The sequence below is a fragment of the Oncorhynchus masou genome, chromosome 10, assembly GCF_036934945.1.
Source record: "Oncorhynchus masou masou isolate Uvic2021 chromosome 10, UVic_Omas_1.1, whole genome shotgun sequence".
Taxonomy (NCBI): Eukaryota; Metazoa; Chordata; class Actinopteri; order Salmoniformes; family Salmonidae; genus Oncorhynchus; species Oncorhynchus masou.
This window is the reverse complement of record NC_088221.1, coordinates 54205544-54266858: the sequence shown is the minus strand read 5'-3', so window position 1 is coordinate 54266858 and position 61315 is coordinate 54205544. Positions and strand designations below refer to the sequence as shown.

The 61315-nt window shown below is 51.5% G+C and overlaps 3 protein-coding genes across 6 annotated transcripts; all 3 read left to right on the top strand.

The window, feature by feature from the left end:
* Positions 1–16595: 16595 nt before the first annotated feature.
* carf (calcium responsive transcription factor) lies at positions 16596–38262 on the top strand. 2 transcript variants are annotated; one of them, XM_064977016.1, is made up of 15 exons: positions 16596–16633; positions 17180–17329; positions 19006–19263; positions 19515–19632; positions 21027–22368; positions 22488–22566; positions 27740–27929; positions 30741–30861; positions 30991–31134; positions 31313–31582; positions 33991–34144; positions 35325–35382; positions 35467–35588; positions 35722–36016; positions 37457–38262. In XM_064977016.1, exons 2-15 carry the CDS (start codon positions 17207–17209, stop codon positions 37531–37533), a joined length of 3351 nt encoding a protein of 1116 aa, XP_064833088.1. In that variant the 5' UTR covers positions 16596–16633; positions 17180–17206; the 3' UTR covers positions 37534–38262. The 2 variants fall into 2 exon arrangements, with proteins under 2 accessions (XP_064833088.1, XP_064833089.1); XM_064977017.1 differs by lacking the exon at positions 16596–16633 and adding an exon at positions 16640–16730.
* A 2339-nt stretch (positions 38263–40601) lies between these two features.
* LOC135546904 (minor curlin subunit-like) lies at positions 40602–41285 on the top strand. The gene is made up of 2 exons (XM_064975463.1): positions 40602–40931; positions 41130–41285. The coding sequence occupies exons 1-2, from the start codon at positions 40602–40604 to the stop codon at positions 41283–41285; spliced, it is 486 nt and encodes a 161-aa protein (XP_064831535.1).
* A 3272-nt stretch (positions 41286–44557) lies between these two features.
* On the top strand, positions 44558–55279 carry LOC135547756 (small ubiquitin-related modifier 1). Of its 3 annotated transcripts, XM_064977015.1 has the most exons (5): positions 44558–44674; positions 47739–47813; positions 47991–48068; positions 49193–49264; positions 52436–55279. In XM_064977015.1, the coding sequence occupies exons 1-5, from the start codon at positions 44663–44665 to the stop codon at positions 52502–52504; spliced, it is 306 nt and encodes a 101-aa protein (XP_064833087.1). In that variant the 5' UTR covers positions 44558–44662; the 3' UTR covers positions 52505–55279. The 3 variants fall into 3 exon arrangements, with proteins under 3 accessions (XP_064833087.1, XP_064833085.1, XP_064833084.1); XM_064977013.1 differs by lacking the exon at positions 49193–49264 and having other exon boundaries at positions 44577–44674; XM_064977012.1 differs by lacking the exon at positions 44558–44674 and having other exon boundaries at positions 47786–47871.
* Positions 55280–61315: the final 6036 nt, after the last annotated feature.

The window sequence follows — 61315 nt, the reverse complement described above, 5'->3', positions numbered from 1 at the left end:
GACAGCCATGGGGAGAGGGACAGCCATGGGGGAGAGGGACAGCCATGGGGAGAGGGACAGCCATGGGACAGAGAGGAGGACAGCCATGGGGAGAGAGGGGACAGCCATGGGGAGAGGGGGAGGGACAGCCATGGGGAGAGGGACAGCCATGGGAGAGGGACAGCCATGGGGAGAGGGACAGCCATGGGGAGAGGGGGGGAGAGGACAGCCATGGGGAGAGGGGGAGAGGGACAGCCATGGGGAGAGGGGAGAGGACAGCCATGGGGAGAGGGACAGCCATGGGGAGAGGGGGAGAGGGACAGCCATGGGGAGAGGGACAGCCATGGGGGGAGAGGGGGAGGGACAGCCATGGGGAGAGGGGGAGAGGGACAGCCATGGGGAGAGGGGGAGGAGGGGACAGCCATGGGGAGAGGGGGGGAGAGGGACAGCCATGGGGAGAGGGACAGCCATGGGGAGAGGGACAGCCATGGGGAGAGGGAGAGGGGGAGAGGGACAGCCATGGGGAGGGGGGGACAGCCATGGGGAGACAGCCATGGGGAGAGGGGGAGAGGGACAGCCATGGGGAGAGGGGGAGAGGGACAGCCATGGGGAGAGGGGGAGAGGGACAGCCATGGGGAGAGGGACAGCCATGGGGAGAGGGGGGGAGAGGGACAGCCATGGGGAGAGGGACAGCCATGGGGAGGGAGAGCCATGGGGAGAGGGGAGCCATGGGACAGCCATGGGGAGAGGGACAGCCATGGGGAGAGGGACAGGGGGGGAGAGGGACAGCCATGGGGAGGGGAGGGACAGCCATGGGGAGAGGGGGAGAGGACAGCCATGGGGAGAGGGACAGCCATGGGGAGAGGGGGGAGAGGGACAGCCATGGGGAGAGGGGGAGAGGGACAGCCATGGGGAGACAGGGGGAGAGGGACAGCCATGGGGAGAGGGACAGCCATGGGGGAGGGACAGCCATGGGGAGAGGGGGGAGAGGGACAGCCATGGGGAGAGGGAGAGGGACAGCCATGGGGAGAGGGGGAGGGGGGAGAGGGACAGCCATGGGGAGAGGGGGAGAGGGACAGCCATGGGGAGAGGGACAGCCATGGGGAGAGGGGGAGGGGACAGCCATGGGGAGAGGGACAGCCATGGGGAGAGGGGGAGAGGGACAGCCATGGGGAGAGGGGGAGAGGGACAGCCATGGGGAGAGGGGGGGAGAGGGACAGCCATGGGGAGAGGGGAGAGGGACAGCCATGGGGAGAGGGACAGCCATGGGGAGAGGGGGACAGCCATGGGGAGAGGGACAGCCATGGGGAGAGGGGGGAGAGGGACAGCCATGGGGAGAGGGGGAGAGGGACAGCCATGGGGAGAGGGGCCATGGGGACAGCCATGGGGAGAGGGACAGCCATGGGGAGAGGGACAGCCAGCCATGGGGGGAGACAGCCATGGGGAGAGGGACAGCCATGGGGAGAGGGGGGAGAGGGACAGCCATGGGGAGAGGGGGGAGAGGGACAGCCATGGGGAGAGGGACAGCCATGGGGAGAGGGGGAGGGGACAGCCATGGGGAGAGGACAGCCATGGGGAGAGGGACAGCCATGGGAGAGGGACAGCCATGGGGAGAGGGACAGCCATGGGGAGAGGGACAGGAGAGGGACAGCCATGGGGAGAGGGACAGCCATGGGGAGAGGGGGAGAGGGACAGCCATGGGGAGAGGGACAGCCATGGGGGGGGAGAGGGACAGCCATGGGGAGAGGGGGAGAGGGACAGCCATGGGGAGAGGGGGGAGAGGGACAGCCATGGGGAGAGGGGGAGAGGGACAGCCATGGGGAGAGGGACAGCCATGGGAGAGGGGGAGAGGGACAGCCATGGGGAGAGGGACAGCCATGGGGAGAGGGGGAGAGGGACAGCCATGGGGAGAGGGACAGCCATGGGGAGAGGGGGAGAGGGACAGCCATGGGGAGAGGGGGAGGGACAGCCATGGGGAGAGGGACAGCCATGGGGAGAGGGACAGCCATGGGGAGAGGGGGGAGGGGACAGCCATGGGGAGAGGGACAGGGACATGGGGATGGGGAGAGGGGGGAGAGGGACAGCCATGGGGAGAGGGGGAGAGGGACAGCCATGGGGAGAGGGGCCATGGGGAGAGGGACAGCCATGGGGAGAGGGGACAGCCATGGGGAGAGGGACAGCCATGGGGAGAGGGACAGCCATGGGGAGAGGGACAGGGACAGCCATGGGGAGAGGGACAGCCATGGGGAGAGGGACAGCCATGGGGAGAGGGACAGCCATGGGGAGAGGGACAGCCATGGGGAGAGGGGGAGAGGGACAGCCATGGGGAGAGGGAGAGGGACAGCCATGGGGAGAGGGAGAGGGACATGGGGAGAGGGGGACAGCCATGGGGAGAGGGACAGCCATGGGGAGAGGGACAGCCATGGGGAGAGGGGGACAGGGACAGCCATGGGGGAGAGGGGGACAGCCATGGGGAGAGGGGGAGAGGGACAGCCATGGGGAGAGGGACAGCCATGGGGAGAGGGACAGCCATGGGGAGAGGGACAGCCATGGGGAGACAGCCATGGGGAGAGGACAGCCATGGGGAGAGGGACAGCCATGGGGAGAGGGACAGCCATGGGGAGAGGGGGAGAGGGACAGCCATGGGGAGAGGGACAGCCATGGGGAGGGGGACAGCCATGGGGAGAGAGGGACAGCCATGGGGAGAGGGACAGCCATGGGGAGAGGGGGAGAGGGACAGCCATGGGGAGAGGGGGACAGCCATGGGGAGAGGGACAGCCATGGGGAGAGGGGACAGCCATGGGGAGAGGGGGGGACAGCCATGGGGAGAGGGGGGGAGAGGGACAGCCATGGGGAGAGGGGGGGGAGAGGGACAGCCATGGGGAGAGGGGGAGAGGGACAGCCATGGGGAGAGGGGAGAGGGACAGCCATGGGAGGGGGGAGAGGGACAGCCATGGGGAGAGGGACAGCCATGGGGAGAGGGGGGAGAGGGACAGCCATGGGGAGAGGGACAGCCATGGGGAGAGGGACAGCCATGGGGAGAGGGACAGCCATGGGGAGAGGGGGGAGAGGGACAGCCATGGGGAGAGGGGGGAGAGGGACAGCCATGGGGAGAGGGACAGCCATGGGGAGAGGGGGAGAGGGACAGCCATGGGGAGAGGGACAGCCATGGGGAGAGGGGGGAGAGGGACAGCCATGGGGAGGGGAGAGGGACAGCCATGGGGAGAGGGACAGCCATGGGGAGAGGACAGCCATGGGGAGAGGGACAGCCATGGGGAGAGGACAGCCATGGGGAGGGGACAGCCAGGGGAGAGGGGGGGAGAGGGGCCATGGAGGGACAGCCATGGGGAGAGGGACAGCCATGGGGAGAGGGACAGCCATGGGGAGAGGGGGGAGAGGGACAGCCATGGGGAGAGGGGGGAGAGGGACAGCCATGGGGAGAGGGACAGCCATGGGGAGAGGGACAGCCATGGGGAGAGGGACAGCCATGGGGAGAGGGACAGCCATGGGGAGAGGGACAGCCATGGGGAGAGGGACAGCCATGGGGAGAGGGACAGCCATGGGGAGAGGGGGAGAGGGACAGCCATGGGGAGAGGGACAGCCATGGGGAGAGGGGACAGCCATGGGGAGAGGGACAGCCATGGGGAGAGGGGGAGGGGACAGCCATGGGGAGAGGGACAGCCATGGGGAGAGGGGGAGAGGGACAGCCATGGGGAGAGAGGGACAGCCATGGGGAGAGGGACAGCCATGGGGAGAGGGACAGCCATGGGGAGAGGGGGACAGCCAGAGGGGGAGAGGGACAGCCATGGGGAGAGGGACAGCCATGGGAGGGGGGACAGCCATGGGGAGAGGGGGAGAGGGACAGGGGGAGAGGGGAGAGGGACAGCCATGGGGAGAGGGGGGACAGCCATGGGGAGAGGGACAGCCATGGGGGAGAGGGACAGCCATGGGGAGAGGGACAGCCATGGGGAGGGACAGCCATGGGGAGAGGGGGAGGGACAGCCATGGGGAGAGGGACAGCCATGGGGAGAGGGACAGCCATGGGGAGGGGGAGGGACAGCCATGGGGAGAGGGACAGCCATGGGGAGGGACAGCCATGGGGAGAGGGACAGCCATGGGGAGAGGGACAGCCATGGGGAGAGGGGAGGGACAGCCATGGGGAGAGGGGGAGGGGACAGCCATGGGGAGAGGGACACATGGAGAGGGACAGCCATGGGGAGAGGGACAGCCATGGGGAGAGGGACAGCCATGGGGAGAGGGACAGCCATGGGGAGAGGGGGAGGGGACAGCCATGGGGAGAGGGGGAGGACAGGGGGAGAGGGACAGCCATGGGGAGAGGGGGAGAGGGACAGCCATGGGGAGAGGGACAGCCATGGGGAGAGGGACAGCCATGGGGAGAGGGGGAGAGGGGACAGGGATGGGGGGGAGAGGGACAGCCATGGGGAGAGGGACAGCCATGGGGAGAGGGACAGCCATGGGGAGAGGGGCCATGGGGAGAGGACAGCCATGGGGAGAGGGACAGCCATGGGGAGGGGGAGCCATGGGGAGAGGGACAGCCATGGGGAGAGGGGGAGAGGGACAGCCATGGGGAGGGGGAGAGGACAGCCATGGGGAGAGGGACAGCCATGGGGAGAGGGGGGAGAGGGACAGCCATGGGGAGAGGGGGAGGGACAGCCATGGGGAGGTACAGCCATGGGGAGAGGGACAGCCATGGGGAGAGGGGGGAGAGGGACAGCCATGGGGAGAGGGACAGCCATGGGGAGAGGGAACAGCCATGGGGAGAGGGACAGCCATGGGGAGAGGGACAGCCATGGGGAGAGGGACAGCCGTTGGGAGAGGGGGGGGGGACAGCCATGGGGAGAGGGACAGCCATGGGGAGAGGGGGAGGGGAGGACAGCCATGGGGAGAGGGGGAGGGGACAGCCATGGGGAGAGGGACAGCCATGGGGAGAGGGGGAGAGGGACAGCCATGGGGAGAGGGACAGCCATGGGGAGAGGGGGAGAGGGACAGCCATGGGGAGATGGGGGGAGAGGGACAGCCATGGGGAGAGGGGGGAGAGGGACAGCCATGGGGAGAGGGACAGCCATGGGGAGAGGGACAGCCATGGGGAGAGGGGCCATGGGGAGGGACAGCCATGGGGAGAGGGACAGCCATGGGGAGAGGGACAGCCATGGGGAGAGGGGGGGAGAGGGACAGCCATGGGGAGAGGGACAGCCATGGGGAGAGGGGGAGAGGGAGCCATGGGGAGGGGGAGGGACAGCCATGGGGAGAGGGACAGCCATGGGGAGAGGGACAGCCATGGGGAGAGGGACAGCCATGGGGAGAGGGGAGAGGGACAGCCATGGGGAGAGGGGGAGGGACCCATGGGGAGAGGGGGACAGCCATGGGGAGAGGGACAGCCATGGGGAGAGGGACAGCCATGGGGAGAGGGGAGAGGGACAGCCATGGGGAGAGGGACAGCCATGGGGAGAGGGGGGACAGCCATGGGGACAGCCATGGGGAGAGGGGGACAGCCATGGGGAGAGGGACAGCCATGGGGAGAGGGACAGCCATGGGGAGAGGGGGAGGACAGCCATGGGGAGAGGGGAGGGGAGGACAGCCATGGGGAGAGGGACAGCCATGGGGAGAGAGGGACAGCCATGGGGAGAGGGGGAGGGACAGCCATGGGGAGAGGGACAGCCATGGGGAGAGGGGAGAGGGACAGCCATGGGGAGAGGGACAGCCATGGGGAGAGGGACAGCCATGGGGAGAGGGGGACAGCCATGGGGAGAGGGGACAGCCATGGGGAGAGGGGGACAGCCATGGGGAGAGGGACAGCCATGGGGAGAGGGACAGCCATGGGGAGAGGGGGGGAGAGGACAGCCAAGGGGAGAGGGAACAGCCATGGGAGAGGGGGGACAGGGACAGCCATGGGGAGAGGGACAGCCATGGGGAGAGGGGGAGGGACAGCCATGGGGAGGGGAGAGGGACAGCCATGGGGAGAGGGACAGCCATGGGGAGAGGGACAGCCATGGGAGAGGGGGAGAGGGACAGCCATGGGGAGAGGGGAGGGGGAGAGGGACAGCCATGGGGAGGGGGGGGGAGAGGGACAGCCATGGGGAGAGGGGCCATGGGGAGAGGGACAGCCATGGGGAGAGGGGGAGAGGGACAGCCATGGGGAGAGGACAGCCATGGGGAGAGGGACAGCCATGGGGAGAGGGACAGCCATGGGGAGAGAGGGGACAGCCATGGGGAGACAGCCATGGGGAGAGGGACAGCCATGGGGAGGGACAGCCATGGGGACAGGGAGATGGGACCATGGGGAGAGGACAGCCATGGGGAGAGGGACAGCCAGGGGAGAGGGACAGCCATGGGGAGAGGGACAGCCATGGGGAGAGGGGGAGAGGGACAGCCATGGGGAGAGGGACAGCCATGGGGAGAGGGGGGGAGAGGGACAGCCATGGGGAGAGGGGGGAGAGGGACAGCCATGGGGAGGAGGGACAGCCATGGGGAGAGGGGGGACAGGGACAGCCATGGGGAGAGGGACAGCCATGGGGAGAGGACAGCCATGGGGAGAGGGACAGCCATGGGGAGAGGGGGGGGAGGGGACAGCCATGGGGAGAGGGACAGCCATGGGGAGGGACAGCCATGGGGAGAGGGGGACAGCCATGGGGAGAGGGGGAGAGGGACAGCCATGGGGAGAGGGACAGCCATGGGGGAGAGGGACAGCCATGGGGAGAGGGACAGCCATGGGGAGAGGGGGAGAGGGACAGCCATGGGGAGAGGGGGAGAGGACAGCCATGGGGAGAGGGACAGCCATGGGGAGAGGGGGGAGGGACAGCCATGGGGAGAGGGACAGCCATGGGGAGAGGGACAGCCATGGGGAGAGGGGGGAGAGGGACAGCCATGGGGAGCCATGGGGAGAGGGACAGCCATGGGGAGAGGGGGGGGGAGAGGGACAGCCATGGGGAGAGGGAGCAGAGGGACAGCCATGGGGAGAGGGACAGCCATGGGGAGAGGGACAGCCATGGGGAGAGGGACAGCCATGGGGAGAGGGACAGCCATGGGGAGAGGGACAGCCATGGGGAGAGGGGGGAGAGGGACAGCCATGGGGAGAGGGACAGCCATGGGGAGAGGGACAGCCATGGGGAGAGGGACAGCCATGGGGAGAGGGGGAGAGGGACAGCCATGGGGAGAGGGGGAGAGGGACAGCCATGGGGAGAGGGACAGCCATGGGGAGAGGGAGAGGGAGCCATGGGGAGAGGGGGACAGCCATGGGGAGAGGGACAGCCATGGGGAGAGGGGGGGGGAGGGACAGCCATGGGGAGAGGGACAGCCATGGGGAGAGGGGGAGAGGGACAGCCATGGGGAGAGGGAGCCATGGGGAGAGGGACAGCCATGGGGAGAGGGGGACAGGGACAGGGGGAGAGAGGGACAGCCATGGGGAGAGGGGGGGGAGGGACAGCCATGGGGAGGGACAGCCATGGGAGAGGGGACAGCCATGGGGAGAGGGGAGAGGGACAGCCATGGGGAGAGGGGGAGAGGGACAGCCATGGGGAGGGGGGGAGAGGGACAGCCATGGGGAGAGGGACAGCCATGGGGAGAGGGGGGAGAGGGACAGCCATGGGGAGGGGAGAGGGGGAGGGACAGCCATGGGGAGAGGACAGCCATGGGGAGAGGGACAGCCATGGGGAGGGGGGGAGGGGACAGCCATGGGGAGAGGGACAGCCATGGGGAGAGGGGGAGAGGGACAGCCATGGGGAGAGGGACAGCCATGGGGAGAGGGACAGCCATGGGGAGAGGGGGAGGGACAGCCATGGGGAGAGGGGGAGAGGGGACTGCAGGACCATGACTGGGGTCATTAGAGAGGAACAGCCATGGGGAGAGGGACAGCCATGGGGAGAGGGGGAGAGGGACAGCCATGGGGAGAGGGACAGCCATGGGGAGAGGGACAGCCATGGGGAGAGGGGAGAGGGGACAGCCATGGGGAGAGGGACAGCCATGGGGAGAGGACAGGACAGCCATGGGGAGAGGGGGGAGAGGGACAGCCATGGGGAGAGGGACAGCCATGGGGAGAGGGACAGCCATGGGGAGAGGAACAGCCATGGGGAGAGGGACAGCCATGGGGAGAGGGACAGCCATGGGGAGGGGGGGGGACAGCCATGGGGAGAGGGGGAGAGGGACAGCCATGGGGAGAGGGAGAGGGACAGCCATGGGGAGAGGACAGCCATGGGGAGAGGGACAGCCATGGGGAGAGGGACAGCCATGGGGAGAGGGACAGCCATGGGGAGAGGGGGAGAGGGACAGCCATGGGGAGAGGGACAGCCATGGGGAGAGGGACAGCCATGGGGAGAGGGACAGCCATGGGGAGAGGGACAGCCATGGGGAGAGGGACATCCATGGGGAGAGGGACAGCCATGGGGAGAGGGACAGCCATGGGGAGAGGGACAGCCATGGGGAGAGGGACAGCCCATGGGGAGAGGGGGAGAGGGACAGCCATGGGGAGAGGGACAGCCATGGGGAGAGGACAGCCATGGGGAGAGGGGGAGAGGGACAGCCATGGGGAGAGGGACATCCATGGGGAGAGGGACATCCATGGGGAGAGGGACAGCCATGGGGAGAGGGGGAGAGGGACAGCCATGGGGAGAGGGGGAGCCATGGGAGAGGGGGGACAGCCATGGGGGAGAGGGGACAGCCATGGGGAGAGGGACAGCCATGGGGAGAGGGACAGCCATGGGGAGAGGGACAACCATTGGGGAGAGGGACAGCCATGGGGAGAGGGACAGCAGTGGGGAGAGGGACAGCCATGGGGAGAGGGGACAGCCATGGGGAGAGGGACAGCCATGGGGAGGGACAGCCATGGGGAGAGGGGGAGAGGACAGCCATGGGGAGAGGGGGAGAGGGACAGCCATGGGGAGAGGGGGAGAGCATGGGGACAGCCATGGGGAGAGGGACAGCCATGGGGAGAGGGACAGCCATGGGGAGAGGGACAGCCATGGGGGAGAGGGACAGCCATGGGGAGAGGACAGCCATGGGGAGAGGGACAGCCATGGGGGAGAGGGGGAGAGGGACAGCCATGGGACAGGGACAGCCATGGGGAGAGAGGGGGACAGACAGCCATGGGGAGAGGGACATGGGGAGAGGGGGAGAGGGACAGCCATGGGGAGAGGGGGAAGGGACAGCCATGGGGAGAGGGACAGCCATGGGGAGAGGGACAGACAGCCATGGGGAGAGGGACAGCCATGGGGAGAGGGACAGCCATGGGGAGAGGGACAGCCATGGGGAGAGGGACAGCCATGGGGAGAGGGACAGCCATGGGGAGAGGGACAGCCATGGGGAGAGGGACAGCCATGGGGAGAGGGACAGCCATGGGAGAGAGGGACAGCCATGGGGAGAGGGACAGCCATGGGGAGAGGGACAGCCATGGGGAGAGGGAACAGCCATGGGGAGAGGGACAGCCATGGGGAGAGGGACAGCCATGGGGAGAGGGACAGCCATGGGGAGAGGGACAGCCATGGGGAGAGGGACAGCCATGGGGGGACAGCCATGGGGACAGCCATGGGGAGAGGGACAGCCATGGGGAGAGGGACAGCCATGGGGGACAGCCAGAGGGACAGCCATGGGGAGAGGGACAGCCATGGGGAGAGGGGGAGACAGCCATGGGGAGAGGGACAGGCATGGGGAGAGGACAGCCATGGGGAGAGGGACAGCCATGGGGAGAGGGACAGCCATGGGGGAGGGAGGTACAGCCATGGGGAGAGGGACAGCCATGGGGAGAGGGACAGCCATGGGGAGAGGGACAGCCATGGGGAGAGGGACAGCCATGGGGAGAGGGACAGCCATGGGGAGATGGACAGCCATGGGGAGAGGGACAGCCATGGGGAGAGGGACAGCCATGGGGAGAGGGGACAGCCATGGGGAGAGGGACAGCCATGCATGGGGAGAGGGACAGCCATGGGGAGAGGGACAGCCATGGGGAGAGGGACAGCCATGGGGAGAGGGACAGCCATGGGGAGAGGGACAGCCATGGGGAGAGGGACAGCCATGGGGAGAGGAACAGCCACGGGGTGAGGTACAGCCACGGGGTGAGGTACAGCCACGGGGTGAGGTACAGCCACGGGGTGAGGTACAGCCACGGGGAGAGGGACAGCCATGGGGGAGGGGAGAGAGGGACAGCCACGGGGAGAGGGGACAGCCATGGGGAGAGGGACAGCCACGGGGAGAGGAACAGCCACGGGGAGAGGGACAGCCATGGGGAGAGGGACAGCCACGGGGAGAGGGACAGCCATGGGGAGAGGTGGGAGAGGGACAGCCATGGGGAGAGAGGGGAGAGGGACAGCCATGGGGAGAGGGGGGAGAGGGACAGCCATGGGGAGAGGTGGGAGAGGGACAGCCATGGGGTGAGCCATGGACATTCATATCTCCTCTATCTGACGGCTGTTAATTAATGGGAATTTAGTTTGCTCAGTCTCAAATGAATATATACATGCATATCAGGCTCTGACTCTATTGGTTCAGCCATATAGAAAACATTAGTAATGGCGTCTTTTGAGAGCAGCCATACTAACTCCATGGGGAGAGGACAGCCATTCCATGGGGAGAGTTGGACAAAGACCATCCACTCCACATGATCTCCAGACCATCCACTCCACCACTCCACCACTCCTCCACTCAGCCACTCCACCACCCACAGGGGAGAGGTACTCCTGCCATTAGATGGGAATTGGGGAGAGGGGACAGCCATGGGGAGTTTGGGGAGAGGGGACCAGCCATGGGGAGAGGGACAGCCACCTCAGCCACGGGGTGAGGAACACTCCACCCACTCCACCACTCAGCCACACCACCACTCCACCACTCCTCCAGCCATGGGGAGAGGTGGGACCACTCCTCCATGGGGAGAGGTGGGAGAGGGACAGCCATCCCACCATCATATCTCCACTGACGGCTGTTAATTAATGGGAATCCTCCACTCCATGCCACTCCTCCAGCCATCCATTAGTAATGGCTCCACCTCCACTCCACTCCACCACTCCACCAGACTCCTCCACCCACCACTCCTCCCACCACTCCCTCCACTCCTCCCACTCCCACTCCTCCACTCCCACCACTCCTCCACCACTCCTCCACACCACCACTCCACCCACTCCACCACTCCACCACTCCACCACTCCACCACTCCTCCTCCACTCACCACTCCTCCACCACTCCTCCACTCCACCACCCACCACTCCACCACTCCACCACTCCTCCACTCCACCACTCCACCACTCCTCCACTCCACCACTCCTCCACTCCACCACTCCTCCACTCCACCACTCCACCACTCCTCCACTCCACCACTCTCCTCTCCACCACTCCACCACTCCTCCACTCCACCACTCCTCCACTCCTCCACTCCTCCACTCCCACCACTCCTCCACTCCACCACTCCACCACTCCTCCACTCCTCCACTCCACCACTCCTCCACTCCACCACTCCCTCCTCCACTCCTCCACTCCACCACTCCACCACTCCTCCCACTCCCACCACTCCACCACTCCTCCACTCCACCACTCCACCACTCCTCCACCCTCCACTCCACCACTCCACTCCACCACCTCCACCACTCCACCACTCCTCCACTCCACCACTCCACCACTCCTCCACTCCTCCACTCCACCACTCCTCCACTCCTCCACTCCTCACTCCACCACTCCACCACTCCTCCACTCCTCCACTCCACTCCACTCCCCACTCCACCACTCCACCCACTCCACTCCACTCCTCCACTCCACCACTCCACCACTCCACCACTCCTCCCACTCCACCACTCCTCCACTCCTCCACTCCACCACTCCTCCACTCCTCCCTCCCACCACTCCTCCACTCCACCCCCTCCACCACTCCACCACTCCTCCACTCCTCCACTCCTCCACTCCTCCACTCCACCACTCCACCACTCCACCACTCCACCACTCCTCCACTCCACCACTCCACCACTCCTCCACTCCACCCACTCCACCACTCCCACCACTCCTCCATCTCCTCCCACTCCACCACTCCTCCCACTCCACTCCACCACTCCACCACTCCACCACTCCACCACTCCTCCACTCCTGCCCTCCACCACTCCTCCACCTCCCTCCACCACTCCTCCACTCCTCCACTCCCACCACTCCACCACCCTCCACCTCCACCACTCCACCACTCCCCCACTCCACTCCTCCACTCCACCACTCCACCACTCCACCACTCCCCACCCTCCACCCACTCCTCCACTCCTCCACTCCACCTCCACTCCTCCACTCCTCCTCCACCCACTCCACCCACTCCACCACTCCACCACTCCACCACTCCTCCACTCCACCACTCCCCACCCACCACTCCTCCACTCCCACCCACTCCACCACTCCTCCACTCCACCACTCCTCCACTCCACCCCACCACTCCACCACTCCACCCACCCACCACTCCTCCACTCCACCCACTCCACCACTCCTCCACCCACCACTCCTCCACTCCACCCACTCCACCACCCACCACTCCACCACTCCCCTCCACTCCACCCACTCCACCACTCCTCCACTCCACCACTCCTCCACTCCACCCACCCACCCACCCACTCCACCACCCACCACCCTCCACTCCACCACTCCTCCACTCCTCCACTCCACCACTCCACCACTCCTCCACTCCACCACTCCTCCACTCCACCCCGCCACCCTCCACTCCTCCTCCACTCCACCCACTCCACCACTCCTCCACTCCACCACTCCTCCACTCCCCCACTCCTCCACTCTCCACTCCACCACTCCACCACTCCTCCACTCCACCACTCCCACCACTCCTCCCACTCCACCCACCACTCCCACCACTCCACCACTCCACCACTCCCCCTCCACTCCACCACTCCTCCACTCCTCCACTCCACCACTCCACCACTCCCCTCCACTCCACCACTCCACCACTCCACCCCTCCACCACTCCTCCACTCCTCCCACTCCTCCACTCCTCCACCCACTCACTCCACCCACTCCTCCACTCCCACCACTCCACCACTCCTCCACTCCACCACTCCTCCACTCCACCACTCCACCACTCCACCACTCCACCACTCCACCCACTCCACCACTCCTCCACTCCACCACTCCTCCCACCCACCCACTCCTCCACACCACCACTCCTCCACTCCACCACTCCTCCACTCCACCACTCCTCCACTCCACCCACTCCACCACTCCTCCACTCCACCCTCCCACCACTCCCTCCACTCCACCCACTCCACCACTCCTCCACCCACCCACTCCCACCACTCCTCCCTCCACCACTCCTCCACTCCACCACACCACCACTCCACCACTCCTCCACTCCTCCACTCCACCACTCCTCCACTCCACCACTCCCACCACTCCTCCACTCCACCACTCCTCCACTCCACCACTCCACCACTCCACCACTCTACAGGATCTCCTGCCCACTCCACCACTCCTCCACTCCACCACTCCACCACTCCACCACTCCTCCACTCCACCACTCCTCCACTCCACCACTCCTCCACTCCACCACTCCTCCACCACTCCTCCACTCCACCCACTCCCACCCACTCCACCACCCACCACTCCACCACTCCCACCCACTCCACCACCCTCCACTCCACCACTCCACCACTCCACCACTCCACCACTCCTCCACTCCACCACTCCACACTCCACCACTCCTCCACCTCCTCCACTCCACCACTCCACCACTCCTCCACTCCACCCACTCCACCCACTCCACCACACCACCACTCCACCACTCCACCCACTCCACCACTCCTCCACTCCACCCACTCCACCACTCCTCCACTCCACCCACTCCACCACACCACCACCACTCCTCCACTCCACCCCACTCCACCACTCCACCACCCACCACTCCTCCACTCCACCCACTCCACCCACTCCACCACCACCACTCCACCACTCCTCCACTCCACCCACTCCACCACTCCACCACACCACCACACCACCACTCCACCACTCCACCCACTCCACCACTCCTCCACTCCACCCACTCCACCACTCCTCCACTCCACCCACTCCACCCACTCCACCACACCACCACTCCACCACTCCACCACTCCTCCACTCCTCCACTCCTCCACCCACCACTCCACCACTCCTCCACTCCACCCACTCCACCCACTTCACCACACCACCACTCCACCACTCCACCACTCCTCCACTCCACCCACTCCACCACACCACCACTCCTCCACTCCTCCACTCCTCCACTCCACCACTCCACCACTCCTCCACTCCACCCACTCCACCCACTCCACCACACCACCACTCCACCCACTCCACCACTCCACCACTCCCACCACTCCTCCACTCCACCACTCCTCCACTCCACCACTCCTCCACTCCACCACTCCACCACTCCACCACTCCCACCACTCCTCCACTCCACCACTCCTCCACTCCACCACTCCTCCACTCCACCACTCCTCCACTCCACCACTCCCACCACTCCTCCACTCCACCACTCCTCCACTCCACCACTCCACCACACCACCACTCCTCCACTCCTCCACTCCTCCACCCACCACTCCACCACTCCTCCACTCCTCCACTCCTCCACTCCACCACTCCACCACTCCTCCACTCCACCCACTCCACCCACTCCACCACACCACCACTCCACCCACTCCACCACTCCACCACTCCACCACTCCACCACTCCTCCACTCCCACCACTCCTCCACTCCACCACTCCTCCACTTCACCACTCCTCCACTCTACCACTCCTCCACCCACCACTCCTCCACTTCACCACTCCTCCACTCTACCACTCCTCCACTCCACCCACTCCACCCACTCCACCACACCACCACTCCACCCACTCCTCCACTCCACCACTCCTCCACTCCTCCACTCCACCACTCCTCCACTCCACCACTCCTCCACTCCACCACTCCACCACTCCTCCACTCCACCACTCCTCCACTCCACCACTCCTCCACTCCACCACTCCCACCACTCCACCACTCCTCCACTCCTCCACTCCTCCACTCCACCACTCCACCACTCCTCCACATCACCACTCCTCCACTCCACCACTCCTCCACTCCACCACTCCTCCACTCCTCCACTCCTCCACTCCTCCACTCCACCACTCCTCCACTCCTCCACTCCTCCACTCCACCACTCCACCACTCCTCCACTCCACCACTCCTCCACTCCACCACTCCTCCACTCCACCACTCCTCCACTCCTCCACTCCTCCACTCCACCACTCCACCACTCCACTGCTTTGATCAGCCATCAGGTCGGAGACTGAAATCAGACAACTGAATGCCACAAACCGCTTGGGGAATAGTTTCATCCCAAGGGTTATCACTAATTTAAACTACTCCTCATATGGGCAGGTGTATGGTGGCGTGGGATAGGAGGGTAGGAAAGGTATCTGTCTGACTGTTCCTATTGTTTGTTTCCTGCTCTGTTTTCTATGTTTTGTTCAGGCCTGATGTGTGACAAGTGCTAAGATTTAATCTTGTCGACAAACGTGAATCTGAATTGTCTTCAGTTTTCCTTCATATGACCGTCATGATTAAAATGCATTTATATAGTTCAATGAAGGAATACAAGTTTAATGTTGGTATTGTTTTCTCCTTCATGGCACGAGGAGCTCAAAGCATGAGGAAAGCAATAGCTGCGTTTCACACCTTCCCAACCCAGACCCAAAATGGGGACTTCATTATCATAGGGTTAGATGTGATGTGTATGTTCCTCTCTATTTGCTGCAGAACATTGTAAAGGAATATAGAGACAGAGAGAAGAGGACAAAGGGAGAGGGTTCCACTTTATATTAGGTGAGCGAGGATTCCACTCTTAAAAGTTCCACTTATTTGTTGTTTTTTGCTTTTTTAAAGGAAAACCATTTTAAAAAATGAAATCTTAACAGCCGTTTGACTTTGTTCTTTTTGTAATCTCTCATGCCATATTCCCATTGTTAACGTTATAGTTATTGCTATTCCATTGCTATAGTTTCTGTAGTCTAGTGACCAGTTCGTTTTTGAAAAGAAAGAAGAGAAAAATATTTCCATTCTTCCCATCACGGACTGGTAGAGTTGTGACACCAGGTGGGAGCAATAATTATCAAGTAGAACAGAAAAACATCAATACTCAGAACCTCCATACATGGACCATTGGCCGCTGTCTTCTAAATTCCACTGGAGCAAAATTACTAGCTGATTACACAATTAATGTTCGTATTTACATCATGTAATGTAGTGCTCTGGAGAAAGTATATTTATTGGTGAATTGTAGCGAAGCAAGATTTTCCCCAAATGGTTCCGTTAACTAGCAAATTATTTCTGTGGAAATCAAGTCCAGTCTGCTGTAAAACAGAAACTCGATGTGTGTGAACCGGACTTTAACGTAACTTTGACAAAAATCGGTATCCCTTCTAACCATCACCACCAGTTCATTCTCTGTATGTTCTTTAGGTGGAAATCAGCAACCCTGGCGTCACTGGAAATTGTGGAAATTGCGCCTCTCTGTGGTGAAAATCTATAAAATACCAGAAGTAAAATATGCCTTCGACGGTGTTCTGCGAGGATCAAATATGTTTCATGTCGGATGAATAGAAGAAAAAAAAACGCGTTGGTTGTTTGAGAACGAGGCGAGCAGAAGTCTGGGCGAAGACGAGGTTGAGTAGACTCGTTTTGAATTTCCAATCCTTGTCCCCCCCTTATACCCACAACGCTGTAGCTTCACAGTCAGACGAGAGAGGGCTATGTAAAGAGGTAGACTACCCTAAATCATGAGAATTGTTTGACTCAACTAGATAATTCTCCTTTACTAGCTAGGCTAGCCAAACAAGCTAACGATAGCTAGCTTGCTATACAGACATTTTAATCCAACATGGCGCTTTAAAGAACGTTTTATGACCAAGACCAGGGATGATGATTTGTTTTGGTAACTAGGAGAATCTGCTCCTGCAAATAATCAAAACAATCACAAACGACTCTTGTAGAAATGCCCCCAGAGTCGAGCATTGAATAAAGCGTCTTGCTGTGCACTAGCGGTCTTCCTTATGGTTAACTAGCTAGCAATCTATAGATCCAGTGACCATTCTGAAAATGCCAATGAATGGATTTGCAATTACAATACTGATTGATGACGACACATTTGCACCCAATTAAATACCTGTACCTGGTCACTCTAATAGGGTTATATTTGTTTGTGTATGTAGCTAGTTAGCTGACTGTCTGCTTGGGAGATGGAGGAGCAGGAGAGAGCTATGGAAGAGGATGCTCTGGACTCAAAGCCTCCACTGACCACTGAAGAGGATGAGCCCAAACACACCGTCCTCCACGTATCTCATATCACTGAAACACAACAGGTGGGACTTGACCCTATGAGTCGGCGGGACATGACATATGAGTCGGTCTGACTTGACCCTATGAGTCGGTCTGAGTGGAGTGGGCGGGACTTGACCCTAGGAGTGGGCGGGACTTGACCCTAGGAGTGGGCGGGACTTGACCCTAGGAGTGGGCGGGACTTGACCCTAGGAGTGGGCGGGACTTGACCCTAGGAGTTGGCGGGACTTGACCCTAGGATTTGGCGGGACTTGACCCGAGGAGTCGGGCGGGACTTGACCCGAGGAGTCGGGCGGGACTTGACCCTAGGAGTCGGGCGGGACTTGACCCTAGGAGTCGGGCGGGACTTGACCCTAGGAGTCGGGCGGGACTTGACCCTCGGAGTCGGTCTGACTTGACCCTCGGAGTCGGTCTGACTTGACCCTCGGAGTCGGTCTGACTTGACCCTATGAGTCGGTGGTTCTTGACCCTATGAGTCGGTGGTTCTTGACCCTATGAGTCGGTGGTTCTTCACCCTATGAGTCGGCGGGACTTGACCCGAGGAGTCGGGCGGGACTTGACCCGAGGAGTCGGGCGGGACTTGACCCTAGGAGTCGGGCGGGACTTGACCCTAGGAGTCGGCGGGACTTGACCCTAGGAGTCGGCGGGACTTGACCCTAGGAGTCGGCGGGACTTGACCCTAGGAGTCGGCGGGACTTGACCCTAGGAGTCGGGCGGGACTTGACCCTATGAGTCGGGCGGGACTTGACCCTATGAGTCGGCGGGACTTGACCCTATGAGTCGGCGGGACTTGACCCTATGAGTCGGCGGGACTTGACCCTATGAGTCGGCGGGACTTGACCCTATGAGTCGGCGGGACTTGACCCTAGGAGTGGGCGGGACTTGACCCTAGGAGTGGGTGGGACTTGATCCTAGGAGTCGGTCTGACTTTACCCTATGAGTCGGTCTGACTTTACCCTAGGAGTCGGTGGGACATGACATATGAGTCGGCGGTTCTTGACCCTATGAGTCGGCGGGACTTGACCCTAGGAGTGGGCGGGACTTGACCCTAGGAGTCGGTGGTTCTTGACCCTAGGAGTCGGTGGGACTTGACCCTAGGAGTGGGCGGGACTTGACCCTAGGAGTGGGCGGGACTTGACCCTAGGAGTGGGCGGGACTTGACCCTAGGAGTGGGCGGGACTTGACCCTAGGAGTGGGCGGGACTTGACCCTAGGAGTGGGCGGGACTTGACCCTAGGATTGGGCGGGACTTGACCCTAGGAGTCGGGCGGGACTTGACCCTAGGAGTCGGGCGGGACTTGACCCTAGGAGTCGGGCGGGACTTGACCCTAGGAGTCGGGCGGGACTTGACCCTAGGAGTCGGGCGGGACTTGACCCTCGGAGTCGGTCTGACTTGACCCTCGGAGTCGGTCTGACTTGACCCTCGGAGTCGGTCTGACTTGACCCTATGAGTCGGTGGTTCTTGACCCTATGAGTCGGTGGTTCTTGACCCTATGAGTCGGTGGTTCTTGACCCTATGAGTCGGTGGTTCTTGACCCTATGAGTCGGTGGTTCTTGACCCTATGAGTTGGTGGGACTTGACCCTATACATTTCAAAATTATTTGTGATGAGAAAGAATAATACAGTGCAGATATCAGGAGACCAAATCAATGGCAATTAGCATAATCAAATGCATGTGAAGTATTGTATTGTGTTCCAGGAGCCCAGGGAACCTGCACCTGAAGAGAATGAGACGAAGCCACAGTTCTCCGAGCTGCTTGTTATCAACAGCGTAGCTCCTCCAGACAGCTGGGAACCAGTCCACACTGATATCAAACTTGAGGAACTGACAAAGACAGAAATGCTGATACTGTCACAGACAGAGAATCAGGCAGCGATACAGACACAGACATTATCACAGACAGATGAGTTTATCATACTTGATCAGAATGGACAGCCTCTACAGTGTGAACGCATGGTGAGTAGAGAGGGTTTCACAAGAGCATAGAAACAGGTCCAGGCAGCTGCCAAATGGTACCCTGGTGATCCCAGATCTGTTTATGCTGAATAGCCAAATTGTTATAGCCTGGTTGGCTAGTCATCACAAACACAATCTGGCTGCATCAGGCTAGACTAGTCAATTCATTTTTGTTCCATGCTTCTTAAACACAGCCTAAGAACTGTTGGGTTTACGGTCTTCGTGTACCCTAAATATCTTTGCTCCCCTAGGTGCTAGTGACCAGTCGGTCAGACAACGGAGAGATGTATGTTATTCCCTCGAATCAGCTTGGAGGGGCTCAGGTGTTACTTCCTAGAGGACACCTACTGGACATCATAGACCCTACAGGTATTATTAACCTGGAACTCACCTGCTTCTACAGATACCAGCACCCTATTCCCTATTATAGTGCACCCTATTCCCTATTATAGTGCACCCTATTCCCTATTATAGTGCACCCTATTCCCTATTATAGCGCACCCTATTCCCTATTATAGCGCACCCTATTATAGTGCACCCTATTCCCTATTATAGTGCACCCTATTCCCTATTATAGTGCACCCTATTCCCTATTATAGTGCACCCTATTCCCTATTATAGTGCACCCTATTCCCTATTATAGCGCACCCTATTCCCTATTATAGTGCACCCTATTCCCTATTATAGTGCATCCTATTCCCTATTATAGTGCACCCTATTCCCTATTATAGCGCACCCTATTCCCTATTATAGTGCACCCTATTCCCTATTATAGCGCACCCTATTCCCTATTATAGTGCACCCTATTCCCTATTATAGTGCACCCTATTCCCTATTATAGTGCACCCTATTCCCTATTATAGTGCACCCTATTCCCTATTATAGCGCACCCTATTATAGTGCACCCTATTCCCTATTATAGTGCATCCTATTCCCTATTATAGTGCACCCTATTCCCTATTATAGCGCACCCTATTATAGTGCACCCTATTCCCTATTATAGTGCACCCTATTCCCTATTATAGCGCACCCTATTATAGTGCACCCTATTCCCTATTATAGCGCACCCTATTCCCTATTATAGCGCACCCTATTATAGTGCACCCTATTCCCTATTATAGTGCACTACTTTTGACCAGAGCTGGCCTATAAATGACTTCAGGTCAGACTGATGTGTGGGGCAATCGACAGAGCAGCAGAATTAAATTCAGGATGAGTCGTCAGGCAAACAGAAGTCTGCATTTTTGACGTTCCCTCTGGAAATATATGAGTTATTATATTATATTTCTTGTTAGACAATGTCAAGGAATTTTAACAGAATTTCCTCAAATTCCTTGTACAGTGTTTGGTGTTACAGAACTGAATAGAACACTATCTCTATCAGAGGAGGCTGGTGAGGGGAGGACGGCTCATAATAATGTCTGGAACGGAGCAAATGGAACGGCATCAAACACATGGAGACCAATGTGAAACCATGGAGACCAATGTGAAACCATGGAGACCAATGTGAAACCAAGGAGACCAATGTGAAACCATGGAGACCAATGTGAAACCATGGAGACCAATGTGAAACCATGGAGACCAATGTGAAACCAAGGAGACCAATGTGAAACCATGGAGACCAATGTGTTTGTATTTGATCCCATTCCATTAATTCCGCTCCAGTCATTACCATGAGCCAGTCCTCCCCAATTAAGGTGCCACCAGCCTCCTGTGCTTTCTATAGTTTGGTGTATGAAGTTGAGATTGTCTGATCTGTTTAGGATCCTGCGGGGAGAAGACTGCTGATGAGAAAGAGCTTCACACCATCACGTTAACAGCTGTTACGGATGACAGCGGCAGTTTGACTACAGTCACATCGGCTGTTACGGATGACAGCGGCAGTTTGACTACAGTCACATCAGCTGTTACGGATGACAGCGGCAGTTTGACTACAGTCACATCGGCTGTTACGGATGACAGCGGCAGTTTGACTACAGTCACATCGGCTGTTACGGATGACAGCGGCAGTTTGACTACAGTACCATCGGCTGTTACGGATGACAGCGGCAGTTTGACTACAGTCACATTGGCTGTTACGGATGACAGCGGCAGTTTGACTACAGTCACATCGGCTGTTACGGATGACAGCGGCAGTTTGACTACAGTACCATCGGCTGTTACGGATGACAGCGGCAGTTTGACTACAGTCACATCGGCTGTTACGGATGACAGCGGCAGTTTGACTACAGTACCATCGGCTGTTACGGATGACAGCGGCAGTTCGACTACAGTCACATCGGCTGTTACGGATGACAGCGGCAGTTTGACTACAGTCACATCGGCTGTTACAGATGACAGCGGCAGTTTGACTACAGTCACATCGGCTGTTACGGATGACAGCGGCAGTTTGACTACAGTCACATCGGCTGTTACGGATGACAGCGGCAGTTTGACTACAGTCACATCGGCTGTTACGGATGACAGCGGCAGTTTGACTACAGTCACATCGGCTGTTACGGATGACAGCGGCAGTTTGACTACAGTCACATCGGCTGTTACGGATGACAGCGGCAGTTTGACTACAGTACCATCGGCTGTTACGGATGACAGCGGCAGTTCGACTACAGTCACATCGGCTGTTACGGATGACAGCGGCAGTTTGACTACAGTCACATCGGCTGTTACGGATGACAGCGGCAGTTCGACTACAGTCACATCGGCTGTTACGGATGACAGCGGCAGTTTGACTACAGTCACATCGGCTGTTACGGATGACAGCGGCAGTTCGACTACAGTCACATCTGCTGTTACGGATGACAGCGGCAGTTTGACTACAGTCACATCGGCTGTTACGGATGACAGCGGCAGTTCGACTACAGTCACATCGGCTGTTACGGATGACAGCGGCAGTTCGACTACAGTCACATCGGCTGTTACGGATGACAGCGGCAGTTTGACTACAGTCACATCGGCTGTTACGGATGACAGCGGCAGTTTGACTACAGTCACATCGGCTGTTACGGATGACAGCGGCAGTTTGACTACAGTCACATCGGCTGTTACGGATGACAGCGGCAGTTCGACTACAGTCACATCGGCTGCGGCTAAGAGCTCGGCACAGAGGTGGGCTCACATCTTCTTAGTGTTACACTCAGTAACTGTTTAAGGAATATTAGGTTCGTTTGACAATAGTTGTAACTGTTACTGTCCCTCTTCCCATGTTACTGTTGTGTTGTGTGTAGCTCTCAGGTCTGTTTCACCTCTCTGAAACCTCTCCCAGCCAACGCCCCCAACTGGGCCCTGAGGCTTCATAATGCTGAGGTACGTCTACCAACTGGGCCCTAAGGCTTCATAATGCTGAGGTACGTCTACCAACTGGGCCCTGAGGCTTCATAATGCTGAGGTACGTCTACCAACTGGGCCCTGAGGCTTCATAATGCTGAGGTACGTCTACCAACTGGGCCCTGAGGCTTCATAATGCTGAGGTACGTCTACCAACTGGGCCCTGAGGCTTCATAATGCTGAGGTACGTCTACCAACTGGGCCCTGAGGCTTCATAATGCTGAGGTACGTCTACCAACTGGGCCCTGAGGCTTCATAATGCTGAGGTACGTCTACCAACTGGGCCCTGAGGCTTCATAATGCTGAGGCCTTACCGTGAAATGCTGAATACAACGGTAGACCTTACCGTGAAATGCTGAATACAACGGTAGACCTTACCGTGAAATGCTGAATACAACGGTAGACCTTACCGTGAAATGCTGAATACAACGGTAGACCTTACCGTGAAATGCTGAATGCAACAGTAGACCTTACCGTGAAATGATGAATACAACAGTAGACCTTACCGTGAAATGCTGAATACAACAGTAGACCTTACCGTGAAATGCTGAATGCAACGGTAGACCTTACCGTGAAATGCTGAATACAACGGTAGACCTTACCGTGAAATGTTGAATACAACGGTAGACCTTACCGTGAAATGCTGAATGCAACGGTAGACCTTACCGTGAAATGCTGAATACAACGGTAGACCTTACCGTGAAATGCTGAATGCAACGGTAGACCTTACCGTGAAATGCTGAATGCAACGGTAGACCTTACCGTGAAATGCTGAATACAACGGTAGACCTTACCGTGAAATGCTGAATACAACAGTAGACCTTACCGTGAAATGCTGAATACAACGGTAGACCTTACCGTGAAATGCTGAATACAACGGTAGACCTTACCGTGAAATGCTGAATACAACGGTAGACCTTACCGTGAAATGCTGAATGCAACGGTAGACCTTACCGTGAAATGCTGAATACAACGGTAGACCTTACCGTGAAATGCTGAATACAACGGTAGACCTTACCGTGAAATGCTGAATGCAACAGTAGACCTTACTGTGAAATGCTGAATACAACAGTAGACCTTACCGTGAAATGTTGATTACAACGGTAGACCTTACCGTGAAATGCTGAATACAACAGTAGACCTTACCGTGAAATGCTGAATACAACAGTAGACCTTACCGTGAAATGCTGAATACAACAGTAGACCTTACCGTGAAATGCTGAATGCAACGGTAGACCTTACCGTGAAATGATGAATACAACAGTAGACCTTACCGTGAAATGCTGAATACAACAGTAGACCTTACCGTGAAATGCTGAATGCAACGGTAGACCTTACCGTGAAATGCTGAATGCAACGGTAGACCTTACCGTGAAATGCTGAATGCAACGGTAGACCTTACCGTGAAATGCTGAATACAACAGTAGACCTTACCGTGAAATGCTGAATACAACAGTAGACCTTACCGTGAAATGTTGATTACAACGGTAGACCTTACCGTGAAATGCTGAATGCAACGGTAGACCTTACCGTGAAATGCTGAATGCAACGGTAGACCTTACCGTGAAATGCTGAATACAACAGTAGACCTTACCGTGAAATGCTGAATACAACAGTAGACCTTACCGTGAAATGCTTACTGACAAGCCCTTAACCAACAAGGCCGTTTTATGAAAAATAAGAGTTAAGAACAGATTGACTTAATAAACTAAAGTTTTAAAAAAATAGAAGAGCAACAATAAAATAACAATAACGAGACTTTATACACAGGTTAGTCGAGGTAATTTGTACATGTAGGTAAAGTGACTATGCATAGATAATAAACAGCGAGTAGCAGCAGTGTACATGTAGGTAGGGGTAAAGTGACTATAGATAATAAACAGCAAGTAGCAGCAGTGTACATGTAGGTAGGGGTAAAGTGACTATGCATAGATAATAAACAGAGTAGCAGCAGTGTACATGTAGGTAGGGGTAAAGTGACTATAGATAATAAACAGAGAGTAGCAGCAGTGTACATGTAGGTAGGGGTAAAGTGACTATGCATAGATAATAAACAGAGTAGCAGCAGTGTACATGTAGGTAGGGGTAAAGTGACTATGCATAGATAATAAACAGTGAGTAGCAGCAGTGTACATGTAGGTAGGGGTAAAGTGACTATGCATAGATAATAAACAGAGTAGCAGCAGTGTACATGTAGGTAGGGGTAAAGTGACTATGCATAGATAATAAACAGCGAGTAGCAGCAGTGTACATGTAGGTAGGGGTAAAGTGACTATAGATAATAAACAGCGAGTAGCAGCAGTGTACATGTAGGTAGGGGTAAAGTGACTATGCATAGATAATAAACAGAGTAGCAGCAGTGTATAAGTAGGTAGGGGTAAAGTGACTATAGATAATAAACAGCGAGTAGCAGCAGTGTACATGTAGGTAGGGGTAAAGTGACTATAGATAATAAACAGCGAGTAGCAGCAGTGTACATGTAGGTAGGGGTAAAGTGACTATAGATAATAAACAGCGAGTAGCAGCAGTGTACATGTAGGTAGGGGTAAAGTGACTATGCATAGATAATAAACAGAGTAGCAGCAGTGTACATGTAGGTAGGGGTAAAGTGACTATAGATAATGAACAGCGAGTAGCAGCAGTGTAAAAAGGGGCGGGGGGGGGGGGGTCAATGTAAATAGTCCGGTGGCCATTTGATTAGATGTTCAGGAGTCTTGTGGCTTGGGGGTAGAAGCTGTTTAGAAGCCTTTTGGACCTAGACTTGGTGCTCCGGTACCGCTTGCCGTGCGGTAGCAGAGAGAACAGTCTATGACTAAGGTGGCTGGGGTCTCTGACCTCCTCCCTATTGGCTGTCTGTCGTTATCGGTGATCAGGCCAACCGCTGTTGTATCATCAGCAAACTTAATGATGGTGTTGGAGTCGTGCCTGGCCATGCAGTCATGGGTGAACAGGGAATACAGGAGGGGAATAAGCACACACCCCTGAGGGGCCCCTGTGTTGAGGATGTTGTTACCTCACCTGACCACCTGAGGGCGGCCCGTCAGGAAGTCCAGGATCCAGTTGCAGAGGGAGGTGTTTAGTCCCAGGGTCCTTAGATTATTGATGAGTTTTGAGGGCACTATGGTGTTGAACGCTGAGGTGAGGTCAATGAACAGCATTCTCATGTGTGTTCCTTTTGTCCAGGTGGGAAAGGCCAGTGTGGAGTGCAGCACCCTAACTCACGTTTACACCCTAAGACATGTTGAGTCACCGTCCATCAGTCAATTAGATATCATTCTGACACCAAACTGACACCACACCCACTTTTTCCAACTCGTTTAGAAGCCAACTATCACATATTTCAGAGCTGGCCCAAAATTCACAGCGCCTTCTGTTCAAACCATAATAAAAACATAAAACACAAATTTACGTTCTAGCTGCGGGTCCAGTTCTAACATTATGTGTAGGCCTAGCTGAGGCGATAGGTCATTTGGAGCCCGAGTAGCGACCTTAATTGGTGTTGAAAATTCAAATTTTCCGGGCGTTGCTATGGGGTCCTTGAATGAGTTATCAGACAGAAACGTTGGGGTCCGTCTCTATGGGCCGAGACGGTTGCAATGCACCTAGTCTTGCGATTCTGGGACATTTCTAAATGTCGTAATTTTCGTGATGTCAAAATGAATTGAAGTTATTACAAATGTATGAGGCTGTTTCTCGATCCGAGAACCTTCTAGAGCCACATAACTCACCTCGCACTATCGACCTGAGCTCTAGGACAGGTTTCTAACGTTTCAGAACTCTAGGTCTGACGGTTCTTTAATAGTTCGAACAAAGGTAACTAAGGTAACTATTGCAGGCTGTGTCCTACCACACTGTGGTGGCTGGTTATGTTTTTCCTTACACAGTAGGTTCATTTAATTTGACGTGAAGCGGTAAAATTAGCGCTCTATTTTCATTTTTGACCTTTAATCCCAGAAAAATGGCCATAACTCAAAAACTGTCGAGGCCTTGACGCCATCTTGTTCGGGGCCAACTGCCCATTATGCCAAACCTATGCTCACCAAGTTTCGTCTTTGAAGTCTTTTCCGTTTAGGAGAAAAGGCCACGTCGTGATTGGTGATGTTTTGTACATTTGCAATTTGATTCCATTCGCCCTCTTGTGGGATTGACCGGGACAGCGGAAAAATGACCAAAATTTGAACATTTTATAAAACGGAAACCAAATGTCAGAGAGACTTCGTGCGATGACTTCCCAGAAGATCCTGCCCTGCTGCACGGCCCACCGCCGTCCGCAAATTTTAGAATCGTTGGCGGACGTCTAGTAAGGGACCGTACATTTACAATGTGGACTTTCTCACTAACCATATGGCAAATGTTCCCTGAAGGTACGTTGACACCCTAAGACACGTTGACACCCTAAGACACGTTGACACCCTAAGACACGTTGACACCCTAAGACACGTTGACACCCTAAGACACGTTGACACCCTGAGACACGTTGACACCCTGAGACACGTTGACACCCTGAGACACGTTGACACCCTAAGACACGTTGACACCCTGAGACACGTTGACACCCTGAGACACGTTGACACCCTGAGACACGTTGACACCCTGAGACACGTTGACACCCTGAGACACGTTGACACCCTGAGACACGTTGACACCCTAAGACACGTTGACACCCTAAGACACGTTGACACCCTAAGACACGTTGACACCCTAAGACACGTTGACACCCTAAGACACGTTGACACCCTAAGACACAGCTCTGTTGCCTGAGGATGCTAACAGGAAAGGCTTGTGATAGTTAGCGTCCTCAGGCTTAGAGCTTTGCACATTTCTGGGAAGGAAGGGCCTCAACAGTCCTTCATGTTGACTTTTTGATTTCTTCTTCTCCTCCTTTTCTCTCTTTCTCCCCCCCTCTCTCTCTGTGTCTCCCCCCCTCTCTCTCTGTGTCTCCCCCCCTCTCTCTCTGTGTCTCCCCCCCTCCCTCTGTGTCTCCCCCTCTCTCTCTGTGTCTCCCCCCCTCTCTCTCTGTGTCTCCCCCTCTCTCTCTGTGTCTCCCCCCCTCCCTCTCTGTCCCCCTCTCTCGCTCTTCCTCTCTCTCTGTGTCTCTCCCCCCTCTCTGTCTCTCTGTCTCCCCCCTCTCTCTCTGTGTCTCCTGGAGCAGAAGATAGGTGACTCATACCGTGGCTACTGTAACACCGACACAGAGCTGGAGACCATCCTCCTGCTCCACAAGCAGCAGACCAACAGTGTGTTTGGGACGCGCCAGTCCCCCTCCCCTGCCAAGCCTGCCAGCCGTCTGATGTGGAAGTCCCAATACGTACCTTACGATGGCGTCCCTTTTGTCAATGCAGGTAGACAGTACTGGTTCAGTAGCCTACGATGGCGTCCCTTTTGTCAATGCAGGTAGACAGTACTGGTTCAGTAGCCTACGATGGCTATCATTTATCTGACTAGATACTGTATGTTATCTGACTGTAGGCGGTTGGCTTGTTCATTTATCTGACTAGATACTGTATGTTATCTGACTAGATACTGTATGTTATCTGACTAGATACTGTATGTTATCTGGCTAGATACTGTATGTTATCTGACTAGATACTGTATGTTATCTGACTAGATACTGTATGTTATCTGACTAGATACTGTATGTTATCTGACTAGATACTGTATGTTATCTGACTAGATACTGTATGTTATCTGACTAGATACTGTATGTTATCTGGCTAGATACTGTATGTTATCTGACTAGATACTGTATGTTATCTGACTAGATACTGTATGTTATCTGACTAGATACTGTATGTTATCTGACTAGATACTGTATGTTATCTGACTAGATACTGTATGTTATTAGACTAGATACTGTATGTTATCTGACTAGATACTGTATGTTATCTGACTAGATACTGTATGTTATCTGACTATAGGCTGTAGGCTTGTTCATTTATCTGACTAGATACTGTATGTTATCTGACTAGATACTGTATGTTATCTGGCTAGATACTGTATGTTATCTGACTAGATACTGTATGTTATCTGACTAGATACTGTATGTTATCTGACTATAGGCTGTAGGCTTGTTCATTTATCTGACTAGATACTGTATGTTATCTGACTAGATACTGTATGTTATCTGGCTAGATACTGTATGTTATCTGACTAGATACTGTATGTTATCTGACTAGATACTGTATGTTATTAGACTAGATACTGTATGTTATCTGACTAGATACTGTATGTTATCTGACTAGATACTGTATGTTATCTGACTAGATACTGTATGTTATCTGACTAGATACTGTATGTTATCTGACTAGATACTGTATGTTATCTGACTAGATACTGTATGTTATCTGACTAGATACTGTATGTTATCTGACTAGATACTGTATGTTATCTGACTAGATACTGTATGTTATCTGACTAGATACTGTATGTTATCTGGCTATAGACTGTATGTTATCTGACTAGATAGGCTTATAAGTCCTCTGCCATTATTTGAATGAAGGAGAGGAGAGAGAGAGAGACAGAGAAGAGGAGGAGATGGACACTCACGGTAGTGAGATATTCTGTAGCTAAAGGAATGAAGGAGAGGAGAGAGAGAGAGGAGGAGATGGACACTCACGGTAGTGAGAGATCCTGTAACCAAAGGTAATGTGTTAGTCTATTAATGATGGTGGTTGGTGACTTGTGCAGAATACTACTAAGGCGCGTACAGAGGAGATTACCGTGACTCAACTGTCATGTAGATGTTTACTGGGGTCATGACTGCCAGGGTGGCCGTAATACGGTCAAAAATATTCAGTTATAATGGAAACCAGGTCATATTCAGAGTTATAATGGAAACCAGGTCATATTCAGAGTTATAATGGAAACCAGGTCATATTCAGAGTTATAATGGAAACCAGGTCATATAGCTATAGTGATGGAATCATCTACTTTCTCCATATGTATCCAGGCAGTAGAGCCATAGTGATGGAATCATCTACTTTCTCCATCTGTATCCAGGCAGTAGAGCTCTGGTGATGGAATCATCTACTTTCTCCATCTCTGTATCCAGGCAGTAGAGCTCTGGTGATGGAATCATCTACTTTCTCCATCTCTGTATCCAGGCAGTAGAGCCATAGTGATGGAATCATCTACTTTCTCCATCTGTATCCAGGCAGTAGAGCCATAGTGATGGAATCATCTACTTTCTCCATCTGTATCCAGGCAGTAGAGCCATAGTGATGGAATCATCTACTTTCTCCATCTGTATCCAGGCAGTAGAGCCATAGTGATGGAATCATCTACTTTCTCCATCTGTATCCAGGCAGTAGAGCCATAGTGATGGAATCATCTACTTTCTCCATCTGTATCCAGGCAGTAGAGCCATAGTGATGGAATCATCTACTTTCTCCATCTGTATCCAAGCAGTAGAGCTATAGTGATGGAATCATCTACTTTCTCCATCTGTATCCAGGCAGTAGAGCTATAGTGATGGAATCATCTACTTTCTCCATCTGTATCCAGGCAGTAGAGCCATAGTGATGGAATCATCTACTTTCTCCATCTGTATCCAGGCAGTAGAGCCATAGTGATGGAATCATCTACTTTCTCCATCTGTATCCAGGCAGTAGAGCTCTGGTGATGGAATCATCTACTTTCTCCATCTGTATCCAAGCAGTAGAGCTCTGGTGATGGAATCATCTACTTTCTCCATCTGTATCCAGGCAGTAGAGCCATAGTGATGGAATCATCTACTTTCTCCATCTGTATCCAGGCAGTAGAGCCATAGTGATGGAATCATCTACTTTCTCCATCTGTATCCAGGCAGTAGAGCCATAGTGATGGAATCATCTACTTTCTCCATCTGTATCCAGGCAGTAGAGCCATAGTGATGGAATCATCTACTTTCTCCATCTGTATCCAGGCAGTAGAGCCATAGTGATGGAATCATCTACTTTCTCCATCTGTATCCAGGCAGTAGAGCCATAGTGATGGAATCATCTACTTTCTCCATCTGTATCCAAGCAGTAGAGCTATAGTGATGGAATCATCTACTTTCTCCATCTGTATCCAGGCAGTAGAGCTATAGTGATGGAATCATCTACTTTCTCCATCTGTATCCAGGCAGTAGAGCTATAGTGATGGAATCATCTACTTTCTCCATCTGTATCCAGGCAGTAGAGCCATAGTGATGGAATGTCAGTATGGTCCAAGGAGGAAAGGCCTCCAGCCCAAGAAAACTGCAGAGCAGAACATCAGTCCGAACATTGATTACAAAGCCACATGCCCTGCCAGGTAGACGCACATCCACACAAATCCCATCTATCTATGCTAACAGAACAATATGCTACCAACTCTGTGGACATAAGAGCTGTGTTTTTTTTTTAAATTTTAGTATTTTCTGACATCCCTCTCATTCTTCAGGATCTATATCAAGAAGGTGTGTAAGTTCCCTCAGCACCGGGTGCCTACGGATCCTAACGTAGACAAGAGGGTTGTTCGTCAGGAACAGGAAAAAGCCTTCTTCAACCTCCGGAAGACCCTGTGGGACGTGGGCGGAGTCCTGAGGCATTGATGGATTCTGCTATTTATACTTGGATTTGATATATATTATTAAAGTTCCTTGCGGATGCTCAGCCCGTATGGGCTTATAACACACTGAATGTTTAAGTAAGTAAACCTTCTGATTGATTGACGTATTGGTTGATTGACATCGGTTTCTTTGTTTATTCTCTCCCGTTAACAGGTACTACATGCAGCTCCCCACCCAGAAAGCTCACCTCTATCATGACATGGAGGCTCTCCTCCTGCCTCCTGCTCCAGACCTCCTCTTCCTCCCCATGGAGGAGGAGGTGAAGCAGGAGGAGGAGGAGGAGGAGAGGGGATGTGTCTGTGATGAAGGTGCGGAGGATGGTGGAACCATGCCATCTCGTCTCCACCCCAGGGTGGCAGAGAAGATCAGAGAGTTGGTGGAGCAGGGGTACCATCAGGTGTACCAGGTCCGCAAACAGCTCAGGTAAGGAGGCCCTCAGGGGCCATATCAAACAGCTCAGGTAAGGAGGCCCTCAGGGGCCATATAGAACAGCTCAGAGTAGGAGGCCCTCAGGGGCCATATCAAACAGCTCAGAGTAGGAGGCCCTCAGGGGCCATATCAAACAGCTCAGAGTAGGAGGCCCTCAGGGGCCATATCAAACAGCTCAGAGTAGGAGGCCCTCAGGGGCCATATCAAACAGCTCAGGTAAGGAGGCCTTCAGGGGCCATATCAAACAGCTCAGAGTAGGAGGCCCTCAGGGGCCATATCAAACAGCTCAGGTAAGGAGGCCCTCAGGGGCCATATCAAACAGCTCAGGTAAGGAGGCCTTCAGGGGCCATATCAAACAGCTCAGGTAAGGAGGCCCTCAGGGGCCATATCAAACAGCTCAGAGTAGGAGGCCCTCAGGGGCCATATCAAACAGCTCAGAGTAGGAGGCCCTCAGGGGCCATATCAAACAGCTCAGGTAAGGAGGCCCTCAGGGGCCATATCAAACAGCTCAGAGTAGGAGGCCCTCAGGGGCCATATCAAACAGCTCAGAGTAGGAGGCCCTCAGGGGCCATATCAAACAGCTCAGGTAAGGAGGCCCTCAGGGGCCATATCAAACAGCTCAGAGTAGGAGGCCCTCAGGGGCCATATCAAACAGCTCAGAGTAGGAGGCCCTCAGGGGCCATATCAAACAGCTCAGAGTAGGAGGCCTTCAGGGGCCATATCAAACAGCTCAGAGTAGGAGGCCCTCAGGGGCCATATCAAACAGCTCAGAGTAGGAGGCCCTCAGGGGCCATATCAAACAGCTCAGAGTAGGAGGCCCTCAGGGGCCATATCAAACAGCTCAGGTAAGGAGGCCCTCAGGGGCCATATCAAACAGCTCAGGTAAGGAGGCCCTCAGGGGCCATATCAAACAGCTCAGAGTAGGAGGCCTTCAGGGGCCATATCAAACAGCTCAGAGTAGGAGGCCCTCAGGGGCCATATCAAACAGCTAATCTCTATCATGGTCCCCAGTATTACCTCTATCATGGTCCCCAGTATTACCTCTATCATAGTCCCCAGTATTACCACTGTCCCTGGTGTTAACCTCTATCATGGTCCCCTGTATTACCACTGTCCCTGGTGTTAACCTCTATCATGGTCCCCAGTATTACCACTGTCCCTGGTGTTAACCTCTACCATGGTCCCCAGTATTACCACTGTCCCTGGTGTTAACCTCTATCATGGTCCCCAGTATTACCACTGTCCCTGGTGTTAACCTCTATCATGGTCCCCAGTATTACCACTGTCCCTGGTGTTAACCTCTATCATGGTCCCCAGTATTACCACTGTCCCTGGTGTTAACCTCTATCATGGTCCCCTGTATTACCTCTATCATGGTCCCCAGTATTACCACTGTCCCTGGTGTTAACCTCTATCATGGTCCCCAGTATTACCACTGTCCCTGGTGTTAACCTCTATCATGGTCCCCAGTATTACCTCTATCATGGTCTCCAGTATTACCACTGTCCCTGGTGTTAACCTCTATCATGGTCCCCAGTATTACCTCTATCATGGTCCCCAGTATTACCACTGTCCCTGGTGTTAACCTCTATCATGGTCCCCTGTATTACTACTGTCCCTGGTGTTAACCTCTATCATGGTCCCCTGTATTACCACTGTCCCTGGTGTTAACCTCTATCATGGTCCCCAGTATTACCTCTATCATGGTCCCCAGTATTACCACTGTCCCTGGTGTTAACCTCTATCATGGTCCCCAGTATTACCACTGTCCCTGGTGTTAACCTCTACCATGGTCCCCTGTATTACTACTGTCCCTGGTGTTAACCTCTATCATGGTCCCCAGTATTACCACTGTCCCTGGTGTTAACCTCTATCATGGTCCCCTGTATTACCACTGTCCCTGGTGTTAACCTCTATCATGGTCCCCTGTATTACCACTGTCCCTGGTGTTAACCTCTATCATGGTCCCCAGTATTACCACTGTCCCTGGTGTTAACCTCTATCATGGTCCCCAGTATTACCACTGTCCCTGGTGTTAACCTCTATCATGGTCCCCAGTATTACCACTGTCCCTGGTGTTAACCTCTATCATGGTCCCCAGTATTACCACTGTCCCTGGTGTTAACCTCTATCATGGTCCCCAGTATTACCACTGTCCCTGGTGTTAACCTCTATCATGGTCCCCAGTATTACCACTGTCCCTGGTGTTAACCTCTATCATGGTCCCCAGTATTACCACTGTCCCTGGTGTTAACCTCTATCATGGTCCCCTGTATTACCTCTATCATGGTCCCCTGTATTACCTCTATCATGGTCCCCTGTATTACCTCTATCATGGTCCCCTGTATTACCACTGTCCCTGGTGTTAACCTGTCTTCCTGTCTTGTTTCCTATCCTGCCAGGCGGTTTGTGGAGCGGGAGATGTTTAAATCAGAGGAGGTCCCAGAGAGACACAACCTCTGCTACTTCCCAACCGTCAACGACATAAAGAACCACATCCACGAGGCCCAGAAGACCTTCCAGCAGGCTGGGGGGGTCACCACTGATATAACACAGGTAACTAGGAAGACCTTCCAGCTGGCTGGGGGGTCACCACTGATATAACACAGGTAACTAGGAAGACCTTCCAGCTGGCTGGGGGGGTCACCACTGATATAACACAGGTAACTAGGAAGACCTTCCAGCTGGCTGGGGGGGGGTCACCACTGATATAACACAGGTAACTAGGAAGACCTTCCAGCTGGCTGGGGGGGTCACCACTGATATAACACAGGTAACTAGGAAGACCTTCCAGCTGGCTGGGGGGGTCACCACTGATATAACACAGGTAACTAGGAAGACCTTCCAGCTGGCTGGGGGGGGGGGGGGTCACCACTGATATAACACAGGTAACTAGGAAGACCTTCCAGCTGGCTGGGGGGGGTCACCACTGATATAACACAGGTAACTAGGAAGACCTTCCAGCTGGCTGGGGGGGGGTCACCACTGATATAACACAGGTAACTAGGAAGACCTTCCAGCTGGCTGGGGAGGGGGGGGGGGGGTCACCACTGATATAACACAGGTAACTAGGAAGACCTTCCAGCAGGCTGGGGGGGGTCACCACTAATATGACACAGGTAACTAGGAAGACCTTCCAGCTGGCTGGGGGGGGGGGTCACCACTGATATAACACAGGTAACTAGGAAGCCCTTCCAGCAGGCTGGGGGGGGGGGGGGGGGGTAACTAGGGGGGGGCTGGGGGTCACCACTGATATAACACAGGTAACTAGGAAGACCTTCCAGCTGGCTGGGGGGGGGGGTCACCACTGATATAACACAGGTAACTAGGAAGACCTTCCAGCTGGCTGGGGGGGGGGGTCACCACTAATATGACACAGGTAACTAGGAAGACCTTCCAGCTGGCTGGGGGGGGTCACCACTGATATGACATAGGTAACTAGGAAGACCTTCCAGCTGGCTGGGGGGGGGGTCACCACTGATATAACACAGGTAACTAGGAAGACCTTCCAGCTGGCTGGGGGGGTCACCACTGATATAACACAGGTAACTAGGAAGACCTTCCAGCTGGCTGGGGGGGGGGGGGGGTCACCACTGATATAACACAGGTAACTAGGAAGACCTTCCAGCTAGCTGGGGGGGGAGGGGGGGTCACCTGCTTCTCATGTGTTCCTGCTCTTTCATCTAAAACTTGTTCTTCTCCTTGTCATGTGTGATGTTCGATGCTTCGCCTCCAGTGGACTGAAGTGGACCCAATGACTGTAACTCTGACCCTCACGCCAGCCCCTGCTGAAGGTAATGACAGGTCACCTCTCGTCACCCAGAAAGCCCAGCTCCGATAGTTATCTTACGAGCTCTGTTTTCCCCAACCTTATTCAGTCTGTCCAGGTGCCTTCCAGAGAGTAGGAGTGTTGGAGGGGACTGACACGTTCGTCCCTGAGGCCGTACAGCTCTTCAGCTCTCTCACCTCCCTGCAACCCAAGATCTTTGCCCAGCTACAGGTGAGAGGACTACTGTCTGAAGTTCTGCGTATGTCTAACACACTGATGAATTCCTATCCAATTGAATCAGGCAGAGTTATATGTCTGTGTTTTCTTAGGCACTCGGCAAACCAACCGTCTGTTTCATTTCCAGGGTATCCAGCTCCAACCAGGCCTGTGTTCTTTTGACGGAGGTCTGTCTCAGTCATCTACAGACTTCCTGGAGCTGCCCAGCCCCCCACAGCCCCTCCTGGTCAGCCCCACACAGTTCCTCCAGTCCAGCCCCTCTCTGGGGGAAGCTATGACCCTAGCTGACCCCTCAGTGGTTCTGGGCATGGGTCAGGTGGTCATGGTGTCGTCGTTAGGGGACGAGAGCGTGGGGACACACCAGATACTGTTGGAGGACGGACAGACCATCCCTTTCCAGATAGTGGCTCCTGCTAATATTGGTGAGACAGTCGGGAGTTGACCTGAGATACTGCTGCAGTTGACTTCCTGTGGTGTGTCTGCTGCATCCCAAATAGCACCCTATTCCCATTATAGTACACTACTATTGATGAGAGCCCTGATCGAAAGTAGTGCACTATATATGGAATAGGATTACATTTGGGTTGCAGAGAGTCTCAGGGCAAAGTCAGGAGTAGGTAACCATGGTGACTGGTACACTACAGATCAGACTGAGAGTCTCAGGAGTAGGTAACCATGGTGACTGGTACACTACAGATCAGACTGAGAGTCTCAGGAGTAGGTAACCATGGTGACTGGTACAATACAGATCAGACTGAGAGTCTCAGGAGTAGGTAACCATGGTGACTGGTACACTACAGATCAGACTGAGAGTCTCAGGAGTAGGTAACCATGGTGACTGGTACACTACAGATCAGACTGAGAGTCTCAGGAGTAGGTAACCATGGTGACTGGTACACTACAGATCAGACTGAGAGTCTCAGGAGTAGGTAACCATGGTGACTGGTACAATACAGATCAGACTGAGAGTCTCAGGAGTAGGTAACCATGGTGACTGGTACAATACAGATCAGACTGAGAGTCTCAGGAGTAGGTAACCATGGTGACTGGTACACTACAGATCAGACTGAGAGTCTCGGGAGTAGGTAACCATGGTGACTGGTACACTACAGATCAGACTGAGAGTCTCGGGAGTAGGTAACCATGGTGACTGGTACACTACAGATCAGACTGAGAGTCTCAGGAGTAGGTAACCATGGTGACTGGTACACTACAGATCAGACTGAGAGTCTCGGCAGTAGGTAACCATGGTGACTGGTACACTACAGATCAGACTGAGAGTCTCAGGAGTAGGTAACCATGGTGACTGGTACACTACAGACCAGACTGAGAGTCTCGGCAGTAGGTAACCATGGTGACTGGTACACTACAGATCAGACTGAGAGTCTCAGGAGTAGGTAACCATGGTGACTGGTACACTACAGATCAGACTGAGAGTCTCAGGAGTAGGTAACCATGGTGACTGGTACACTACAGATCAGACTGAGAGTCTCGGGAGTAGGTAACCATGGTGACTGGTACACTACAGATCAGACTGAGAGTCTCAGGAGTAGGTAACCATGGTGACTGGTACACTACAGATCAGACTGAGAGTCTCGGGAGTAGGTAACCATGGTGACTGGTACACTACAGATCAGACTGAGAGTCTCAGGAGTAGGTAACCATGGTGACTGGTACACTACAGATCAGACTGAGAGTCTCAGGAGTAGGTAACCATGGTGACTGGTACACTACAGATCAGACTGAGAGTCTCAGGAGTAGGTAACCATGGTGACTGGTACACTACAGATCACAGGCTTCTATTAAAACTAAGATATACTAACTTGTTTTTCTCTTCCTGTTTGCTGTGTTCTATTCCTCAGCTCTGAACAGTCCAGTTGAGGTCAAGGAGGAGGAGGAGATGAGGACGGAGGAGGACACTGTCAACCCTGTAGATTGACACCAGGCCCTACAGGGGTTGTACTCCAGGTACCCCAGGGTTGTACTCCAGGTACCCCAGGGTTGTACTCCAGGTACCCCAGGGTTGTACTCCAGGTACCCCAGGGTTGTACTCCAGGTACCCCAGGGTTGTACTCCAGGTACCCCAGGGTTGTACTCCAGGTACCCCAGGGTTGTACTCCAGGTACCCCAGGATTGTACTCCAGGGGCATATCTCATTCCTCACAGGGGTGTACTTCAGCCCTCACAGGGGTCTATTCTTGGGGTGTATCTCGTTCCTCACAGGGGTGTATCTCGTTCCTCACAGGGGTGTATCTCGTTCCTCACAGGGGTGTATCTCGTTCCTCACAGGGGTGTATCCCATCTTTACCATATACTTACTGTAAGAGTGGTTGGTTTTACCTCAGGACGGTCATGGTTATTGATCACGTTTATTGTACAATTGACTGAAAGTGCAATTTATCCAGTGTTTTCTCCTTGTTATGCTTTTTGATATCATCACGAGGAACTTGTTCGCTATCGCTTTAAAATCATGGAATCCAACAAATATTGTATAATTACAGATTTAAAAAATAAAAAGACAACTAGGAGAACCCTGGGTGTATCAAGTCGATATCATGTGTATATATTAGTGCATAGGAAATGTCTTTTTCATAGATTAACCCTGTTGCATAGTCTTCTGAGATGATCATGTACTTCAATAAAGGTTTATTTTATTTGTTTAAATTAATTCATTCCTTACGTTTATTTCTTAATTCAATTGTTTTAAGTGGTTTGCGGACTATTCTATTCATTTTCCAATAAAGATCCATCCATTCTCGTGGGACTTTGCCACAACAAGTAAGATTCAATCAGAAGGACAGTAGTCAGATTTTGAATTTATTCCCATAAAATAAAAAAGGTCAAAATGTAACACTATTCCGCAAGACTGAAAATCCACCACTTCGAGGTGTTTGAACAGAACCCCACCAGCTACAAATGATTTACCCAGGATGCTTTGCGCGAACGTGATCGGGTCCTCACGAGTTGCCAAAGTCATACACCAATTTCTACAATTGCTCTTCTTCAAATGCATTTTTAAAGATAACCTTCACCACACTGCTAACCTTAAATGAAGGCAACAAATTCCTGCACGATGAAGCCCATGTTGACTCTGTGGCTTCGGTATCGAGTGGAAACTGGAGACCCGTAAGAGGCTGGTTATACGGCCTGGTGCCCAAATGGATGACGAATAGAGTCGGTTCAGTCAGTTGTCCTGAGAGCCCTTCTCCGCTAGTTTCAAGTCAAATGGTATTGGTCACATACACATGGTTAGCAGATGTTAATGCGAGTGTCGCGAAATGCTTGTGCTTCTAGTTCCGACAATGCAGTAATAACCAACAAGTAATCTAACTAACAATTCCAAAACTACTACCTTATAGACACAAGTGTAGGGGGATAAAGAATATGTACATAAAGATATATGAATGAGTGATGGTACAGAACGGCATCGAGTACAGTATATACATATGAGATGAGTAATGTAGGGTATGTAAACATTATATAGTGTCATAGTTTAAAGTGGCTAGTAATACATTACATCAAGATGCAGTAGATGGTATAGAGTACAGTATATACATATGAGATGAGTAATGTAGGGTATGTAAACATTATATAGTGGCATTGTTTAAAGTGGCTAGTGATACATTACATAAAGATGGCAAGATGCAGTAGATGGTATAGAGTACAGTATTTACATATGAGATGAGTAATGTTGGTTGTGAAAACATATGACGTGGTATTGTTTAAAGTGGCTAGTGATACCTTAATGCTGCTAGTTTAAGCCGGTAACAACCGTAAACATGGCGCTAGTTATTAAAACTTGTCAAATAAAGTGATAATAAGTAACTTGTAGTATTTATCACCAGCTCCAATTTGTTCCAACAAACACTTGATTATATTTCAAGTATGAAAGGCGTACAGTGGGGCAAAAAAGTATTTAGTCAGCCACCATGTGTGCAAGTTCTCCCACTTATAAAGATGAGAGAGGCCTGTAATTTTTATCACAGGTACACTTCAACTATGACAGACAAAATGAGAGAGAAAAATCCAGAAAATCACATTGTACGATTTTTAATGAATTTATTTGCAAATGATGGTGGAAAATAAGTGGCAGGCAGGCTGAAGGTCAGGGCAGGAAGGGTTCAGAGTCGAGGCAGGCAAGGGTCAAAACCGGGAGGACTAGCAAAAGAGAGATAAAAAACAGCAGCAGCACGGAAAAACAAGCCGGTTCACTTGACAAGACGAAGTGGCAACAGACAAACTGGGAATGAATACAGAGGGACTAGTGAGGAAAACTGGTGACACCTGGAAGTGGGTGGAGACAATCACAAAGACAGGTGAGACAGATCAGGGCGTGACACCTGGAAGTGGATGGAGACAATCACAAAGACAGGTGAAACAGATCAGGGCGTGACACCTGGAAGTGGGTGGAGACAATCACAAAGACAGGTGAAACAGATCAGGGCGTGACACCTGGAAGTGGGTGGAGACAATCACAAAGACAGGTGAAACAGATCAGGGCGTGACACCTGGAAGACTGTGGAGACAATCACAAAGACAGGTGACACAGATCAGGGCGTGACACCTGGAAGTGGATGGAGACAATCACAAAGACCGGTGACACCTGGAAGTGGGTGGAGACAATCACAAAGACAGGTAACACAGATCAGGGCGTGACACCTGGAAGTGGGTGGAGACAATCACAAAGACAGGTGACACAGATCAGGGCGTGACACCTGGAAGGGGGTGGAGACAATCACAAAGACCGGTGACACCTGGAAGTGGGTGGAGACAATCACAAAGACAGGTGAAACAGATCAGGGCGTGACACCTGGAAGACTGTGGAGACAATCACAAAGACAGGTGACACAGATCAGGGCGTGACACCTGGAAGTGGGTGGAGACAATCACAAAGACAGGTGAAACAGATCAGGGCGTGACACCTGGAAGTGGGTGGAGACAATCACAAAGACAGGTAACACAGATCAGGGCGTGACAACTGACCTGTCTGGATCCTCCTCTTCTGTCATGGTGGATGAGTCTGGATCCTTCTCTTCTGTCAAGGTGGATGAGTCTGGATCCTTCTCTTCTGTCAAGGTGGATGAGTCTGGATCCTCTTCTTCTGTCAAGGTGGATGAGTCTGGATCCTTCTCTTCTGTCAAGGTGGATGAGTCTGGATCCTCCTCTGTCATGGTGGATGAGTCTGGGTCCTCCTCCTCTCTCATGCTGGATAAGTCTGGATCCTCCTCTTCTGTCAAGGTGGATGAGTCTGGATTCCCCTCTTCTGTCAAGGTGGATGAGTCTGGATCCTCCTCTTCTGTCATGCTGGATGAGTCTGGATCCTCCTCTTCTGTCAAGGTGGATGAGTCTGGATCCTCCTCTTCTGTCAAGGTGGATGAGTCTGGATCCTCCTCTTCTGTCAAGGTGGATGAGTCTGGATCCTCCTCTTCTGTCAAGGTGGATGAGTCTGGATCCTCCTCTTCTGTCAAGGTGGATGAGTCTGGATCCTCCTCTTCTGTCAAGGTGGATGAGTCTGGATCCTCCTCTTCTGTCAAGGTGGATGAGTCTGGATCCTCCTCTTCTGTCAAGGTGGATGAGTCTGGATCCTCCTCTTCTGTCAAGGTGGATGAGTCTCAATCCTCCTCTTCTGTCATGGTAGATGAGTCTGGATCGTCCTCAGTCTGGATCTTCCTCTTCTGTCACGGTGGATGAGTCTGGATCTTTCTGGTTTCCCAAACAACAGTCTGGATATTTCCGGTTTCCCAATCAACAGTCTGGATCTTTCTGGTTACCTATCTAATAGAACACAGAGAGTTACCTGTCTAATAGAACACAGAGAGTTACCTATCTAATAGAACACAGAGTTACCTGTCTAATAGAACACAGAGAGTTACCTATCTAATAGAACACAGAGTTACCTGTCTAATAGAACACAGAGAGTTACCTGTCTAATAGAACACAGAGAGTTACCTATCTAATAGAACACAGAGAGTTACCTATCTAATACAACACAGAGTTACCTACCTAATAGAACACAGAGAGTTACCTACCTAATAGAACACAGAGTTACCTACCTAATAGAACACAGAGTTACCTACCTAATAGTGTGGCTCAGTCGGTAGAGCATGGCGCTTGCAACGCCAAGCGTCGTGGGTTACGAACACAGATTCCCGCTGGGGCCACCCATATGTAAAAGTAGTGGCCCCAGCCGACTTGTAAGTCGCTTTGGACAAATAGCGTCTGCTAAATGGGATATATTTTTTATATATATATATATATATTTAACACAGAGTTACCTATCTAATAGAACACAGAGAGTTACCTATCTAATAGAACACAGAGAGTTACCTATCTAATAGAACACAGAGAGTTACCTATCTAATAGAACACAGAGAGTTACCTATCTAATAGAACACAGAGAGTTACCTGTCTAATAGAACACAGAGAGTTACCTGTCTAATAGAACACAGAGAGTTACCTATCTAATAGAACACAGAGAGTTACCTATCTAATAGAACACAGAGAGTTACCTGTCTAATAGAACACAGAGAGTTACCTATCTAATAGAACACAGAGAGTTACCTGTCTAATAGAACACAGAGAGTTACCTGTCTAATATAACACAGAGAGTTACCTGTCTAATAGATAATACCTTTCTAATAGAACACAGAGTATATATATATACATATATATATATTATATCAGCTCTGTCAGGAGGACAGAGCTGTAGGAAGCTTGTGTAAGGCTACCCGAAATGTTTGACCCAAGTTAAACAATTTGAAGGCAATGCTACCAAATACTAATTGAGTGTATGTAAACGTCTAACCCACTGGGAATGTGATGAAAGAAATAAAAGCTGAAATAAATCATTCTCTCTACTATTATTCTGACATTTCACATTCTTAAAATAAAGTGATGATCCTAACAGATGTGAGACAGGGATTTTTTACTAGGATTAAATGTCAGGAATTGTGGAAAAACTGAGTTTATATGTAGTTGGCTAAAGTGTATGTAAACTTCCAACTTCAACTGTATCTATTAGAACACTGAGGGTTTTCGTTAATGGAATCCTCTTTAATGAAAATTCAGTTGAGTGTGGTTTTACCGCAGGGCAGCCAGCTAGGGCCATTACTGTTTCCTGTTTTTACAAATGACCATCCCACCGCCCTTGAATAAAGCCTGCGTGTCTATGTACGTTGATGACTCAACAGTATTCACCTCGACTACGACAGTGAAATAAATAACCAACAGCCTTAACATAGAGCTCCAGTCAGTTTTAGAATGGGGAACTAGCAACAGACTCATGCTAAATATCTCAAAAACTTAAGTCATCATTTTTGGAACAAATCACTCGCTCAACGCTGCACTATAATTGAATAATGTGGCGATTGAGCAAGTGGAGAAGTAAACTGCTGGGTGTAACCCTAGATAGCAAGCTGTCATGGTCAAAACATATCTACTCAATGGTTGCTAAAATGGGAAGAGGTTTGTCCATGATAGAGCTTTGCTTTGCCTTCTTGACATCTCAGTTGACCAGACAGGTCCTACAGGCCCTAGTTTTGTCGCATCTGGCATACTGCTGCCCGGCTGTGTTGTCATGCGTGGCAAAGGAGGACACACTGTAGGTAAACTGCAGTTGGTCCAGAACAGAGCAGCACGTACTGCATTTAGATGTACACAGAGGGTGAATATCAATGACATTCATGTCAATCTCTCCTGGCTCAAGGTTGAGGAGAGATTGACTACATCGCTATTGGTCTGGTGATGGTTGATGTGTTGGGAGGTACCGAACTGCAGTGGGCACACAGTTCAGACACTCATCTGTACAACACAAGACATGCAACCAGAGGTCTCTTCACAGCTCAGACACTCATCAGTACAACACAAGACAGGCAACCAGAGGTCTCTTCACAGTTCAGACACTCATCAGTACAACACAAGACATGCAACCAGAGGTCTCTTCACAGTTCAGACACTCATCAGTACAACACAAGACATGCAACCAGAGGTCTCTTCACAGCTCAGACACTCATCTGTACAACACAAGACATGCAACCAGAGGTCTCTTCACAGTTCAGACACTCATCTGTACAACACAAGACATGCAACCAGAGGTCTCTTCACAGTTCAGACACTCATCTGTACAACACAAGACATGTAACCAGAGGTCTCTTCACAGTCCCCAGGTCCAGAACAGCTGCACAGTATTACAGAGTTATTAGGTCATTAAATTATTGCATTTGAGCTCCTAGAGTTTGTGGCTCTCCTTTTCAAGTGTTCTGAAAACACCTCAGCTAAACAGGTGTGGGTTTCTTTCACCTCCAGAGGAGCCATTGGAGTCAACATGGGCCAGCATCCCTGTAGAAGGCTTTTACAGACAAGTTCACTAACAGAAACATATCTAAATCAGGAGAAAAAATGTCTGTTAAAGGTCGTTTAGCCTTCTCTAACTGTAGACTTCAGGGCATTTTTTATATTAGCGGTTTAGGGTGGGGTGTGGGCCTCAGATTTTCACTTTATCACGTAGGCTAAAATCGGACGGTTACTGATAAGTTATTAGAAATTGTGGTCGGTTGCGGGTGAACAAACAGCTGACCTGCGCACCACTACAAGGCGTGTGTCTATCTAGCCTCTCCCCATCAGGACTGACTGGACTGAATCCGTTCATCTCCACTCGACTCTCGCAGCGCGACAAAACGTCTTCAATTTGGACACCAGGCGTGTTTGTAGGTTAAATGCTCTACTAACAAAAAAGCTGTTAGAATTGTAAGTATATGCATGTCCCTTAAGGTCCTTGTGTAATTGTCATGTGATGTTGTACCCCCTAGCTCGATTGTCCATTGTTTGCATCCTATGTATGCTTGTGTTCCCTCGTGCGCTTTATGTATTGATTTGTTGTTAATTAAAAAAAACAGGCGTGTCCGTATAATAGCCTCTTCCGGGAGATCCTCCTCTTCCTGACATCGTCGCGTAGCTACCGTTCTGGGAGGCGGAAGGGGGGGGGGTATTTGAAGAAAAGCGAAGAGATTGTTGTCAACAACACGGGTTTCTACACTGCCCTGGCTAATTTCACACAAAAAAATAACAAGATGTCAGATACAGTAAGTGTTAAAAACTATTAACCTATACCAGTTATCAACCAAACAGTACATTTACACCACGAGTGAGTCACACAACTTATAGCAGTTCGCACAGACCGCTAACAATGTTTTACCACCATGGTAGCAGTCGTGTTAGCGGCTAACGTTAGCGTCAGACAAACACATTGCTGCTAGTTCGATAGTAGCTAGATAACTTTTAACGAGGTAGTTAAAGCGGTGGGCTCATTATAGTTTTTGTGATTTTAGCTAGTTAGTTTTCAACTAGAGGACGTAAATACCCAACTTAGCTATATGTATTGAGAGGGGACCGCAGGTCCATTGTTAGTAATGTATGTCGTTGCATCACCATGTTTCCATCCAACCCTTTTATGCGAGAGTAAAGTGCCTGTCGGATAAACAAGTCATGACGGGCCTGATGGAAACTTTTTTTTTCTGGTAAACTTTCCAAATGTCGACAAAACAAAATATGTTAGAAAATATTAGATTATTATTATTTTTTTTATCAGTAAAATTAATTATATGATAAATTTAGGTGGAAACGCTTTTATGCGCAAATATTCACACAACCATCACACAACCTAAGTTAACTTTGTGTGGATCGGAAAGCGTGTAGTTTATTAGGCTACAGATTAAATAAGTTATGATGAACTTCAAGGGGTGGTGAAAGTGCAAGGTGATGAGTTTGCTTCTTTCCAATAAATATTGAGGGTCTTATTCTGGTGACTTGATCATGGATGCTTGGCTGCCATTTTAAAAAATGTCAAATAATATCGCTCTATTGTCCATAATCTCATAATGTAGGCTATACATGTGCCCCCCCCCCTAGCCAACAGCATGCAGATACTTAAACAATAAGGCACGGGAGGGTGTGGTATATGGCCAATATACCACGGCTGAGGGCTGTTCTTAGGCCTGCAACCTGCCATGATATATCAGACCTGGTAAATGGTCTGATATTTAACTAGGCAAGTCAGTTAAGAACACATTCTTATTTACAATGAAGGCCTTCCGATACCATGGCTGTCAGCCAATTAGCATTCAGGGCTCGAACAACCCAGTTTCTAAAGTACTTTATACCATGGCATTGTTGAATACTCATATCTGATTGGCTTGAAGGGCATTCGAGAGTGTACAGGCAGAGGGGGTGTGGTATAGGGCCAAAATACCATGCTGAGCATGAGGCTGTTCTTAAGCACAATGTGCCTGGATACAGCCCTTAGCTGCAGTATATTGGCCATATACCACAACCGCCCAGAGATGCCTTATTGCTATTATGAACTGGTTACAAACTTAATTTAAAAAATAAACATTTTTGGGGTCATATCTGTGGTATACGGTCTGATATGGCCCTAGTTTTGTTGCACCTGGGCTACTGTTCAGTCATGTGTTCAGGTGCCATAAAGAGGGACGTAGGACAATTGCAATTGTCTCAGAACAGGGAAGGCACAGCTAGCCCTTGGATGTACACAGAGAGCTAATATTAATAATATGCATGTCGATCTCTCCTGGCTCAAAGTGGAGGAGAGATTGACTTCATCACTACTTATATTTATGAGAGGTTGAATGCACCGAGCTGTCTGCTTAAACTACTGGCGCACAGCTCGGACACCCATACATACCCCACAAGACATGCCACCAGAAGTCTCTTCACAGTCTCCAAGTCCAGAACAGACTATGGGAGGCGCACAGTACTACATGGAACTCTATTCCACAGTACTACATAGAGCCATGACGACATGGAACTCTATTCCACAGTACTACATAGAGCCATGACTACATGGAACTCTATTCCACAGTACTACATAGAGCCATGACTACATGGAACTCTATTCCACAGTACTACATAGAGCCATGTCTACATGGAACTCTATTCCACAGTACTACATAGAGCCATGACTACATGGAACTCTATTCCACAGTACTACATAGAGCCATGACTACATGGAACTCTATTCCACAGTACTACATAGAGCCATGACGACATGGAACTCTATTCCACAGTACTACATAGAGCAATGACTACATGGAACTCTATTCCACAGTACTACATAGAGCCATGACGACATGGAACTCTATTCCACAGTACTACACAGAGCCATGACTTCATGGAACTCTATTCCACAACTCTATTCCACATCAAGTAATTCATGCCAACAGTCAAATTAGATTGAGAAAAAACACACCTCATGGAACAGCGGGGACTGTGAAGCAACACAAACATAGACATGTACAAACACACGATAACATACTGACTATACACACATGTACACATGGATTTTGTGTTATCGATATGTGGTCGTAGAATAGAGGCCTGAGGGCGCACACTTAATATATTTTGAAATCTGTTATGAATGTATTGTAATGTATTTAAGATATGTAACTGAAAGATGACTTGTTGCTAATGGAAAAATAAATACAAATATGTCACAGCTGTCAGGCATTCAGGGCTCAAACCACCTAGTTTATAATTCCCTTTATAAACTGGGTGGTTCTAGCCCTGAATGATGATTGGTTGACAGCTGTGTTAAATTAGATCGTATACCATGGGTATGACAAAACATATATTTTTTATGTTTTAAGGGGGAGGGGCTTGGGGTGTGTGGGTGGGGCAGGGGAGGGGCTTGTGTGTATAAATAGGAAGGTGCACAGAAGGAGTGAAGGAGACCAGACCAAAAAGACTAATTCGCTAGCTATGTTATCTGAAATTCCCTTCCCCATAACGCTCCTTTGCCCAGAGATAGATAATGTTATCAAACTGCCAACAACATACAAGGTACAAATCTGTCGTTCTGCCCCTGAACAGGCAGTTAACCCACTGTTCCCAGGCCGTCATTGAAAATAAGAATGTGTTCTTAACTGACTTGCCTGGTTAAATAAAGGTTAAAAAGGTCAAATTAATTAAAAATACTGTGAGGATGTTTCCTATAAAGGAACTTATTTGAGGATTTATGACCTGGTCCATTATATAAACAAAAGCCATTGGGCGATAACGTCTGCAGACCAAACTAAAACAGTAACCGTTGTGTTAAAATACAATCTCAGCTTCATGTCCTTTCTCTTGAAGGACACGAAACCTTCAGGTCAGGATGGGGGAGACCAAAAGGATGGAGAGTACATCAAACTGAAAGTGATCGGTCAGGTAAGAAGACGTTTGGAGAAGGAGAATTATGGTGAAGATGCTGGTGAAAAGTAGCTCTGTGAGTTTACATAGCTGGGATGGTTTATCACAGTCAATTATTTATCCGATTTTTATATCAGTTGACCTACAATTTGAAACGTTTTAACTTGGAATCTATTCATTCTTTTCCAACCTCAGGACAACAGTGAAATTCACTTCAAAGTGAAAATGACGACCCATCTGAAGAAGCTGAAGGAATCTTATAGCCAGAGACAGGTAACAATCGCATCTCATTCGCAACGTCACGTGAGGTTTTCTGGCCGTTCTTAGTGAGCAACCAGTTTTTGTGTGTGAGTCTCAAATGGAACCCTATTCCCTATGTAGTGCACTACTTTTGACCAGGGCCCATAGGGATACTATTAGGGAATGGGGAGCCATTTGGCATCTAGTATAAAGTAGTGCACTCTATAGGGAATAGGGAGCCAATTGGGATTCGCCCTGTGTGCCCCTTACCCAAAGCTGTGTGCCCCTTACCCAAAGCTGTGTGCCCCTTACCCAAAGCTGTGTGCCCCTTACCCAAAGCTGTGTGCCCCTTACCCAAAGCTGTGTGCCCCTTACCCAAAGCTGTGTGCTGTGTGCCCCTTACCCAAAGCTGTGTGCCCCTTACCCAAAGCTGTGTGCCCCTTACCCAAAGCTGTGTGCCCCTTACCCAAAGCTGTGTGCCCTTACCCAAAGCTTACCCAAAGCTGTGTGCCCCTTACCCAAAGCTGTGTGCCCCTTACCCAAAGCTGTGTGCCCCTTACCCAAAGCTGTGTGCCCCTTACCCAAAGCTGTGTGCCCCTTACCCAAAGCTGTGTGCCCCTTACCCAAAGCTGTGTGCCCCTTACCCAAAGCTGTGTGCCCCTTACCCAAAGCTGTGTGCCCCTTACCCAAAGCTGTGTGCCCCTTACCCAAAGCTTACCCAAAGCTGTGTGCCCCTTACCCAAAGCTGTGTGCCCCTTACCCAAAGCTGTGTGCCCCTTACCCAAAGCTGTGTGCCCCTTACCCAAAGCTGTGTGCCCCTTACCCAAAGCTGTGTGCCCCTTACCCAAAGCTGTGTGCCCCTTACCCAAAGCGCTGTGTGCCCCTTACCCAAAGCTGTGTGCCCCTTACCCAAAGCTGTGTGCCCCTTACCCAAAGCCGCTGTGTGCCCCTTACCCAAAAGCCGTGTGCTGTGTGCCCCTTACCCAAAGCCGTGTGCCCCTTACCCAAAGCCGTGTGCCCCTTACCCAAAGCCGTGTGCCCCTTACCCAAAGCCGTGTGCCCCTTACCCAAAGCTGTGTGCCCCTTACCCAAAGCTGTGTGCCCCTTACCCAACGCTGTGTGTTCCACTCAACGTTTCTTTCCTCCTCTCTCTGTAGGGTGTTCATATGAGTACCTTACGGTTTCTATTTGAGGGACAAAGAATCTCAGACAACCACACTCCAAAAGAGGTAGCTATGCTTCCTGTCTGACCCGTAACCACGTCGTTCTGTCTGACCCGTAGCCACGTCGTTCTGTCTGACCCGTAGCCACGTCGTTCTGTCTGACCCGTAACCACGTCGTTCTGTCTGACCCGTAGCCACGTCGTTCTGTCTGACCCGTTCTGCTGACCCGTAACCACGTTTCTGTCTGACCCGTAACCACGTCTTTCTGTCTGACCCGTAGCCACGTCGTTCTGTCTGACCCGTAGCCACGTCGTTCTGTCTGACCCGTAACCACGTCGTTCTGTCTGACCCGTAGCCACGTCGTTCTGTCTGACCCGTAGCCACGTCGTTCTGTCTGACCCGTAACCACGTCGTTCTGTCTGACCCGTAACCACGTCGTTCTGTCTGACCCGTAGCCACGTCGTTCTGTCTGACCCGTAGCCACGTCGTTCTGTCTGACCCGTAGCCACGTCTTTCTGTCTGACCCGTAACCACCCGTCGTTCTGTCTGACCCGTAACCACGTCGTTCTGTCGGATAGCCATGTCGTTCTGTCTGACCCGATAGCCTGTCTGACCCGTCGTTCTGTCTGACCCGTAGCCACGTCTTTCTGTCTGACCCGTAACCACGTCGTTCTGTCTGACCCGTTCTGTCTGACCCGTACCACGTCTTTCTGTCTGACCCGTAGCCACGTCGTTCTGTCTGACCCGTAACCACGCGTCGTTCTGTCTGACCCGTAGCCACGTCGTTCTGTCTGACCCGTAGCCACCCGTAACCACGTCGTTCTGTCTGACCCGTAGCCACGTCGTTCTGTCTGACCCGTAGCCACGCCGTTCTGTCTGACCCGTAGCCACGTCTTTCTGTCTGACCCGTAACCACGTCGTTCTGTCTGACCCGTTCTGTCTGACCCGTAGCCACGTCGTTCTGTCTGACCCGATAGCCATGTCGTTCTGTCAGATAGCCACGTCGTTCTGTCTGACCCGTACCACGTCTTCTGTCTGACCCGTAACCACGTCGTTCTGTCTGACCCGTAACCACGTCGTTCTGTCTGACCCGTAACCACGTCGTTCTGTCTGACCCGTAACCACGTCGTTCTGTCTGACCCGTAGCCACGTCGTTCTGTCTGACCCGTAGCCACGTCGTTCTGTCTGACCCGGATAGCCACGTCGTTCTGTCTGACCCGTAACCACGTCGTTCTGTCTGACCCGTAACCACGTCGTTCTGTCGGATAGCCACGTCGTTCTGTCTGACCCGTAACCACGTCGTTCTGTCTGACCCGTAACCACGTCGTTCTGTCTGACCCGTAGCCACGTCGTTCTGTCTGACCCGTAACCACGTCGTTCTGTCTGACCCGTAGCCACGTCGTTCTGTCTGACCCGTAGCCACGTCGTTCTGTCTGACCCGTAGCCACGTCGTTCTGTCTGACCCGTAGCCACGTCGTTCTGTCTGACCCGTAGCCACGTCGTTCTGTCTGACCCGTAGCCACGTCGTTCTGTCTGACCCGTAACCACGTCGTTCTGTCTGACCCGTAGCCACGTCGTTCTGTCGGATAACCATGTCGTTCTGTCGGATAGCCACGCGTTCTGTCTGACCCGTAGCCACGTCGTTCTGTCGGATAGCCAGTCGTTCTGTCGGATAGCCACGTTGTTCTGTCTGGATAGCCACGTCGTTCTGTCGGATAGCCACGTCGTTCTGTCTGACCCGTAACCACGTTGTTCTGTCGGATAGCCACGTTGTTCTGTCTGACCTATAACCACGTCGTTCTGTCTGACCCGTAGCCACGTCGTTCTGTCGGATAGCCACTTCGTTCTGTCTGACCCATAACCACGTCGTTCTGTCTGACCCATAACCACGTCGTTCTGTCTGACCCGTAACCACGTCCTCTTCCTGTTCTGTCGGATAGCCACGTCGTTCTGTCTGACCCATAACCACGTTTAGCCTCTTCCTGGTTCTGTCTGACCCATAGCCACGTCGTTTCCTGTCTGTCCCCATAGCCACGCATTTTAGTTCTGTCTGACCCCATAGCCACGTCGTTCTGTCTGACCCATAGCCACGCCTCTTCCTGTTCTGTCTGACCCATAGCCACGTCGTTCTGTCTGACCCGTAGCCACGTCGTTCTGTCTGACCACGTAGCCACGTCCATAGCCACGTCATTTAGTTCTGTCTGCTGACCCATTTAGCCACTTCCTGTTGGGTTCTGTCTGACCCGTCATTTAGCCTCTTCCTGGTTCTGTCGGATAGCCACGTCGTTCTTCCTGTCGGATAGCCACGTTGTTCTGTCGGATAGCCACGTCGCCTTCTGTCGGATAGCCACGTCGTTCTGTTCCTGGATAGGTTCTGTCTGCTCCATCGTTAAGCCTCTTCCTGGTTGGGTTCTGTCTGCTCCATAGCCACGTCGCCTTTAGCCTCTTCCTGGTTGGGTTCTGTCTGCTCCATAGCCACGTCATTTAGCCTCTTCCTGGTTGGGTTCTGTCTGATCCATAGCCACGTCATTTAGCCTCTTCCTGGTTGGGTTCTGTCTGCTCCATAGCCACGTCATTTAGCCTCTTCCTGGTTGGGTTCTGTCTGATCCATAGCCACGTCATTTAGCCTCTTCCTGGTTGGGTTCTGTCTGCTCCATAGCCACGTCATTTAGCCTCTTCCTGGTTGGGTTCTGTCTGCTCCATAGCCACGTCATTTAGCCTCTTCCTGGTTGGGTTCTGTCTGATCCATAGCCACGTCATTTAGCCTCTTCCTGGTTGGGTTCTGTCTGCTCCATAGCCACGTCATTTAGCCTCTTCCTGGTTGGGTTCTGTCTGATCCATAGCCACGTCATTTAGCCTCTTCCTGGTTGGGTTCTGTCTGATCCATATCCTTGCAGGACCTGGTGGTTTGGGTATCTAGCCTCCTCTGGTTTAAAGCAAAGATTCACCCATTATACATGTTATGTTGTTCATCTCTGAGTGATGTTCTATCGAATCCCCGGGTGATTTCATGTTTTCTTGGTGTATCTGAGCCGTTCCAGCAGGCAGAAATTCAGCCGGGGGGTGAAAATGTTCACCATATGAGCCCAATACTGATTATATTCCATCCATTAATTGGTATTACATCACATCAGCTCTTTTGCTCATAATTGGGCAAAAGATCAGCACTGGGCTTCCTTTGTAAACACAGCGATTGTGTCTCCATGTAAACATCTCTGTCCTCCCTCTCTCTTGTAGCTGGGGATGGAAGACGAGGACGTCATCGAGGTCTATCAGGAGCAGACTGGAGGACTTTGGAATAATTAGTCTACCTGGATTTAACTTTTTTTTGTTGTTGATGATACTATTGTATTTTATATTTGTACAATTACTGAGTGATTTGTTTGGCTTTGTGTTCCTCTCAGCGGTAGAGATCTCTGCCAGAGAGGAGAGAATAACTGTCTGATGCCTCTCCTGTTCTCTTATCGTCACCTGGTCTGTTTGTGCTGGCACTCGGGCCATATCTGTTTGTGCTGGCACTTGGGCCATGTCTGTTTGTGCTGGCACTCGGGCCATATCTGTTTGTGCTGGCACTCGGGCCATATCTGTTTGTGCTGGCACTCGGGCCATATCTGTTTGTGCTGGCACTCGGGCCATATCTGTTTGTGCTGGCACTCGGGCCATATCTGTTTGTGCTGTTTTGAAAACTCCTATGGAGGCGTGACTGTAGCAGTTGGCAAGACGGCACAAACAGGGTCTGAATGCATTTCAGGGCAGGAGTGCTGATTGGAGATCAGTTTTGGGTATTTCCCCCCAAAAAAGGCACCAGACAATACTTTTTTTTTTCTACCTTGTCAGCTCGGGGATTCGATCCAGTCACCTTTTGGTTACTGGCCCAACGCTCTAACCACTAGGCTACCCTGCCGCCACATTGACCACATGGACAAGGGGGACCTGATCCTAGATCAGCACTCCTACTGCTTGATGTTTACGGACACCTATGGTCCAGCCATGTGGTCCATCAGAAGACTCATTGGTTGAATAGATGACATCAGAATGATAGTGTTTCTTCAGACCTCTCCGAGCTTCAGTTTGGTTAATTGGCATCCATCCCCATATAGATCTTTCGACAGTATATATTTTTACTAGCTATAGATCCATACCATTTATTGAAGATCCAGGTAACGGCCAAAGTAAAGGAAACACTAACATCGTGTCTTTTAATAGAGGGTGTTGGGTCACCACCAGCCAGAACAGCTTCAACGCACCATGACAGATACTACAAGTGTCTGGGACTCTGTTGGAGGGATGCGACACCGTTCTTTCATGAGAAATTCCACCGGTTGGTGTTTCTTTGTTGACGGTGGTGTAAAACGCTGTCTCGGGCTCCGCTCCAGAATCTCCCGTAGGTGTTCAATCGGGTTGAGGTCTGGTGACCTGAGATGGTCGTGGTATATGGGTTTTATCAGTTTAATACTCTTCAAATTATCTCAAGCCCTGTGGATGGGTTCATTGTCATCCTATGGAGGGCATTAGTCATGGTAGCCAAAATAATGGGTGACCCCAAGCATGATGGGATGTTAATTGCTTAATTAATTTGGGAACAACACCTGTGTGGAAGCACCTGCTTTCAATATACTTTGTATCCCCTCATTTACTCAGGTGTTTTGGCAGTTGCCTGTCGCTAGCATGCCACTGTTGATTCCTGACTTCAGGTCTGTGTGTTATCCAGGTGTTCCTTTACAGGTGGCATGTAATACGACGTCACTAATGTCTCCTCGGTTCATTCAAAGCGCTTTGTCCACAGTCTTCAGTGACACACCAGGGGTATTGAATAACCACCAAGTTCTCATTCACTTCTCTTTCTGTTAGAGAACTTGTAAAATACCTTACTAAAGGGCTCTGTTGAATCTGCATCGTCGAACTTCAGCTTTACATAATATAAACGTTCCCCGCTTTATCAGAGACTTGTGCAGCGTTTACCGGGAATCATCTCATCAGCTCAACCGGAGAGACTTGATTCCCGGTAAACGCTGCACATGTCATCGTCTCAACCTTACTGTACATTAATCTGAACTGTGTAGTACTCTGTAGTACTGATTACTGTACATTGATTATGTTAAAGGCCCAGTGCAGATTTTTCTTTGTTCTGTATATATATTTCCACACTGAGGTTGGATTAATATTGTGAAAATAATGATAATGCTCTTTTAGTGAGAGTTGATTGGAAAGACCGCCCACTTGAAATTCCAGCCTGTTTTTGTTTTGGTGGGATTGAGTTTTGACCTAGTGAATTAGTTATTAGACATGAAATGAGAGTTTCAAACCTCTGCCAATAGTTTTCAATGTTCCCCTCCCCACTCAGACCCTCTCTGCCAATAACAGCTAAGTTCCCTCCTCCACTCAGACCCTCTCTACCAATAACAGCTAGGTTCCCTCCCCACTCAGACCCTCTCTGCCAATAACAGCTAGGTTCCCTCCTCCACTCAGACCCTCTCTGCCAATAACAGCTATGTTCCCTCCTCCACTCAGACCCTCTCTGCCAATAACAGCTAGGTTCCCTCCCCACTCAGACCCTCTCTGCCAATAACAGCTATGTTCCCTCCCCACTCAGACCCTCTCTGCCAATAACAGCTAGGTTCCCTCCTCCACTCAGACCCTCTCTGCCAATAACAGCTATGTTCCCTCCTCCACTCAGACCCTCTCTGCCAATAACAGCTATGTTCCCTCCTCCACTCAGACCCTCTCTACCAATAACAGCTAGGTCCTCTCCTCCACTCAGACCCTCTCTGCCAATAACAGCTAAGTTCCCTCCTCCACTCAGACCCTCTCTGCCAATAACAGCTAAGTTCCCTCCCCACTCAGACCCTCTCTGCCAATAACAGCTAAGTTCCCTCCTCCACTCAGACCCTCTCTGCCAATAACAGCTAGGTTCCCTCCTCCACTCAGACCCTCTCTGCCAATAACAGCTAAGTTCCCTCCTCCACTCAGACCCTCTCTGCCAATAACAGCTAGGTTCCCTCCTCCACTCAGACCCTCTCTACCAATAACAGCTAGGTCCTCTCCTCCACTCAGACCCTCTCTGCCAATAATGATCAGCTAGGTTCCTCTCCTCCACTCAGACCCTCTCTGCCAATAACAGCTAAGTTCCCTCCTCCACTCAGACCCTCTCTGCCAATAACAGCTAAGTTCCCTCCTCCACTCAGACCCTCTCTGCCAATAACAGCTAAGTTCCCTCCTCCACTCAGACCCTCTTGCCAATAACAGCTAGGTTCCCTCCTCCACTCAGACCCTCTCTGCCAATAATCAGCTTGGTCCTCTCCTCCACTGGAGACCCTTCTGCCAATAACAGCTAAGTTCCCTCCTCCACTCAGACCACTCCTCGTCGTGGATGATCAGTTTGGGTATGCTGTACGTGGATGATCAGTTTGGGTATGCTGTACGTGGATGATCCGTTTGGGTATGCTGTACGTGGATGATCAGTTTGGGTATGCTGTACGTGGATGATCAGTTTGGGTATGCTGTACGTGGATGATCCGTTTGGGTATGCTGTACGTGGATGATCCGTTTGGGTATGCTGTACGTGGATGATCCGTTTGGGTATGCTGTACGTGGATGATCCGTTTGGGTATGCTGTACGTGGATGATCCGTTTGGGTATGCTGTACGTGGATGATCCGTTTGGGTATGCTGTACGTGGATGATCCGTTTGGGTATGCTGTACGTGGATGATCCGTTTGGGTATGCTGTACGTGGATGATCCGTTTGGGTATGCTGTACGTGGATGATCCGTTTGGGTATGCTGTACGTGGATGATCCGTTTGGGTATGCTGTACGTGGATGATCAGTTTGGGTATGCTGTACGTGGATGATCAGTTTGGGTATGCTGTACATGGATGATCCGTTTGGGTATGCTGTACGTGGATGATCCGTTTGGGTATGCTGTATGTGGATGATCAGTTTGGGTATGCTGTACGTGGATGATCAGTTTGGGTATGCTGTACGTGGATGATCGTACCTAAAACTACTCAGATATCTTCTCCTCTGCTGAAGCAAAGCAGAGGTCAAGCCTCAAATGACCTACACGATTTTCTTCGTAACGCATTTAATATTTTGCAGTGCGTACATTGCACAATTTTCTTCATTATGCATTTAATACAAGGCTCCAATTTTTTTTGTGTACATTGCACAATTTCTTTCATAATGCATTTTATACAAGGCTATGTAGAATTTTATGGGTTGCCAGATTGGAGAAAAAGTACATTTTTTGTTTTGTTTTTGGTGTCGATGAAGGTGTTTGATTGGGGAATGGAGATACATTTTTATGATGGGGAATTTATAATGTACACAAACACACACTCACTTTGTTTGTACTCATGTTATAGCCAACTTTTTGTATGAATTATTTTTTATAAAATGTTTGTATCTAGTTGTCATGTATTCATTATGTTTAACTGGTTAAATGTTTGTAGTTTGTATGTTTCAGTAACGATTAACACGGTTAAATAGTCGTAAACCTCTGCTTCATTTAGCTTTTGGTATATTTGGCGTTTTATACAGTCTGTATTTCACTGAAGAAAGCAATGCAATAAATGGTAAGAAATGCTCAGTCTGAAGCCTTTTGGCTGTGGGTTTCGCTGCCCGATAATACGGATGTGGGTTTCACAGCCCGATAATACGGATGTGGGTTTCGCTGCCCGATAATACGGATGCCTGCCCGATAATACGGATGTGGGTTTCACTGCCCGATAATACGGATGTGGGTTTCGCTGCCCGATAATACGGATGTGGGTTTCGCTGCCCGATAATACGGATGTGGGTTTCACTGCCCGATAATACGGATGTGGGTTTCACTGCCCGGTAATACGGATGTGGGTTTCACTGCCCGATAATACGGATGTGGGTTTCACTGCCCGGTAATACGGATGTGGGTTTCACTGCCCGATAATACGGATGTGGGTTTCACTGCCCGATAATACGGATGTGGGTTTCACTGCCCGATAATACGGATGTGGGTTTCGCTGCCCGATAATACGGATGTGGGTTTCACTGCCCGATAATACGGATGTGGGTTTCACTGCCCGATAATACGGATGTGGGTTTCACTGCCCGATAATACGGATGTGGGTTTCGCTGCCCGATAATACGGATGTGGGTTTCGCTGCCCGATAATACGGATGTGGGTTTCGCTGCCCGATAATACGGATGTGGGTTTCGCTGCCCGATAATACGGATGTGGGTTTCGCTGCCCGATAATACGGATGTGGGTTTCACTGCCCGATAATACGGATGTGGGTTTCGCTTAATACGGATGTGGGTTTCGCTGCCCGATAATACGGATGTGGGTTTCGCTGCCCGATAATACGGATGTGGGTTTCACAGCCCGATAATACGGATGTGGGTTTCACAGCCCGATAATACGGATGTGGGTTTCGCTGCCCGGTAATACGGATGTGGGTTTCGCTGCCCGGTAATACGGATGTGGGTTTCGCTGCCCGGTAATACGGATGTGGGTTTCACTGCCCGGTAATACGGATGTGGGTTTCACAGCCCGATAATACGGATGTGGGTTTCACTGCCCGATAATACGGATGTGGGTTTCACTGCCCGATAATACGGATGTGGGTTTCACTGCCCGATAATACGGATGTGGGTTTCGCAGCCCGATAATACGGATGTGGGTTTCACAGCCCGATAATACGGATGCAAGTTATATCACCTTAAGGGTTTCTTTTGTAACCTCTGGGGTATAACATGTTGTGGCAAAGTGGTATAGGAGAGTCTAAGTATTTGATCACCTACAAACAAGCAAGATTTCTGGCTCTCAACAGACCTGTAACTTCTTCTTTAAGAGGCTCCTCTGTCCTCCACTCGTTACCTGTATTAATGGCACCTGTTTGAACTTGTTATCAGTATAAAAGACACCTGTCCACAACCTCAAACAGTCACACTCCAAACTCCACTATGGCCAAGACCAAAGAGCTGTCAAAGGACACCAGAAATTAATTGTAGTCCTGCACCAGGCTGGGAAGACTGAATCTGCAATAGGTAAGCAGCTTGGTTTGAATAAATCAACTGTGGGAGCAATTATTAGGAAATGGAAGACATACAAGACCACTGATAATCTCCCTCGATCTGGGGCTCCACGCAAGATCTCACCCCGTGGGGTCAAAATGATCACCAGAACGGTGAGCAAAAATCCCAGAACCACACGGGGGACCTAGTGAATGACCTGCAGAGAGCTGGGACCAAAGTAACAAAGCCTACCATCAGTAACACACTACGCCGCCAGGGACTCAAATCCTGCAGTGCCAGACGTGTCCCCCTGCTTAAGCCAGTACATGTCCAGGCCCGTCTGAAGTTTGCTAGAGAGCATTTGGATGATCCAGAAGAAGATTGGGAGAATGTCATATGGTCAGATGAAACCAAAACACAACTTTTTTGGTAAAAACTAAACTCGTCGTGTTTGGAGGACAAAGAATGCTGAGTTGCATCCAAAAAACACCATACCTACTGTGAACCATGGGGGTGGAAATATCAGATCTGCATGGAGGAGTGGGCCAAAATACCAGCAACAGTGTGTGAAAACCTTGTGAAGACTTACAGAAAACGTTTGACCTCTGTCATTGCCAACAAAGGGTATATAACAAAGTATTGAGATAAACTTTTGTTATTGACCAAATACTTATTGTCCATCATAATTTGCAAATAAATTCATTAAAAATCCTACAATTTGATTTTCGGGATTTTTTTTTCTCATTTTCTCTGTCATAGTTGAAGTGTACCTATGATGAAAATTACAGGCCTCTCTCATCTTTTTAAGTGGGAGAACTTGCACAATTGGTGGCTGACTAAATACTTTTTTGCCCCACTGTATAAGCCCTAACTTCAGTTAAGTCCATCGCCAATGAGAACCAAGAGGGGCCTTGTCCTTCGCGACTGGGAAAGGGCCTTCCCAGGCTGTAGAAAATCCATCCATCTCATTAGATCAGAACAGGATGGATCAACAGTCATTTAATTTTTACTGATTTGCGTCCTAAAGAAAAACAGGATAGTTGTTTTACTGCATAACACACATTATCTGTCAACGATGTGACAACAGAACTTCATGGTTGTAATAATGCTTTTTAAACAGGGTTAAGTTAACTTACTGTATGTAAAGACCGTCACAGAGGATTTTCTTTTGGGTAACAGATCCGGGCGTAACACTTTCCATTCAGCTTCAGGTAACTTTGTAAGGCTTGATCACACCTGTGGTGACTGCTTCTATCCATCATGCCCATTGTTGCTTATCCATTGTTCATTAGATACAGTGCCTTGCGAAAGTATTCGGCCCCCTTGAACTTTGCCACATTTCAGGCTTCAAACATAAAGATATAAAACTGTATTTTTTTGTGAAGAATCAACAACAAGTGGGACACAATCATGAAGTGGAACGACATTTATTGGATATTTGAAACTTTTTTTAACAAATCAAAAAATGAAAAATTGGGCGTGCAAAATTATTCAGGCCCTTTACTTTCAGTGCAGCAAACTCCAGAAGTTCAGTGAGGATCTCTGAATGATCCAATGTTGACCTAAATGACTAATGATGATAAATACAATCCACCTGTGTCTAATCAAGTCTTCGTATAAATGCACCTGCACTGTGATAGTCTCAGAGGTCCGTTAAAAGGGCAGAGAGCATCATGAAGAACAAGGAACACACCAGGCAGGTCCGAGATACTGTTGTGAAGAAGTTTAAAGCCGGATATGGATACAAAAAGATTTCCCAAGCTTTAAACATCCCAAGGAGCACTGTGCAAGCGATAATATTGAAATGGAAGGAGTATCAGACCACTGCAAATCTACCAAGACCTGGCCGTCCCTCTAAACGTTCAGCTCATACAAGGAGAAGACTGATCAGAGATGCAGCCAAGAGGCCCATGATCACTCTGGATGAACTGCAGAGATCTACAGCTGAGGTGGAAGACTGTCCATAGGACAACAATCAGTCGTATATTGCACAAATCTGGCCTTTATGGAAGAGTGGCAAGAAGAAAGCCATTTCTTAAAGATATCCATAAAAAGTGTTGTTTAAAGTTTGCCACAAGCCACCTGGGAGACACACCAAACTTGTGGAAGAAGGTGCTCTGGTCAGATGAAACCAAAATTGAACTTTTTGGCAACAATGCAAAACGTTATGTTTGGCGTAAAAGCAACACAGCTCATCACCCTGAACACACCATCCCCACTATCAAACATGGTGGTGGCAGCATCATGGTTTGGGCCTGCTTTTCTTCAGCAGGGACAGGGAAGATGGTTAAAATTGATAAGAAGATGGATGGAGCCAAATACAGGACCAGATGGAGTCTGCAAAAGACCTGAGACTGGGACGGAGATTTGTCTTCCAACAAGACAATGATCCAAAACATAAAGCAAAATCTACAATGGAATGGTTCAAAAATAAACATATCCAGGTGTTAGAATGGCCAAGTCAAAGTCCAGACCTGAATCCAGTCGAGAATCTGTGGAAAGAACTGAAAACTGCTGTTCACAAATGCTCTCCATCCAACCTCACTGAGCTCGAGCTGTTTTGCAAGGAGGAATGGGAAAAAAAATTCAGTCTCTCGATGTGCAAAACTGATAGAGACATACCCCAAGCGACTTACAGCTGTAATCGCAGCAAAAGGTGGCGCTACAAAGTATTAACTTAAGGGGGCTGAATAATTTTGCATGCCCAATTTTTCAGTTTTTGATTTGTTAAAAAAGTTTGAAATATCCAATAAATGTCGTTCCACTTCATGATTGTGTCCCACTTGTTGTTGATTCTTCACAAAAAAAATACAGTTTTATATCTTTATGTTTGAAGCCTGAAATGTGGCAAAAGGTCGCAAAGTTAAAGGGGGCCGAATACTTTCGCAAGGCACTGTATATCAATGTAATTGCACCCAACACAGTGCTGAAAACCGAATGCTTCCCAACACTAGATCACATGACTAGACATGAGCTGAACGTGATCCCAACGCTGCCACCAATGTAGCGGAAGAAAGTGAAAGCTGCAACGGGGACTCTAACCAGGGGCTCGTACGTGGTTCTAACCAGGGGCTCGTACGTGGTTCTAACCAGGGGCTCGTACGTGGTTCTAACCAGGGGCTCG

Coding starts and splice junctions, on each gene's coding strand:
- carf (XM_064977016.1), top strand. CDS start 17,207: ATGGAGGAGCAGGAGAGAGCTATGGAAGAGGATGCTCTGGACTCAAAG. Junction 35,383..35,466: donor CACGCCAGCCCCTGCTGAAG/GTAATGACAGGT, acceptor AACCTTATTCAG/TCTGTCCAGGTGCCTTCCAG. Junction 35,589..35,721: donor AGATCTTTGCCCAGCTACAG/GTGAGAGGACTA, acceptor TTTCATTTCCAG/GGTATCCAGCTCCAACCAGG.
- LOC135546904 (XM_064975463.1), top strand. CDS start 40,602: ATGGTGGATGAGTCTGGATCCTTCTCTTCTGTCAAGGTGGATGAGTCT. Junction 40,932..41,129: donor GATCCTCCTCTTCTGTCAAG/GTGGATGAGTCT, acceptor TCTTCTGTCAAG/GTGGATGAGTCTGGATCCTC.
- LOC135547756 (XM_064977015.1), top strand. Junction 47,814..47,990: donor AACTGAAAGTGATCGGTCAG/GTAAGAAGACGT, acceptor TTCCAACCTCAG/GACAACAGTGAAATTCACTT. Junction 49,265..52,435: donor ACAACCACACTCCAAAAGAG/GTAGCTATGCTT, acceptor TCTCTCTTGTAG/CTGGGGATGGAAGACGAGGA.